This window comes from Miniopterus schreibersii, assembly GCF_964146895.1.
Source record: "Miniopterus schreibersii genome assembly, chromosome: 12".
Classification (NCBI taxonomy): domain Eukaryota; kingdom Metazoa; phylum Chordata; class Mammalia; order Chiroptera; family Miniopteridae; genus Miniopterus; species Miniopterus schreibersii.
Window position 1 is genome coordinate 6,737,556 of NC_138112.1, and position 72,089 is coordinate 6,809,644.

Genomic DNA, 72,089 nt, shown 5'->3' on the forward strand with positions numbered 1-72,089 from the left:
TTTAGTTTAGCTGTGTAAATGGAAATGTCAAGAGCAAGACGTGACTTCATCTCAGGATGCCACAGACAAGATTGTCAGTGACATGACAACTCAGTGAGGCCACAAAGCAGGAGAAATGAAAACTGCGGGACTTCCTGGGCGCTGGCAGTGACAAGGACACTTACAAACAACAACGGCTCCCCCAGCGCTGGTACAGGCTGGCTGTCCACCCCGGGAGGATGCCCAGGCCAGGGGGCAAGCTTACCCTCAGACGCTCCGCAGGCCTGGAAGGGGCCCGCTCAGAGCCTCCACGGCCCGGCGTGCTGTTTGCTCCTGATGACTGTTAATGTAGGAACAAACCAGGCTCCGAGAGCGACGCCTGACATCTCGGCGATGCTGGGGCCCGAGCACAGACGCTGCTGAAGCGAGCCCGGGGCTCGGCTCTGAAAACGCCTGGGGCGGAGGCGGGAGGGAGGGGGTTTGGCTAAATGAAGTCACTTTAGGAGCAGCAGGTGAACAGGGCGGTGCTGAAAACACGTGCGTATGTAAATTCCCTTTGCCCTGTGGCAGGAAACTGACTCGGTCACGGTCACCATCTCCTCTCCTCGAGCTTGGCAAAGCCCAGGAGCTTTGGAGCCCTTGGGGGCCCTGTTCTCTGGTGGAAATAAGAGGCAGATGTCCCTGGGGCATGTGGCACCAGGTGACGGACAGGCTGGACATCCAGCAAAAAGCTTTGTCACTCACCTTTCGGTCCGTGGAGCTGACTGCGTGTCACCTGTGCCTGTCTCTCCGCGTGGCTCCCGGATGTTCCTGATGCTGCGGCCCCAGCGACTCACCGGCCCAGAGACCAGCGCGTTCCGAGGGCTTCAGAGGCCGAGCTGTTCTGTCGGGCGGGGCGGGGAGCCCCCGTGGCCGCATGCTCCCTAATTACACGAAATGACAGAGCGGTTGACTGAAACCACTGTAAATGACAGTTATTTCCCTGAATAGCCAGAAAGAACAGGTCAGCCCAGCTACTACGCTAACAGCACACTTTTCTGGGCGCGCTGTTCCCACGCCCTCCGCAGGCTTGGGAGCTGGCTGACTCCTGCACGGAGCAGCGAAAGCGGCCTTTTCTTGTCCTTCTGTGAAACCCTCTGGCAATGCATTTCTGCGTGAGCCCCACGACTGTTCTCACAAGGAAGCCACGCATCCGCCGAAGGAGGAGGGAAGGCAGCTCTGAGTTAGACCATGAGGGACTTACGGGCAGAACACAGCTGTATCCACACAACAAAACCTAAGGAGCCAAGAAGGGGAAGGCGCGGATCTTCTCTCTGTTCATGCTCCACCTACAGCACCTGTCAACAAATGTTGGCTCCACTCTGCTCCAGGAGCTCCAGCTCCCATGTTTTCATCTACTGGACAAGCAAGTAAGGGTTGTACAGAAAAGCAGGTCACTGACCGAGTTTGTTATCATCTTAACTATGGGTGCTTCACTGGGCCAACTTTCTAGATGTGCTACCACTAAACCAGAACTTGGCTAGAATGAACAAAATCCAGTCCCATCTGTCGCAGAAATGCAGTTGAGGTGGAGGTTTGGGAACCTCAGTTCTTGCCCTCTTTAGGTCAGTGCCTCTCCTGGAGCAGCCGCGGTGGTCCGGCTGTGGGCTGGCTGCCTTGTGTCGCCACCCTGTCCCTGGGCACGTAGGGCCTCTGTGAGGGAGCAACCTCCTCTGTCCCTAGAGAAGGTGCCGCAGAATCCAATGCATGAGTGAGCCTGCTGCCCTTCAGGGTTGCACAAGAGGATCCTGGGAGTAATGTTTATTACTGGCCAACCAGTTTAACAGACTTGTGTTGGACATCTGTTGTGGACTAGGAATGGTAAGGGATTAAAATAATAAATATATGATTTATATAGTGTTTCTCAGTGGTATGGAAGAAGGGCACATCCCACACTCTCAACATGCTCCCATGTTGAGCAAGTGACACCCGTTCCCATTTCCAGGGTAAGAATCCCACGTGTGGAGCGTAGCAAAGTGCATACAATGCCTGCCACCAGCAGCAGCAGACCCAGATGTCAACCCACTTCATGGTTTGCAGGTGTCAGAGTTGCCAAGAAAGACACAACTCAGTAAAGGGATGGAGCAACCCTTTACTGGTATGGAGCAGGGGACGAGCAGACCAGGTCCCCCACGGCCAGCGGGTCTCATCCCACAGCCAGGGCATGGGACATGGTCTGCATGCAGCCCTCTGGTGCTTCAAGTAGAGGCCCTGTTTTCTCCCACCAGGAACAGACACAGCAGGTTGGCCTGGTGCCATATAATACACACACTGAAGCAGAACAAAGGAAGCCCAGAGTGGGGAAAGAGTCTCCCAAAAAGACAATAAGCCCAGCATAGGCTGTGAGGGCTCCTTGTCTCCAAGGGAGGAAATGACCCAGGCCCACAGCGAGCTCTGACGAAGCCATGCAGAGGCTGAGCAAGTGTGCGTGACTGCCCTTCCCAACACCCCCCTGCACCAAAGAGCAGCAGGCTGGCGGGCAGGGTGCAGGTGAAAAAATACCCATTGTTTCTGTAATATAAATAACAGAGAGATGTTCGATGTAAGCTTCTTAGCTGGCGAAGACGCAAACAAAAGCAGCGATTCCAAGGGTGGTGGCAGATCTGAAGCTCGAGGTGGAGGGATCTGATTAACAGACCAATGAAGGCGGACCAGAGCAGGTGAGAACTTGCCTCAGAAAGATTGCACAATTAAGTATCAAGAAGTTGCCTTTTACAGTGGTTTGCAATAGTGAATTTTCCAACAGTAATAATCATCAGGGAAAAAAAAGAAAAAAAATCTGGAAAAAAAGAAAAAAGTCTGTTCACTACAATATAAGTAACTCTAATTAGCTTATAAGAAGAACTGTGACTATTTTTGGGGGATGTGTGTGTGTGTATGTGTGTGTGTGAATCCTAATTTAGTTTTTTTTAAAAAAAATACGTTTTTATTGATTTCAGAGAGAAGAAGGGAGAGGGAGAGGGAGAGATAGAAACATCAATGATGAGAGTCATTGATCGGCTGCCTCCTGCACACCCTACTGGGGGCCGAGTCCGCAACCCGGGCATGTGCCCTGACCGGGAATCCAGCTGCTGCCCGGGTCTAATTTAGTTTTAAGACACATCAGCAATCCTAGGACTTTAACATTAGTATCAAATTTCTGGGGAATTTTGATACTATCACTGAAAGAAAAGGAAACAAAAATGACAGGAGAAACATAGGCTGTCAAAGGGGTTTGGGCCCACAATTCTAGTTTCTGTGGTATCTGGTGCCTTCCTTGATTCCAAAGACTTTTTATCCCCCTTTGATCCTGTAAACTACCTCAGAATCCTTCCAATAATTCCATTTGGAACTTAAACTAGTTTGCACTGAATTTCTTGCTTTAAAACAAAACATCTATCATAACAGTGCATCTTTATAGATGAGCCTTTTAATTCTGGCCGCAAATTCAAGAGTCCACGTTCTAGGTCCCCTGTGCTGCTTCTCAGCTGTAGACCTTCTGGTCGCCCAGCCTCTCTGACAGTTTGCTGTGTGAGGAGAAGTCCCCTCACTGTCTCTCAGAGCTACGATTCCATCGTTAGGAAGCCACACACATGTTCAGTTCAGAAATTCTGCCTGTTTATGATGGACCATTCAGGGGCCTATTTGCATAAGGACCTAATGTAGACTCTGGGAGACAGATGGTTAGACCTTAGGACACTCGGATTGAAATTTTAACCCAAAAGGTAGCCCTGGACCAAAAACTATTTTTATAATTCAGTCTCCTTGGCTCTCCTCCTTAGATTACTATAGTCTGAGAAAGCAAGGGTTATGACTTTTAATGTTTTATTATGGAAAGTATAAAACATATACATAGTAAATGGTATAATGAACACTCATGTAACCACCATCCAGCTTCAACAATCACCATTTTGCCACTTATTTTATCTGTGTTGCCAAACGCTCCCCATTCCCAGAGAAGTAATAAAATTGTTTACAGTTCTTTTTAAAGTAAAATTTACATACATTGAAATGCACAAATCTTAGCCACCCGATTTTGACAGCAGGATGCACCTGTGCAGCCCCACCCCTCTGTCACCACGTCAGCCTCCCAGAAGCTCCCGTGTCCCTTCTCAATCACTAACCTCCTAAAATCTGCAGCCGTTATGATGTTTTTCCCCCTTAGATTCGTCTATTTTTTCCATCCTAGAATATTATATAAATGGAATCACACAATATGTACTCTTTTGCAACTGGCTTCTTCCATTCCACATAAGGCCTACGAGGTTCAGCCCCACTGCTGTGCTAGCCAGGAGTTCCCTTCCTTTTACTGCCGATGGGCCCCCCTCGTAGAGCACGGCCCCGTTTGTTGATCCAGCCACTGTTCACGCGCGTTTGGGTCCTTTCCAGTTACTGACTGCTGTGAATTAAGTTGCTATGATCAAGTCGTTTTGAAGGCATGCATTTCATTTCTCTTGGGTGGATGGGAGTAGAATGTCTCTCTCACAACAATGTTTCTTTCTCTCTCTCTCTCTCCCTCTCTCTTCCCTCCCCTCCACTCTTTCTGTAAAAAGAAATCAATGGAAAAAATATCCTCGGTGAGGGTTAAAAACTAAAAAATATAAAAGAGGTACATATATATGTCAGAACTTTTCCAGCGTGGTTGCCCATTCCCACGGGCAATGTGTAAGAGTCCTGGTTACTCCATTTCACTCCCACGTTTGGAATTGTCAGTCTCGTCAATGGTAGTCACTCTGGTGGGTAGGCACTGCTATCTAACTGTGGTTTTCATTTGCAATTCTCTGATGACCAATGTTGTTGGGCATATTTTTGTGTGTCTATTGGTTCATATACCTTTCTTTGCCAAGTGTCTGCTTTAGTCTTTTGTCCATTTAAAAAACTGAGCTGTTTTAACCCTGGCCAGGTAAGCGTCATCCCAGTACGCCAAGGCTGCAGGTTCGATTCCCGGGCAGGGTGCATATGAGAATCAACCAATGGATGCAAAATATGTGGGACAACAAATTCCCTCTCTCTCTCTCCCTCTCTCCTCTCCCTTCCTCTCTCTCTCTAAAATTAATTAAAAAATTGAACTGTTTTATACTTTCTCCCCGGTTTTATTGACATATAATTGACTTATAGCACTATGTAAGTGTAAGGTGTTAGGGTAACGACTTACATATATTTTGAAATGATTACCACAGTGAGTTTAATTAACACCCATTGTCTCATATGGATACAAGAAAAAAGAAAAACTTCTGATGAGACATCTTGGGCCCTAACCACTCCCGATACACCACACGGCAGTGCTAGCTCCGGCCACCACGTTGTGCACCGCGGGCCTGCCGCCTGTTTAGCTCAGGGCTGGAACCCGCACCTCTTGACAACTCCCTCGGCTCCCTGCTCTTCAGCGCCTGCCTCCTGCAGCCACAAATCCGACCGCTCTCTCTTTTTCTGAGTTTGGGTTTGGTGTTTTGTTTTTTCGGTTCCACATGTAAGTAAAATCATATAGTATCTGTCCTTCTCTTGTTTGACACTTTTAAAAAACCCCATTGTAGGTGTTCTAGATGTGAGTCCTCTGCAAATACATTCCCCAGTCCATAGGCTGCCTTTTCATTTGCCTGACAATGTCTTTGGATGAGCATGATTGTTTCAACTTGATGAACTCTTAGTTACCAATATTTTTCTTTAATGGCTATTGCTTTCTATGTCTCATCTACCTGCCTGTTCTAGATCATGAAGATATGATCCTGTGCTTTCTACTAAAAATGTTATTGTTTTAGTTCATATTTATAATATATATCAATTAATTTTTGTGTATGGTATAACATATAATTCAAAGTTAAAAAAATTTCTCTACATGAATATTTAGTTGTTCCAGCGCCATTTGGTGAACAAGCTTGTCTTTTAACTGACTGTGTATGTACAGGTCTGTTTTGGGCTCTGTTCCATTGGTCTAGTCCATGGATGTGATTACCAAATAAGTCTTGAAGTCAAGTAGTATAAATCTTCTAGATTGGTTCTTCGCTAAGATTATTTTGATATTCTAGAAGCCTTGTGTTTCCACATAAATTTTAGAGTGAACTTGTTAATTTCTATTTTTTAAAAACAGCCTGCTGGTATTGTTATTATCATTGATGTCACATTGGCTCTACAAATCAATGTGGGAAGAGCTGGCATCTTAACACCATGGAGTTTCAGCTCCATGAGCATGATAAATCTCTCCATTTGTTTAGGTCTTTAATTTCTCTCAGTCATGTTTTATAGTTTTCAGCATAGATATATGTATATATATTTTTATTGTTGACACTATTAGAGATGTTCTCCATTTCTCCCTCCCCTGCCCCCCTGCTTTACAGTCCTCCACCCACCCCCACCACCCACCCCTCCACCCACCCCTCCACCCTCTGGCCATCACCACACTCAATATAGATATTTTTCCTAGTCTTTTTTTTTTTTTTACTTGAAATAACCATTTTATGTTATTTTTTATTTTTATTAAATTTATTGGAATGACACTCATTAACAAAACTGTACAGGTTCCAGGCGCACAATTCTACAACACATCACCTGTAGAGTGTACTGTATGTTCACCACCTCAAGTCGGACCTTTGCACCTCTTTTATTAAATTATTTCTCTCTTTTTAAAAAAATATATCTTTATTGATTTCAGAGAGAGGAAAGGAGAGGGAGAGAGAAAGAGATAGAAACATCAATGTCAGGAGAGCCATTGATCGAGCCCGCAACCTGGGCATGTGCCTTGACTGGGAATCGAACCCCGATCTCCTGGATCCTAGGTCAACGCTCAACCACTGAGCCACACCCAGCCGGGCTAAATTATTTCTCAGTATTTTATTTATTTTTGACGTTTGTGAATGAGTTAAAAAATTTCCCAGTTATTTGCTGCTAGCTTGTAGAAAAACACTTGATTTTTGTATGTTGACCTTGCATCCTGAGACCTTCCTAAACTTCTGTTTAGTTCTAGTAGTTTTTGTTTGTTTGTTTAGATCCCTTAGGACTTTCTACATAAACGATTTTGTCTGCAAATAGAGAATGTTCTACTTTTTTGCCAGCGCTATTTCTTCTTCTTTCTTGCCTGTTTGTAGGGTCTCTGGTACAATGCCGAGTAGAAGGGGTGAGAGCAGACGTCCTTACCTAGTTTCCAATCTCAGTGGGAAAATGTCCAGTTCAGATAATGGGATGTTAGCCGTAGGCTTTTTATGGGTGCCTTTCACCAGACTGATGAAGCATCCTTCTAGTCCCAGTGTTCTGGAAATTTTTATTATAAATTGATGTTGAATTTTGCTAATTGCTTTTTCTTCAGCTACTAAGATGCTCATATTGTTTCTTTTTTACTCTGTTAATATGATAAATTACATTGATTGATTTTAAATTTTTATATGGTTTTATTGATTTCAGAGAGAGGAAGGGAGAGAAAAAGAGAGAAACACCGATTGGTTGCCTTCCGTAAGTGGGGATTAAACCACAACCCAGGTATGTGCCCTGACCAGGAATCGGACCAGCAGCCTTTCAGTGCACAGGGCGATGCTCAACTCACTGAGACGCTCTGGCCGGGCAGGACTACACTTCATGAATAACTAAATGGAAGTGCCTGGGGCTATGGGTGAGTATATGGAGGTTGGTGGGCTTTTTGGTGACTCAAATTGTATCAGGAGACAATCACTCACTCACTGTACTTTAAGATGCATGTTATATAAAAGGTTTGTTTAAACATGCCTATAAAAATATAGTTAGTATAGTGTCTTAGATGATTTCAATGACTCAATCCAATTAACTTTACAGCATATCTGATAAACTGGACAAAAATACCACCAAATTGGCAAAAGAAAGGATTCAGCCATATATATTCAGATAGATAAGATAGGTAGATTTAGAGACAAAGAGAGAGGAGAGTGAGACACGTGCTGTTCTTCATTTCATTATCATTTTCCTGCACTTAGATTTGTAAATTTCAAAGTGAGGAAATTCAGCTTACTGGGATTGGAAGAGCAGGTCTTTGGGCACCTTAGTAATTCTCATGCAGAGCAGCAGCTACACCAGCAATGCACCTGGCAGGTCCTCTTAAGGACAGGGCGGGATGGGCTTTGCTGACAGGTCTCTGGCCCAGTTTGCATCTGAGGACCTCTTTAGAGAGGCCTCTGCCCCACATCACTATCTTAACTGGGTGGGAGGAGAGATGCTTATGTCTGGCTGAGAACCAGAAGGGTAAAGGGAACAAACTGATGGGAAAGGGACAAGATAAGTGTTCCACATTGCTTCAGATGCAAAGACAGGGGAAGAAAGTGACACTAATGCGTTAAAAACACGTTTTGACAAAACTGACACAAAATCTTTGAAGCGGGCTGCCTCCCGAGACAAAAAGTGTCCTTGTCCTTACTTAAGAAGGACAATTTTGAAATCATAGCTACAGACTGTGCTTTAAGAATATAATCAGGATAGTAAGTTTTCTAGTAGTAATGGGATTGTTTAAAAGTCATAGAATATGTATAAAGCAACCCCGAAAGTCATATTCATGGAGTATACGCAATGTCATAGGAAATGCTGTGATGAAATGTAACAAAAAGTCCATACACACACATCCAAATAATCTGGGCCAAAGAACAATAATTAACTAAAAATAACAACCCTCAGACAGTAGGTATATATGCATAGAGCAAATGCCGGAAGGAAATTACTGAACTGGTAATGAAGGTTATCTCTGTGTGATAAGAATATATGTAATTTTTTTTCTTCTTTGAGTTTTCTGTATTTTGAATTCTTTTTTAAAACCTGTGTTATTTTTCTAATAAGAAAAATAGATTTTTTAAGACTTGGCCTGGGAAGTGTGTCACGTGAGAGAAGAAAATAATTTCCCACGTGGCCTTAAAGATGTACCCGTGAACTAGCCATGGATTTCAGATCAAGAGCCATCTGTGTTCCAGTTCAGACTCGTACTTGGCCCCTTAGTGTTTTGGTGAAAGTTCCCATGAGCCAAGTTTGGTTTTTTAAGAAAAGTTCAGGCAGCCACACCCTAACAGCTTGGCTGCTGTCCTTCCAGGCACGTGGGGCTGCCGACGTCCTCGGCCCCGCGCTCCCAACACCGCGCTGTGGCTTCCCCGCCGCTCTGCGCTGCGGTGGCTTTGTAGACGGGCTGCTGTGCAGTAGACCTGGGCCCTGATAAATGCTGGGGACTGTTTTGCACACAGGCCAGATATACACTAGACAATCAGCTCGCTTCGAAGCCAGTATATACGCGTTTGGTCCTGCTATTTTGACCCAAGCGGAGACGAAACACTGGGGGCTTGGCCGCAGAAGACCTGGATCTGAGTCTCTGCCTGACACTGGGACGCTCTCTCACAGCTCGCCCAGGAATGGGTGAATTAAATAACCTTTTCCAGACCTTGGTATCAATTGTGAATTTCAAAAATTGTATGTGTGCCATCAACAAACCAATTCTAAATTTTGTACGGGAAGGCAAAAGACTCAGAATAGCCAACAGGAGATTGAAAGAGAGCAAAGTCAGAGCCCCGGATGATGCAATTTTAAGACTTACTATGAAATAGGACCAAGACAGTGTGATATTGACAAAAGAACAGATACATCAGCGGAACAGGATACAGAGCCCGGAAATATACCCACAGAAATACAGTCAACAGGTTTTTAAAAAATTGATTTGAGAGAGAGAGAGGAAGGGAGAGAGAGGGAGAAACACCAATTTGTCGTTCCAGTTACCTATGCATCATTGGTTGATTCTTGTACGCACCCTGGCCGGGGGGGCGAACCCAAAACCCTGGTGTTTCAGCGCCACGCCCTCACCAACTGAGCTACCTGGCCAGGGCTGGTCAACTGCTTTTTGACAAAGGAGCAAAGGCAATACAATAGACAAGGGATGGTCTTGGTGACAAATGATGCTGGAACAACCGGACATCCACACACAGAAAAAGGATCTTACCACTGACCGGACGCCCTTCACAAACGTGAACTTAAAATGAATCGTAGACCTAAATGTAAAATGCAAAACCCATAAAATTCTTATAAGATAACATAGGAGAAAATGTAGGTGAGCTTGGGTTTGGCAATGGCTTATTATTTATTTTATTTTAGTTTATTTTATTTTTACTTATTTATTATTATTTCTTTAATTCTCACCCTTAGGATGTGCTTGTTGATTCTAGGGAGAGGGAAAGTGGACTGGGGCTTTCCGCACATGATCAGCCCAGGGATCAAACCGGCAACCTTCTGGTACACGGGCCAACGCTCCAAAAACCTGAGCCACACCGGCCGGGGCAGCAATGACTTTTTAGATGTAACACCAAAAGCACAATCCATGAAAGAAAAAAACTGATAAATTAAACTTCATTAAAATTAAAAACATCCGCCCCGGAGGGTGTGGCTCAGTTGGTTGGGCACCGTCCCGTATGCCAAGTGGCTGCTGGTTCAGTTCCCAGTCAGGGCGCATGTCAGGTTGCGGGTTTGATCCCTGATATCAGGCAGGCAGGAGGCAGCCCATCAACGACTCTCTCATCATTGATGTTTCTCTCCCTCTCTCTCCCTCTCCTTTCCTCTCTCTGAAATCAATAAAGATATATTTTAAAAAGAAGGGAGCTATCATGCTCAGGGCTCTAGTTTTTATCTCTCAGAAATCTCCCAGCCCTCTTGTATCTATCTCAGAATTGCACCCTGCAGATGATCATTTTTTTAATTAATTAATTCATTTATTTATTTACTTATTTATTTATTTACTTATTTATTTATTACTTTTTAATCCTCACTCGAGGATATTTTTTCCATGGCTTTTCAGAGAGAGAGAAAGGAGAGAGACAGAGAGAAAGAAAAACATCAATGTGAGAGAAACACACCGATTGGTTGCCTCCTGCACATCCCAGCCAGGGGCAGGGATGGAGCCTGCAGCCCAGGTATGTGCTCTTGGCTGGAATCAACGCGAACCCTTCGGTTCTCAGGCCGACACTCTAACCAAAACTGGCCAGGGCATATTTTTTTAAAGAAAATCTTCACCCGAGGACATGCTTGGAGAGAGGAAGGAAGAGAGAGTGGGGGGAACATCAATGTGAGAGAGAAAATCAATCACCTGCCCTCTGTGCCTGCCCCAAGGATCAAACCCTCAACCCAGGTACACGCCCTGACCGGGAATCGAACCAGCAATCTTTCAGTGCACGGGATGAAGCTCAACCAACTGAGCCACTCTGGTCAGGCTGCAGGTGATATTTTCCAAGGCAGCTACTTTGTCAGCAGCCCCAAATCAGTGGCTCCAGGTACTTGACGCGTCCCCGAGTGAGCTGCTGGGTGAGAAGTTAACTAAAATCTCCCATGCGGGCCTCTCAGGCCAGGTGAAGGCCAGAAGTCTAAGTAACCCCCTGACAGGGAGTTGCTATGTCTCAAATATAAAATAATCTATTTCTCCACTTTTCTCCAAAATCATAGGTCCTGGCTACCAATGTTCATGATTTGTAGCTGCATGAGGTGGATAGGAAGTTGTTCTCAATTATCCTGAAGCGTTTTGGAGTTAAGATTACCCTGAAGCCTGCACAAATGACAGGAGAGCAGAACCTGTGAGGCTCGGTCCTCACCTGTGCTAGTTATCTAGTAAAGATGGCCACCTGCCCACCGAGGGGGCTTCTCCACAGCACCCTGTTTTTCAGGTGCAGGGGTACAGAACACCTAAATCTTTTGATGCTTCCATGGAGGTATGGCTCTGGAACCCATATGTGTGCTAAATATCTGCAATCTCCTAGAACTGTCCTGGAGGACACCCGAGGCTTTTTGTGTGGGTTGCATCCAAGGGACCATAGGCGAGGGAGATCCTGCCAGAGGGCATCTAGAATGGGAAAGTCTGGGGTGGAGTCTGAGCGATTATCTTAGAGGCAATTAGAAGAGCAGCCAGTTGGGAAAAGGTGACGAGAGGCCGGGACAATGGCTGTGAAAAGCACTGAGATGCTTACAGCTCCACTTCATGGGTTGCTAGAGGCGTGGAATGTGAGTGCACTCACCCCAGCCTCACCTACAGGTCCAAGTCCAGTCAAACATTCTGAAACATCTTTTGCCCGGCGAGACAGGTTTGAGACCTCGCGGGCTCTGCCAGTCCACGCGCTGCGGGGCATTCTTAAGGTAGCTACTGGTTCCCAGGACCACTCTGAGAAGAGCCCTTCCCGCCGCGTCGGGTGGCGGAGCTGTGCTGGCTCTGGTAGGAACACAGTCCTACCCCATTGCATCCATCTCAGGCCGTAGAGGCCAGTTCAGTTACAGAGCGTGGCAGAGCAGGAATGGTTTACTAGAGAAGCCAGGCCTTCGCCCATGGGGATAATTAATGAACAAGTAGATCAGCGGAAGGAGGGTTCTAGAAGTGTCCCAAGCAGTGTTAGCAGTTTGACGCTCACTCTTATTGATAAGCTTCTTGGGAGCCTGGCCCACCTTAGGTAAAGTGATAGAATGCTCTTGGTGGACATCTAGAGCTAGGACTACAGCCTGGGTCACTTCCTGCGACACCATCAACATCCTGCCCTGGGAAAGTTCTCTTGTTCACCGAATGGTGTTTCTAGTTAGCAACATTGATTTTTCCTATTTTTTTCCTGAGAATTTCTGAAATTTCTTCTGATGTTTTAAGGTTATATTTTAAGAAGGTTATCTTTTGCCAATTTATATTTATTATTGAAGGATACTTGAAAACTGACCTTGGGAAAGGAAAAAGACCAGCAATGAAGCCACTAGGCATAGACCCAAGAGAGCAGGAAATAATCAGAAAGCATAGCCGAGAAATTCTCCATAAGCAAAGACAAAAATACACATAATATCTCAAAGCTAACAGCCCAGGAGGGTAACTGGGAGAATAGCTTCATGCAAACCTTAAAGAGTATAAAGTACTAATGGGGGTGTTGAATGGAGGGCGGTTACAAGCAAAACTGAGAGTTGTGGGTACAGGCATATAATTGGCTACACTAATAAGGGTGGGGGTGGAGGGGACATTGTAGTTCAACTCTCTGATAAACAGAATAAATGAGGCTCTGCGGGCTCCAAGGGAATTGCCTAGTAAAGGCAGACGATTTCTACTACCCATTAATTATAAGTTAGAAGCAAGTGTAATTGTGGCTGAGCTTGTACCCAAATAAAAATGCCTGAGGATTGATTTAGAATAGTGGTTCTCAGCTTGAGCATGCATGAGAATCACCTGGAGGGCTTATTAAAACACAGATTAATGGGGGCCCCACCCCAGAGTTTCTGATTCAGTGGGTGTGGAAGGGGGCCTGAGAATTTACATCTCTAATAAGTTCCTAGGTGATGTGATGATGCTGGTCTGAGAACAACCAATTTAGAAAAAGAGCAAGAAGGTTCATAACAATTCTGTTCGTTTATTTATTTATTTTAATCCTCACTCGATATTCTTTCCATTGATTTTTCAGAGAGAGTGGAAGCGAGAGAGAGAGAGAGAGAGAAACATCGATGTGAGAGAGACACATCAATTGGTTGCCTCCTGCACGGCCCCGGGGGCCAAGCCTGCAACCGAGGTACGTGCCCTTGGGTGGAATCGAACCCTGGACCCTTCGGTCCGCGGGACGCTCTAACCACAGAGCAAACCGGCCAGGGCGAAACAACCCTGTTCTTGACTTATACCTTCACATTCCACAAAAGTGAGGGACTTTTCATTTTGTGCGTGTATATCAGAATTAAAAATCGTGTTACCAAAAATGAAATAGAATGCTTTTTCTAACAACTAGGAGATCATTTCTTTATATGACTTAAAACATGGAAGAAGCCATGGCTGGTGTGGCGCAGCTGGCTGGGCATTGCCCCATGCACCGAAAGGCCGCTGGTTCGATTCCTGCTCAGGACACATGCCCAGGTTTTGGGTTTGGTCCCCAGTCGGGTGCATATGGAAGGCAACCAATCGATGTTTCTCTCTCACATCGATGTTTCTTTCTCTCTCCCTTTCTCTCTCTCTAAAATCAATAAAAACATATTTTTAAAAAACATGGAAGAAATTCAAAGTAAAAAATAATGATGGATATAATTATATAAGAATGTAAAACCATGAAATAATGAAATCCCACAAAACCAAAACAAAAATAAATATAACAGAATAAGAAAAATGTTCATTATAAATATGGCTTCTTACTTAAAGTTTAATGGCTAAAATATATCAAATCATTCCAACCGGTTCCCAGCAGAGACATAGTCCAGGACACACACAGGCAGTTCATACACTAGAAAAGCCAACATCAACCAACATTTGAAACACTAAACCTCAAAAGTAATTTAAAAAATTCAAATGAAATCAATTATCAGGGGCCATTTAGCACATATCCAATAAGCAAGTATAAGGATAAATGATGAAATTCAGTACCGGTGAGACTGGGGGAAATGGTTGCTGATGAAAGTATAAATTGATTGTTTTTTTGAGTAAGAGTCATAAAAATGATCATACCGGAAAACATATCCCATATAAGTAACTCAAAAGAGAACAAACTATAATTATAAAAATACTTACAGCAGAATTATTTGTAATAGCTAAAAATGAAATACTCAAGAAGGGAAATAGTAAAACAAATAATGTTATGTTAATCTAATGTTCATTCAGGAGAAATGAAAACACACCAGAACTCCGCACGCAGAGGGAAGTGTAGGCGGCGCGAAAGGTTAGGGAAAGCCCTGAACTGGTAGTCAAGAGGCCTGAAATTTACTGACCTCCAGCTAAGGATTCGAACTTTCTAAACTTAGTCTTCTTTTTTTAAAAAAAATATATCTTTATTGATTTCAGAGAGAGGAAAGGAGAGGGAGAGAGAGATAGAAATGTCAATGATGAGAGTCATTGATCGAGCCCGCAACCCGGGCATGTGCCCCGACCGGGAATCGAACCCCGATCGCCTGGATCCTAGGTCGATGCTCAACTGCTGAGCCACGCCCGGCCGGGCTAAACTTAGTTAGTCTTCTAAAGATGCAGTTCATTTTACAACCTAGCAGCTTTCTTTGACCACTCTCAAAATTAAGAAATTTTGCATTCCAATCCACTATAAATACACACACATCCCCTTACTAATGGCAGCACACGGTAGTCTATTCTGTTTTATTCTCCATTTTATTACTTTCTCTCTAAAAATGCTGGTCACTAAAATGATTTCAAACCCACTAATATATCACAACCATCAGTTCATAAAACACCAGTCTAATTTATAGGCGTGCTCAAAGTTTACTGCCAACCCTTCTCTCACCTCTCTCTCCAACATCCACACCCTCCCCGAATCACACATACACAATACACCCAAAGGAAGCTCTAATGAAGGTCATGGCCAACGTGGGGCCATAGACGGTAGTAACTGCAGCAGGCATGCAACTTTTATACCCAACTGAGTACTGGGTATACACGTCAGGAGGAAGAATGATTTTTATTACAACTGCACTGGGTTAACATGCTTCTCAGATGGTGTAAATAGCTACAGTATCTCACAGCCCTCTCAGGCTAGTTCTTCCTTCCCTCTTTTCTCCCATAGCTCAAAACCTAGAAACCATACGACTTCTTATAAAAGTCAAATGATCTGGCGGTGTGACTCGGTTGGAGCGCTGTCCTGTGCACCAAAGGCCAAAGGTTCGATTCATCAGGGCACATACCCAGGTTGCGGGTTCAATCCCCTATCTGTGGGCCTTCTTCATCTCTACTTTTGTATAATGTGTCTATAAATAATATTAAGTGAAAGAACAAATAATTCTTTATACATCATTTCCAACTCTAAAAAAACTATAAATATGGCTAAAGCCTGGGAATATATATATACACACATACATATATATATGAACATATATATACATATATATATGGCTGCATTGTGATGCAATTGTGGCTGTGCTTAAGAAAAGGAGCTACTGAAATATTAAATGCTTTTGAAAGAAATGGTGAACAACAACAACAGGGACATCAAGGAGGCTGGGAACTAAGAAGACGTCTGAATTTGAATGTGATGACTATGGCCTCACTGGGGACATTAGAGAGAGCACCTCAGCACAGCCACGGGCATGACAGTCACTCTGTGGCCAAGAAACATGGGGGTGGATAGTAAAGGGAAGTGAAGAGAAGAGTGAGAGTGGCAGCTCAAGAGAAAGGAGAGTTAAAACAAGATATCTTTCAAAACAGTAGGGCCCTGGCTGGGTTTGTTAAGTGGTTAGAGCAACAGCCTGTGGACTGAAGGGTCCTGGGTTCAATTCTGACCAAGCATATGTCCCTCAGTTGCAGTCTCAATCCCCGGCCCTGGTTGGGGCTCATTCGGGAGGCAACCAATCAACGTCTCTCTCTCTCTCTCTCCTTCCCACTCTCTCTGGAAAGCAATGGAAAAAATATCCTCAGGAGAGAATAAAAAAATAAAAAAAGAAGTACGTGTCTATCATTTAAAAATAAATAAAAATAGTAGAGCCCTGCCCTGGCTGGGTGGCTCAGTTGGTTGGAGTGCAGCCCGGTGCACCAAAGGGTGGTGGCTCGATCGCCAGTCCTGAGGAAATAGGCCTTTTGGGAGCACTTGCCATGGGCTCCTGACTCAGGACCCCGATTTCCATTTAGGAGCCCATCTCCCCCTCACACAGCCGGTATCTGCAAGACCCTGTCTTCATCCCAAGGACAGGCCCCACCCCTTCCCATCCCGCAGCCGGGAATGAACATACAACCTAATCAGGACCCATCAAAGACACATTTTCTGGAGGATTCTGGAGCACAGGGCTTCGCTTCCCTAGAAGCCACTTGAGGGACTTGCTCTCTCTTGGGGGTGTGCACTGGGAAGCGTGCAGCCCTCGCAGCTCCCTGCAGCCATCTCGCGGCCGCGAGAGGAAACGCAGGCTGCGGAGGCCCAGGCGGGGAAAGCAGCTGGGCCTGCACGTCAGCTGGCAGTGGGTGCGACTAGTGAAGCCTGGACTGCAGCCTGGAGTTGCTAGTCTGTCCGGGCATGTGAACCAGTAAATTCCCTTTAATGTCCAAGCCAATCTGAGTTGCACTTTCAGTGACTGCAGATTTAAAATTAGCATGTACTGTGACACATAAGCGTATGCGTTTAGGAAGCCTATTTCATGGCTCCCCCTAATCCCACCGTAGTTTTCAAAAAAAGAGGTGATCCCCAGAGTAGGGAGTCAGGCTTACCTATACCATCCAGATGGGAGGGAAGGGAGAAACCGCGCAAGAAGACAAAAAGATCTTTAATAACATTCTTCCAATACACAGATATCCAAATGAAATAAGATAAGCTAAGAGCCTGGTAAATAAAGCAACACTCAAAACCAAATGCTAACATTCTTATACTACTACTTTTGAAACACCTCTCACTGAATGTCGTCTGTCTTTGCACATTCCATTTGAATTCAGTTACGGTGCTTGGGAAGGACAAGCCTTTAGCTACCCTTGTAAGTCTGAAAACACGACCAGTAGGCTCCAACCATACCACAGATTCTTCAAGAACAAGCTCAGCTCAGCCCAGCCGGCGTGGCTCAATGGTTGACCTATGAACCAGGAGGTCACGGTTCGATTCCCAGTCAAGGCATATGCCCAGGTCCCGAGCTCCATCCCCAGTAGGAGGCGTGCAGGAGGCAGCTGATCAATGATTCTCTCTCACCACTGATGTTTCTATCTATCTCCCCCTCTCCCTTCCTCTCTCTGAACTAAAAATCAATCAATCAAACAAACAAAAACAAGGCAGAGCAAAAGACACAGAGCTCTGCCACACAGGAGCTTGTGTCATCCAAGAAACTGGCATTTCCTGAATCTTTCAAAATGAAGCCGATGAGGAAAGCCTTACACGGGGAATCTCCAAATTCCAAAACCAAGGATGACTCTTCAACTTGTTTCTAAACAGAAGCAGCTGCCATAAGCCTGACAGGTTTGGCAAGGAGGTGGCAGGAGTAGATAAACATCCCATGATCCTTTGTGAACAAGGTCTCAGGCCTCTCACCTTATGATTTTTCTTACTGTAATGAAACCCAGATGCTTCCAATAAAATAAAATAAAAAAGGCTGGCATTCAAGCCATTTGCTAATTCTGCCTAGAGGTAGAAGGAAAGCAAAAAAGCTGTGCCCCACATCATTAATTTTAAATATCCTATTTTGTTTTATTTTCAGAATGAAATGGTACGGAACAGTGTAATGAGCAATAGAAATATAGAACCAAGAAGCAATTATATCTTCAGAGGAGCAAAATGAGAGCAAATAAAAGGCCCTGCACAAGTTAGCGCACAAACAAACAGATCAGGACATCATTTACAGAGTCCAAATACATGCCTTTGGTTATGTCTGTAAATTATCTTCCACAAACATCATGTTATATCACTGGAGACTCATTTCTGGGTTACAATAAAAATTGGATTTCTCAAGAGTGCCTAAAACATCTCAAATTCAATTTCACCAATATTGGGTATCTCTAACCTGCAGCCGTTGTGCTAGGCACTGGGCAGCAAGATAAATAGGGCATAATCTCTACCCTCAAAGTGCTTGCAGTCTAGTTAAGAAGACAGAGCTACACACAAATAATGTGTGTTGGGTAACCCAGAAGAAGGCACACTGAATTGCTTGAAAGATAGGGGAAGGTATTACCAAAAAGGAACTGAAGCCACGCAGTACGAGCAAAGCTGGGTCAGTGAGAGGTGCGGAGGCCAGGTCTTTAATCATCCGGTGAGGACCGTGCCTAGAGCATCACGTGGAAATGAGAATCCAGCTTCCTGCCTGGAGCCTGGGGCCAGGCCAAAGGTGTCTGCCAGTGAACTGGGACAAACATACCTCCAGCTACATTTTTAGAACCTTTCTGTTTAGGCAGGAAGCAGTGATTCTTGTACAAAACCAGGAATTGGGCCTGTGTATGGCATCCAAAAATAGCACTATATATAATCAATCAAATGCTGGATCACGTGGTATACTATATATAATGATCCAAATGCCCAAATTCCCCTCCCTCCTCCTTCTTCTTTTAATATGCTTTTATTGATTTCAGAGAGAGGAAGGGAGAGAGAGAGAGAGAGAAACATCAATGATGAGAGAGTCATTGGTTGGCTGCCTCCTGCATGCCCGCGACTGGGGATCAAGCCGCAACCCGGGCATGCGCCCTGTCCGGGAATCAAACTATGATCTCCTGGATCCTAAGCCGATGCTCAACCACTGAGCCACGCCCGGCCGGGTGAGCCAAGGTGTTTAAAACACATTTGTTTAGAATCTTCGGAGGGATAAATGAAGAAGTAGCATACTCAAAATGACAGCAGGTTATTACATTGGCAAAAGCATATACTAAAAAAATTATTGAAAATACAAAATTGAGTAAGAACCTTAGTAGATGTGGTAAATAGTAGAGCAGATAAGGTGAAAGATAATCAGTATATTGGAAAAGAGAATTAAATGAATGTGGAAGAGATTTGCCACATATTCACCGATTCTATTTCTTCTTCCTGGGCACATAAGAAAACCATATTTCCTGAATGTAATCAAACAAGATAAATACATAGAAAAATGAAAATAAATTCATAGAGGCTAGACTGAGAAGCTCCAACATGTGCAGAATTGGTGTTCTGAGTGGCGAGAATAGTTAAAATGGGGGAGAGAAAATATTACAAGTTATAATACACTGAGAATTTTCAAGATTAAAGAAAAACATAAATCCTTAGGCTGAGAAACAAGTCATTCCATGTACTGGTTTACTTGCAGTAGTAATTACTTTCACACTAATAATTAGTATTACTTTCACACTAATAATTAAAAAAAATATATTAATTTTAGAGAGAGGAAGGGAGAGGGAGAGAGAAACATCAATGATGAAAGAGTCATTGATCAGCTGCCTCCTGCACGCCCCCTATTGGGGATTGAGCCTGCAACCTGGGCATGTGCCCTGACTGGGAATCGAACCTCGATCTCCTGGATCATTGGTCAATGCTCAATTGCTGAGCCATGCCAGCCGGGCTCACATTAATGATTTAAAAAATTTTTGACCAAGCTTAGAAATACACTGTAATCCTTTTATAACTCTTCATCATTCATTCATTCTTTTATTCATCCATATAAGAAATATATATATATATATATATTTTATCCTCAACTGAGGATATTTTCCCCACAGCTTTTCAGAGAGTGGAAGGGAGAGTGATGTGAGAGAGACACATCGATTGGTTGCCTTCCACATGCGCCCCGACCCGGCCAGGGATCGAGCCTGCAACCGAGCTATGTGCCCTTGGCCGGAATCGAACCCGGTCCCCTTCAGTCCATGGGCCAACGCTCTAACCACTGAGCCCAACCGGCTAGGGCAAGAAATACTTTTAAGAACCCATTATCTGTCAGGTTCCTTGTTAGGAAGTAGGGGTGTATAATCTAGTGGGAAATCAGAGAAGTAGCAGGCGGTTACTACAGAGAGCACAGCCTAGAGCAGGCAGGGCCTGCGGGCGCTCTGATGTGAAACGGCGCCATGCGCTGGGAAAGACGCTAGCGATCAGTTACGGTCAGAGTGCAGGAACCACGTAGGCAAGCAGCTAGTGGTACTACAGCGGTCAGGACCAGATTCTGAATTCTGCAAAATAGCTTGAAGCTTTAGAAGCAATGTACTCACTGGATGACTTTCAGGCTAAAAACAAGATTTTCCTAAAAAGAAATCTCTGTTCTACTCGCCCGTTTGAAATACTGGCACAGCTCTGAGCAGCCACAGGTTCTGAGTGGGAACAAACCAGTTTGCATATGTCTCACCGACACACACAGAAGAGCCTCTCGGCCAGGGACACCATTGCTGGGAGCCGGCCCTCCTATTTGTGACATGCTGCCTTCCCTATCACCTCAGAACTTCTCTCTTCTGTTTTACTCCCAGCAGGATTTTATTGTGACAAATGGGAAAATAGGTGAAATGCAAAACTGGAGAAGCCTGGAAAAGGGGCCACAGAGGAAGAATGCTCAGGAGGCAGGAGAAGGGGGTGACAGTTGGGTGGCCGCACTGTGAGGCATACGTGACAGCCAGGGGCAGAAGTGTTTTGGGAGAGACAAAGAAAGAGAAAGGCGGGAAACCTGCTGCTGAGGGGATGGGACTGCAGAGGAGATTCAAAAAGAGGATTTTTAGGAAGTCGTACCCGGTGTTGTACAAGGCACCACAGCGCTGCCTCAGGACAGTGAAAGTTCCAAGGATAAAACGACAGTAAAGGGACCATGTGAGAGCACTTGAAGGCTGAGGCACCAGCAGCAGCCATCCAGAGCAGGGAGGGTCTCGAGGAGAGCTGGGTGGTGTGCGGCTAATGGAGACGAATTTCCCTCACTTGTGCATTTTGACCAGATTCATTCTTGTTGTACAAATGATCACAAGTCCATAGGCCAAGGCCCTGGAGAAATCAGGTTGGGCCTGAATAACATAAATGACTGTCAAGGGAGAATCTGTTCAAGGTGCAAACATACCCACGGCGCTGTGCTGTGCTAAGGCTGTCACTGTCCCCAGTGGATCGTGGGCCTCGGAGAGGGTCGCCTGCTATAGGCATCCTGGTGAGAGGAGGCCCGTCTTCCTCAAGATGAAATCATCAAAGCAGTGCCAAGCAGGTGGGCCGGGAGGGAGACACTGCATGCACGGGTTCTCTCTTCATCTTCCGTGGGGGGATGAGACAAATGCCAAGCACTCCCTCTGGCAGAAGGAGAACTGTGCACAGGCAGCGGTCGTCGGTTCTCCAGAGATGGCAGCCTTTCTGTTCCTGCAAACATCTGACAACTTGCTCTGAAGTATGGAAATTGCTCTCACCGGAGACATCCCAGACTCTCCTCCAGCCACAGACATTCTGAGCTGGCTCCCCTGGTCCCTTGTGACCACTGGAGGACCTCCAGTGACGACTGTGAGCAGCTCATGGTGTGAATGGCGACAGTGTTTTTTGAGAACAGAGTGCAGTTATGTTCAGAATCAGAATATCTAGGCCACAAATAGGGCTTTGAGTCTCAGTTCCCCCAGAGAGGGAAGGAGCTCCTCTCCAGCCAGAGGAGTTAGGGATGTCCCTGTACCTAAAGTGACATTTCTCTTTAAGCTCCTTCATTCCCTGAGCCATCTCCTCAAGGGTCAGCAGCCTGGGCTCACTGTCAGCCAGATGATGGCAGGTAACCTGAGTATCCCACTCTGACCCCAGAGTGAGTTGGGGATGATCACTGAGGTGTCTTCCCTCCAGGGTCTTCTCTCATGCCACACATGACCTTCTAGATCCTGGGTGGTTGAGGCTGGATCTTATCACTTCTGACATAACCAGGTGCCTGGCTGCTACCTGAAAGACCTTCATACCCCAAGGTCATATCCTCTCCGGGCCCCAAACTTTGCTGTTTGGTACCAACCTGTCACACAGTGTTGTCAAGCCCCCACCTAGACCCATGCAGTGCCTACACCACTGCCTTCAAAACCTTTCTTCCCAGAGAATAATAGCCTTGGCCATTTGCCTTCTCAAACCAATGAGTGAATTCGGTCTTCCAGGGGATCACCTGGAAGAGCTCCTGCCATCAACGGCTTCCTCCTAGAGCCACTCTCAGGGGTTGACCAGCCAACTATGCTGAAGACCTTGTATTTCCTTTCCAGATACTGTATCTCTCCACAAGAGCTTAAATCCGCAGGCAGGACAGTCCAGCAATTAGCCTGTGGTTCTGACGGGGCCTGTGTGCAAACCTTGCCTTCACCACTTACTGCTTCACCATAGGCCGGCACTGCTGTCAGCGCTAAGCCTTGGTTTCCCCATCTGTAAAGTGGGACTAAAAGTGCCTAATTCAGACAATTCTTGTGAGAACTGAGTGAGAACATACCTATGGAAAACCTCATAGTAAGATCTCCACGTTGGTTGTTGTTAGTTCTTACTGTATAACTACCCCTAAAGCTCACAGCGTGGTATTCGCCAGACTCTTAGGGAAGAAAGAGACACATAAATTACTGTGACATTGTGATTTATAAGAAACGTATCTTTGGTCATTCAGGTTGTTAGTGTGCATAGCTAGATATTAATACAGGGAGAGGGCAAAAGACATCAGACCTGCCTGAGCGCGAGCACCTCCGGAGCCTGGGCCACTCCGCCTGGAAGGCGCATCTTCTCACCCCCGGGGAGCGGCCTGCAGATCACATGGGAAGGGAGCGAACGCGGCTGTGAGGTCGCACAGGCGCAGTAGGAGCCAAAATGGCGGCCAGGCAGGCCTGTCAGTCTAGCCTGGGGCAGGGACCGGACTGGATAAGGGACACGAAGCCCAAGAGGATCTAAGGAGTGGATTGGTCAGGGGGTGGGGGTGGGGGTGGGCCCGCCCGAAGCCCGCCCGAAGCCCGCCCGCGCTTGGGCTGAGCAGTTAGTTTGAAGCGGCGCCCCGGGCTTCCCGCAGAGCCGTGCTTGTTGCTGGTATGGGGGGGAACCCCCGGGGACCCCCCTACACACACACTGGGATTGGGTCCAGAAACCCAGAAGAATTACTAACTTCAATTCAGACGAGCCAGTGCTGTAATGGAAGCACAGTTGATTCTCATAATCTATGGGTCTCGTGTTTGTGGGTTTGCCTGCTGCCCGCCATTTGTACGCCCAGGTCAGTGCTTGGGGCTGTTGCGGTCGCCCCTGGACGCCGACCCCCGGCCGAGGCCGAGCCGGGCGCCGCTCGCCCGCCCCGCCTGCTCTCAGGCCGTAGGTAAGTGACCCTTCATGGTCCACTTGCCGCCATGTTTCCACACCTGCGTGCTCTGGGTTGGCGGCGGTGCTGTTGAAATGGCCCCGCGGCGCCCTGCTGGGCGCTGCCTCGTGTTCCCGCAAAGGGGGCGGCTCGGCGCCTTCGGGGAAACCGTGTCACAGAAGCTCCTTCGGGCTTCAGTCCCAGAGCTGCTGGCTGTGGATTAGGTTTGAGTGAATCCATACTGCGCCCTGAATAAGGTGTCTTTAAACAGAAGCACATATGAAGCAAGGTGACCTGTTGGTCAGGTGATGAGCATGCGCCCGGAGGCTCCCAGGAACCGCCCGTATCCCCCGGGCGGTGGCTCGGCGGGTGCGGGACTCCATGGACCTACTTGGCTGCAAGTAACAAGAACCAGCTGTGTGGAGAGCGCCAGGGAGCCCCGCGGAGCAGGGCAGAGGCCCGGAGGAGGGGCCTCCAGGGGCCCTCGCGAAGGGAGGCGGGGCCTCGGTGGGCCTGGGGGCAAACGCAAGGCCTGGGGGCACTGTCGTGGGCCACGGAGATGGGCCTTGTCCACGGGTCGTCACCCTCCCTGCGGCAGACGCCGGGGAGCACAGCCCAGGCGTCGGGTGAGGGCGAGGGCTGAGGGCGCCGCGCTGCGGGCTGACTAACGCAGGAGCCGCGGGGCGTCAGGAAGGCCTTTGGGCAGGAGCGGGGAATGCGGTGGCCGGTGTGGCCAGGGAGCAGGGCTCCGGTGAAACTTACCGTCTCCGCCAGTTCCCGGCAGGCTGCACAGCCCGAAGCGGCGGCGGCATTTCCTCCCCTGGAGACGGTGCAGGGCAGGGCGAGCCCTGTGCTCCTCAGGGCTGGGTTTTAGTTCCTCACTTAACCCCTTCGGAGGACCCTCCCTGTGCTTAGAATTAAGTGCAAATGCCTTCGGCCTTCCTGACGCCCGCCTCTCTTTTCAGTCCCTCTCTCACCGCTTTCTCCCTCAAACCCTGGCCCCAGCCCCGTGGAACTCACTCTTCCATGAGCCGCGCCCTCTTCTCGGCTCTAAGCTGCGTTTTCGCTGGAATATGCCCCCGCCCACGCTCTGCCTGCAACATGCTTGGCTCGCTCTGCTCATCCTGTGGTCTCAGGTTCAGAGTCACTTCCTCGAGGAAACCATACCCGTGCATGCTCCCTACGTGACGCTTTTCACACTGAATTTTTTGGCCTGACTTATTTTCCATCCTCGCCAAACAGACCACAGTCTCTCTGAGTGGGCAGGGGCTGAGTACGTCTGGTTTCCTGTCGTATCCCTAGCACCGGGGGGCCTGTGAGCCCAAAGGCAGGGGAAGAACAGGTTCCCCTCAGCGGACTTTGACATCAGCTCACCTAGTCTGTGGATTGGTGGGATTTCGCATCACACTGAAGGTTGAATGTTCTGGTTCTCTGCTGTGTGGGTGCACTTAAATATCTATAATTACAGTTGCATTTTCTAACTGGCACCAATTATCCTTAATTCATGGATTATACTTATTGCCTGGGAGCAAGAAAAGAAAAAACACACTGCATTGGCAGTGGAGCTTCTTTGCTTCGCAGTGGGACTTGGAGTTCTTTCTACTCGCCCGTCAAGGTCCAGCTCCCGCTCTGATCCACTGTGGTAAGTCATTCACCCTGATCTCTGGGCGATAAAGGCAGGAAGCAAGACATGAGACTATTTCAGATTATGTCAGGGAGTGTCTGGTCTTGTCGGTTCAGAAACCTTTTAAAATATGTTTTTATTGAATTTTTATAGAGAGGAAGGGAGAGGGAAGCATCAATGTGTGACAGAAACATCCATCAGCTGCCTCCTGCACACCCCCCTACTGGGGATCGAGCCTGCAACCTGGGCATGTGCCCTGACCGGGAATAGAACCAGCGACCTCTTGGTGCATGGGACAAGGCTCAGCCAACTGAGCCACACCGGCCAGAAAATTTGGTCACTGATTCACACTCATCAGACTCATAAGAGACTGAGTGGTAACCAGAACAAAGACTGTTTTCACTTGGTGGGCGGAGTGTGCATTGCCAGAACTTGTGACGTTGGTTGTGATCCAGGGCATTTCTGTCCTCATATCCCAGGAGGTCAAGGGATATTAGATGTTTTTTTGAGGTATGTTTTAGTCTAGCTGACCCTGATAAAGATCATGCTTTGCTGGGTTCCTTGTGTACTTATTTACAAACTTAGGTCACTGCTGTTTTATTTTTTTTTTTAATTTTTTTAAAAATATTGATTTCAGAGAGAGGAAAGGAGAGGGAGAGAGAGATAGAAACATCAATGATGAGAGAGTCATTGATCGGCTGCAGCCCACAACCTGGGCATGTGCCCTGACCGGGAATCGAACCCTGATCGCCTGGATCCTAGGTCGATGCTCAACCGCTGAGCCATGCCCGGCCGGGCAGGTCACTGCTGTTTTAATTGGGACCCTGGTAATGAGAAATCTAAATGGATATATCACAGAAGAGTTTTAATTGAGAACAGGAGAAACTTAAGTAGGTAAAGCGTCTAATGAATGGAGCTCAGAAGTGAACGCAGTGCACAGAGAGAATCCAGTCTCAACAGTTTCCCTTCGTCATCGTCTTAGCTCAGGCTCCTTAGGAGCCAGTCAGGGGTCTGGGAACATAATTTATTGGGGAGTGCTCTTCAGGGAAACTGCTTATGGAGGGAGGGGGAAGCAGAGCAAGGGTGCAGTCTCAGGTAACATCTAGCCTTGACCTATCCCCCGGGGGAAGGAGCTTGGAGCGTAAACTGCACTGACAAGTGTACCCCGCCCCCCCACTCCCACTTCCAGCAAGAACACCGGCCTTTTGAAGCCTAGTATCAGCCAGGCATAGGCTGTGGGCTGCCCCTGGGGATGGGAGAGGGGCAATTGCTTGTAACTTTCAGACGAGGGGCTCCTACCAGCTAAGAGCAATTCTCCAGAGAAGGGGGCAGCTGTGAGCCCTTAGCAGCCAACATTCCTGGTGGTTAGGGTCTGGGTGTGTGACCTAGACGAGGGGCTCTGGGTGGGGCCCTGCAGCTTCTGCAAGCGGCACTAATCCCGTGTATTGTTCCTCTCACCTCAGCAGGTACTATGAGCTCTTCTCTCCGCCTGAAACTTGCTTCCCTCCTTTTTTCACTGGGAAATCTTACTTTTCCTTTAAGTCTTATCTTGGGCATCACCTCCTCCAGGAAGCCTTTCCAACCTTCGAGACTAGTCTCTTTTCTCCTATTTTCCCATCTATATCCCATTAACACGTTAAAGCTGACCCCTGCTTGTTTGAGCCCACCTTGACTGTCAGCTCCAGGAGGTCAGGGACCATGTTTGTCCTATGTTCCTCTCTGTCCAGTAGTTAGAACTGTCCTTGACAGTAAATGCTTTTTGTGTACAGGAATGAATAGTGCTCTTCTAGAGATTTCGAACTTGAAAAAAGTCTTGAGAAGCTGCAGGTACTAATCGAGCTAAGCCAGGCAAACCACAGTGCAAGGAGGTAGGTGGGAGTGATACCCGCACTGTGCCCATGATCATGAACTGTGGCAGAGTTTGTAGGGCCAGGGCAAGTTCAGCTTATGCTGAACAACAGCTGGTTCATTTTTTCTTTCTTTCTTTGTTTTTTTTTAAATATATCTTTATTGATTTCAGAGAGAGGAAAGGAGAGGGAGAGAGAGAGAGATAGATACATCAATGATGAGAGAATCATTGATCGGCTGCCTCCTGCACACCCCTGACTGAGGATGGAGCCTGCAGCCCGGGCATGTGCCCTGACCCGGAATTGAACCCCGATTGCCTGGATCCTAGGTCGATGCTCAACCGCTGAGCTATGCCCTGCCCGGCTGGTTCGTTTTTAACTTAAAAGTATAGTGAACCTTGTAACTGATAGCCCCTTTCTTTTGCTTTGAGTGCTAGGAAGCTAAGGGCCCAAACCCCTGATTAAGCAAAGGGGGGGTGGACTTTCTAGTTAAATACCGGCCTCCTGAAGGCTTGAGGGAAGTGAAACCCCAGGGGTGTGGTCTAGGCCTGAAGAAGCAAGTGAAGCACAGAGATGGGTCCAGGTACTTGGGGCGGGTAGCCAAGGAGCCAGTGAGGGCAGGGCTGGTGGCCAGCCAAGGGACGGGAGACAGCAGAACCACTTAATAAGGGGCAAGTGGAGAAAGCGAGGCACTGAGAAACTAAAGTTGCTGTGTCCTGCAGTGGGGACCCCTTCCATTGTCTTGAAGCTTCCGTGAAGTCTGATACTCATATATGTTGGGACCAGAGGAATTTCAGAGAGGGAAGGTGAGTCTGGTCAGGGGCCATATGATAGACGATTAGCACATGCTTGAAGTGAGATGATTCACAAACTGCGCCCCAGTGCTAGGGGAGCTCAGATCCAGGGGTCACCAGGAGAAATACAAGCCACCGCCTGCGCCCTTCCCTGAGACTGTGGAGGAATCGTGGGTTGCATGAAGGATTGGGTTTTGAGCCAATTTCAGTTGAATCTTTAAAAATGGGATTAGCTAGCTGGCAGGAATTAGACTTCTACTCTCACAAGCGTTGCTCTCTAATTCATAAATCATACAATGTTGGACTTTATAGGTAGATAATTCAATCTCCTATTTTACAGTAGACACTGAGGCACAGAAAGGTGAAGCTCTCTCCCCAGATCAATTTCAAAGTCTTCACCTATAAATTAGGAGATTTTGACTTTTAATTTTGTAAATCTTAACTCACAAGTAAGATTATAAATTCTATGAGGGCAAGGGTCACATCAAGTAATGGCTTTGCATAGCACTTAACGAATATTAGAGGGTGATGAGAAGAGGCAGAACTGAACCCTTGAGAAGAAAGGAGCAATAAAGTAACAGTTACCCTCCTTCTAGAAACACCTTCCTCTTCTTGTTGCATGTGGAGAGCTTATGGCCAGGCTCTTAGGGGGAACACCGGTCACTTGGGTGGTGGGCGTCCAAGTGAATGGTTCCTGCTGCTACCGATCTTTGTGTAGAGCAACCTAACTAGCTTTATAGTTTTGTTTTTTAAACTTTTCTGTTTAAGTGTGCAAAGGCTTTTCTCTGAACTGGAGAGAGACAGTAAACTACCAGGGAAGAAATCATATCTGGTCTTCAACTCAGAGGCAGAACAAAGCAATACTAATTCACAATTACGTGTTGAGGGTTTGAGATTCAACCCCAGTCTCTTACCCTGAATTCGTCAGACTCTATTAAAGTAAAATTTAAAGCTTTAAGCATCATGGTTTGGCCAACAACAGTAGAAAGACTATTTTTTAAATAATAAAAAACTGGGTTTTGAAAAATAAAAAACTTCTTTTTCCTTCTTTGAATAAACAGGAAATAGAAGATTACGGTGAGTTAAATGCATAATCTAATATTTAACATTTCTTATGCTAATCTGGCCAAGAGCCTCTGTATGGTTTATTAAAATTTGCATTTTGGGTGTAGACCTAAAGGGAGATTTTTAAATGTATGTATCTATAAAAATCACTGTACAAGTTTGTTGTTAAAGAAAATCAGGCTGGATCCCTTCCCCTTCTCCTAGCAGCCTCAGGAGTGGAGCGCACAAAAGGAACTACTGTGCCAAGGCTTCTGGTTTGAAAGGCTGAACTCCATTTAAATTCCTTGCTGCATAAGTGGGCAAATTCAGGAACAAAAGGCTCCAACAGTAGCCTCGCTCGCCCTCTTCTGGTTATCAAGGGCCAAGGAAAGCATTTTTATTCAGTGCCAAACTGCCAGCCAGGGAGGAGAGGGAATGGTGGACTCAGAGGGGTATAGTCTCCGCTTCCACCCGGAATAAGTAGCTGGCCTCAGTGATTCCACTCATGGTGATTTGTCTGTGATAATCTTTCCTAAACACCTTATCTGTAGCTTTTTTTTTTTTTTGAGCAAAGTTGATGTATAAATGGGAAGGTACAGCTATAAGAAAGGTTTGTTTCATTTTGATGAGCTGTCAGAAAGGGCAACGTGTCCTGACTGGCTGACATGAGAACCAAAACAACTGAGTACTTATTTTAAGGTTCTAGTACTTATTTTAAAGAGTGCATTACTTTCCGGTCTTCTTCACAGGGACAGGAGGCTGCGTCACCTTCCTCAGCCCCCCAGCCCAATGCCTGGCACACAGAGGGGCTCAGCAAACACCTGTGGAATGAATGAATCGCTATAAAGGTGCCCATGGTGCTGACTTAGATACAAACCATATGCAAGACGGGTTTCCCTAGTCCTGCTGGAGCCTCTACATGACATGATTCATCACTTGAAGAGCTTCAGCAGAGCTTTTGAAGGCCACACTCAGGTCACGACAGAAATCTTATGAATGTGGCAGCATGTGGCATCGTGGCTGTCCTAGAGTGGGTTAATAGTACCAAAGCCGTCTAATAGCTACATATCACTTGACAGGTTACCAGATGGCCTCACAGGCATCTCGTCTGGCCCCAGCAGTCCTGAGAAGCGATTGTTAGAGACAGGTGGAATGATGCGTTCATAGCAACGCAGCGACAAGGCCAAGGTTCACACGTGTTTCCTGTCCCACAATCTTGAGCCTTCCCCACCTCCTCCTGTCTCCATAAGACTTAATGGTCATGTCACATTCTCGGGTTGGCTGGGGCTAAAATGAAAGGAGGCACTTACAGCTTTTAAAGATCAGCCCTGGAAGTCCTGTCATGGGCTTGTCCTCTCATTACTTTTGACAGCCAGGTGATGGGAGTGGGGAGGCAGGACTCGCTGGGCTGCACTGCACCCAACACTGAGCAGCCTTTTAAATAGCTTTCTCTTTCCAGTCATTGCCCAGGACATTACAGGACTTGCGTCTTCCTGCGTCACAGAAGTTTCCTCAGGGTGGGACTGTTGAACACTTTCCCGGAAAGTGGACTGAAAAAACCCCTGAGCAGGGCCAGTGGTCAAAGATGTTTATAAGTAAGTACCAGAGTGACCCCTAGTCAGTGTTTGCTAGTGACTTGGTTGGTCTGTTTGATTTCAGGGAAAGCAAACAAAAGACCTGCAGCCAAATATTTGCTTAGGTCCCAGCTTCTCTTGGACAACAAACCTGTGAGGAGCGTTACTGCTCCCCTCCCATCTGCCAAACACACCCCTGGGCAGCTCGCAAGACCCAGAGCCAATACCAGCTTCCCTGACAACGCCCCTCATGACACCCTGTGCTTACGTATCTCGGGGCCCTTGCTGTGCCCAGTTTTAACTATGTGGGTGTCCATTGCCCCATGACGCGGGGTTAATTAAGAACACGGCTGTGCCTTTCAGCTCTGTTTGGAAGAAAAATGTTGGCTATTGGAGATGAGACCCAGAGTACAGGCCGGTGACTGTCAAACATGTTTTATCACAACCTACAGTAATAAATATATTGTATATCATGGTCTAGTAACAAATATATATGCATATATGTAATTTTACAAAACTTAACAAAATAATACCATTCCAAGTGCTACTATCTGGACTTTTGTCTTCTAGTTTACTCACTATTATTTTTCCAAATGTTTCTCATGGTGCACTAAATTGATTTTATGATACGCTATTGAATACCAACTTGCAGTCTGAAAAATATTAGGGTAGTTGGCTTCATCTGTCACCTCTACTCCATTTTCTGTCTGTATCTTTGAATGCTTCAAACTGGGGGAGGAGGAAGGAATTCTTTTTTTTTTCCAAGTTTCTTTATCTTTATTGTTGAAAATATTACAAATGTCCCCTTTTTACCCCCGTTGATCCCTTCCACCCTGCAACCACCCCACCCCCAGGCCTTCCCCAGACCAGTGTCTGTGTCTATGAGTTATGCTTATGAACATATAAGTTCCTTGATTAATCTCTCCCCCCCCACTCCCCCTCCCCACCTTCCCTCTGAGATCCCTCAGTCTGTTCCATGCTTCTGTGTCTCTGGGTCCATTTTGTTCATCAGTTTATTTTGTTTATTATATTCCAGATATGAGTGCAATCATGTGGTACTTGTCTTTCTCTGACTGGCTTATTTCACTTAGCATAATACTTTCTAGTTCCCTCCATGCTGTCCCAAAGGATAAAAGATCATTCTTTTTCACAGCTGCGTAGTATTCCATGTGTGTGAATGTCCCACAGCTTTTTTATCCACTCACCTACTGATGGGCACTTGGGCTGTTTACATATCTTAGCTATTGTAAATTGTTCTGCTATGAACATAGGGGCACATAAGTTCTTTGTGATTGGTGTTTTGGGGAGGAAGGAATTCCGATTGGGGGATGCAGCGGGGAAAAGAGTGGTGGGGCATGGGTAGAACATGGAGAAATCAATCTTCTGCTAGTCCCCTTTGGCTCCAGTCTGGACTGGGTTTGAGCTCCTTTGTAAGACTGAATGTTGGAAACTAACCAGAATGTCAATGAGAAACTTTATAAAACTTTGGGCAAAAACAGGCTGCTTCAGGGTCTAGATCAGGAATTGGTAAACTACAACCCTTGTACCAAATGCCAAATCCACTCAGCCACCTCTTTTTGTAAACAAAGTGTTATTGAAACAGCCACGCCCATTTATTTGCATAGTGTCTAGAGCTCCTTTCATTATAACAGCAGACTTGAGTAGTTTTGATCAAGACCCTAAGACCTGCAAAGCCTAAAATATCTATAATATGGCCCTTTGCAGAAAAAGTTTCCCAACCCTTGGAATAGATGCTAAGTGTCCCCTGTCTCTCTGGGAGGAAACCAACACGGCTCTGAGGCAGCCAAGCAGAATCCGGGGCACACGCAGCATCTTTTTCATCCCATCCCCAGCATTTTCCAGCTGGGGACAGACCTGCGGCCCAGCCCGAGCAGGAGAGGCTGACAGGGTGGCTCTGGGAGGGGCTGCTCCTTCAGGCTGCTCTACAGCCCTTGGAAGCGCCTGGAAACACTGGGTGTTACTGTGACTGCAAAGACAAGGGGAGGAAGAGGCACTGGAGTTTTATTTGCCTTCCCAGTGCCTGGTGTAGGAAAGGTATATGGAGGGTGCTAGATAAACGTTTGCTGAGTATTTCTGAAACAAGAAAGGACTTGGTGGCCTGTGGTGTAGATACAGTTTTTTCACAGCCCCTGTGGGGCATTGCCAGTAAAGAGCCTGGATGCCTGTAGCTCAGAACTGAAATCTCTCCTACTTGGAGACCAAGATATCTCTTCTCAGCTGCTTCTGCAGCTAATAGCAAAGGTGAAGATTATGATGATAATGATTATAACTAACAGTAAGTAAGTCTTGTGTGCTTAGCAAGTGCTAAGCATTATTCTAGGTCCTTTATAGGTAGTAATTTATTTTTAGTCTCTTGACAAGAAGTTTTAATTTAATTTCATTTTACAGATGAGGAAACTGAGGCACAGAGAAACTATATAACTTGCCCAAGGAAAACAGCTAGTGAGTGGCAGAGCCAGAATTTGAAAATAGGATGATCTTTGTAGCTGGGAAAAAATGGATTGCGAGGGTGACAGGGATGCTGGCTCCTTCACTGGATCCAGGGAGCTTTCTTTGTCTCTTTGTCATCTAGGAGTTTAGTCACTCATTTAACACATCTTAAGGAATGTGCCCTGTGTCTTTCTGTTATGTCTGTAACTGGTCTAGAGGTGGGGATGTTACTGAGTTCTGGTCAACAAGATGTGGGACACCTGCTGGGGCCTTGTGAAAAGATTTCCAACCATGAAAATCCCACTCACGGGCAAAACAGAGGAGAGAGACGATGTTACCGGGGTGTGATGCTCGATGACGCTGAACCCCATTCCCTCCCAGAGCGCCTGCCCCTCAACCCTTATTAGTGAGATAATAAACCCCTCTTGTTTAATCCATGTTTAGTCAGATATCTTGTCACTCAGACATTCTCGACTCCATTATCCGATTCTATTTCCTTAGATCATCAGAAAGTGTCTTATTTTGCAATTGGCTTCCCCCTCTGCCTATCCCCCCCACTTTCTCTTCTAGAACATACACTCCAGGGAACATGGCTCTTACCTCCCCTATTCACTGCTCTGTTCCCAGGGCCCAGACCAGGTCTGGCCAGAGTGTTGAGGAATCTAAATATAAACCGGAGGCTCACAGTTCAGTGGGGAAACAGAAAAATAAAGTTATAATACAATATAACAAATGCCATCCTAGAAGCAAAACTCCCAGGAGACGAGGTCTGCTTAGGAGCTGTGCGTTATAAAGCTGTTGTCAGTGATCTGGTCTCAGACTCACCCCAGAGCCCCCCAACTTTCATAGGGAAAAGTGGAGAACCTATCGTTTTCAAGCTTGTTTTAAAAAGAGATCATTTGGGGGTTTTCTTGTTTGTTCATCTTGTTTATGTTACTTTAATTAGTCTTATGTTTCTCTCTATAATATCTGTCTCCAGTGTAGCTGATTTTCACTGGCAGTCTGCTCCCAGCTCTCTGGACTGAAACAGAGCAGCAGGCTGTATTTAAATTTCCCTGCATCCTTTATGTCAGGTCACAGCAAGCGTGTTATTTGTTCCTAACTTTCAAGGGCACTGCATTTAAGACAATATGCTTTAAGGGAATATTCAACCCAAGGAGCTGTAGTTACAATACTGGAAATAGTGGTGGAGAGAGATGTTTTTTGTTTTTTTTAAAATATGTTTTTATTGATTTCAGAGAGAGGAAGGGAGGAGAGAGAGAGAGAGAGAGAGAGAGAAACATCAATGATGAGTCATCGATCAGCTGCCTCCTGCACTCCCCCTACTGGGGATCGATCCCATAACCCAGGAATCTAACCTCCATCTCCTGGATCATAGGTCGATGCTCATCTGCTGAGCCACGCCAGCTGGGCAAGAGACTTGTTTTTTAAAAGAGCTTTAAGCCAGGAAATTCTGATTTAAAGGAAAACTTGTGTTTTTGTTTGCAGTTATGCAAAAATAAATAAGCAAGGGCCATTTGGGAGGTAACCAAATGCAGATACTGGGGAGAAGCGGAGGCCTTAGATCTGGTGGGAGGTTATGGCACAGGTTTGAGAGAGCCTGTTTCTAAGGACTTGGTCACTTTTTGTGGCCAGGTGACTGTGCTGCTCCTCGGGGTTAAGTGTGCTCTCTGGGGGTAGTTGCTGCAGAAGGGATATTCAGGCCCAGTCATCACCACCTGCCAAAGGAACAGAGCTGGACTGGGCTTTCCAAGGACTAGCCTGTTGGTGTCCTTCAGGACGGAATCTCCAGAATTGTAATCAGATTGGAATATTGTGTCTTGATGTGAATGTCCTATGAGCTTGAACAATTGAAAATATCCTGAAAATGGACCACTGTGCTATGACACTTGTCCTAAACAACCACATAAACAAAAATGTACTGATGTTGGGCTCTGGTGCTCTGATGTGATTGTCCGTGAATGTGGGGGGAGTGGGGAGGAAGGGTTCTCCCTTGTGGGAAGCAGGAAGATCCACTGTCAGTCATCCTAGGAAAAGGGAAATCTTGGGATGAGAAAGAGTGGGAAGGAAACTCCTCTCTTTTACTGTAGGGGTCTGCAACCTTTTTCTGTAATGATCCAGATAATAGCTAGTTTAGGCTTTGCTAGATGTCAGCCGAGCTCAAAAGAGTCTGGAGCTTTGGCTAGAAATAAATGACAAAGATTTATTCAGTGGTTTGCAAACCAGAAACACAACTAGGCAATATTTAGTGTTCTGAAAGGGAAAGAATAGCTGAGCGTTCTTACAATAAAAAGTATATTCTTGAGGAAAATCAGTTCTGCGTTCCTAGCCCCCTGATTGGTTCAAGATGGTCAGTGTCGTGTGTGGTGGTGGTAATCAGATGTCCAGTGGTCTAGACATCGGAACGTTTCCTTTGATGTCATGCAGGTGGTTACTTGGAGATCTGATGTACATCCAGTCATCAGTACCCAACGTACCGATGTGTTTCCAGGGATTCACACAGAATGGAAATTCAAAAGTTTCAGTTCCCAGAGTACTTAAAACAAGAATAATTGTTTCCCTATGCCTCAGCCCACTTGAAGTTAATAATTTAGCAGCTTGATTATAGTGACTCCATGCTATTTCTTCACTCTGTTCCTCACAGGCCACATATACAGTTGCTGTCACAACTACTCAACTCTGGCATTAAAGCCTGAAAACAGCCACAGACAATATGTAAATGGATGGTCATGGCTGTGTCTTAGTAACATTTTACAAAACAGGCAGCAGGCTGGATCTGGCTTATGGGCCACCATTTGCCAACCCCTGTTCTAGAGCATTGTGGGGGATGGTGCCTGGGAACCAGAGGGTGTAGGCGTGTCATCAGGAGATAAGCTAACTCACAGTAGATACTTGGCCAAGAGCTATGCTAACAGGATACCTTTCAGGACTCTCTAAGGGTGTGGGCTCTGAAGACACCGTTTCTAACAGCAGCTATAAGACAGAGCCTGTTATCTCTCTTGCTAACTCCTAAACTTCTCTTCTGGTAGAATTCACAGCCTTGGCTTAGGTGTTGTGGGGAGTAAGAGGAGGGCCTCACTCATCGTTGGGACCCAGGAGCAAAGCGAGAGCTGTTCTCTGACCCCAGTGGACCCTGGCAGAGGATGGGGTCCCTAGAGAAGGCAGAGGCAGAGAGGAGGAGAAACCTGCTTGTGGGAGAGAAGGAGGCAGCGGGCCCCCGAGGAAATGAGTGCTGAGGAACTTCAGGCATTTCTCTGTGGGGAGGTGTGGGCTTGAGCCATCGTAACCGGGATGCTTAAGGAAAATTATATTTTCTTTTATAATCACAGGTAGTGAACTCTAGACACAGAGTAGGTGGTCAACCAGTTGCTCCTAAGTAGGCTGACGACTAAAACCTGTCCCAGACAAACCCTCAGGGCCCCAGCCACTAGCTTCTACTAAGCACAATGACCGTGACAGAACCAAGGGCTGAAGGCAGCCAGGTAAGTCAGAGGAATTGCCTTCGCTGTGACCACAAGGCGTGAGTCACGCAGCTCTGCTCAGCTTCTGCCCCACCAGGAAGAAAAGTCCTTCGCAGTTGGTCTTGATGGAAGAATAACGCTGGGAGATCACCTCGAACTGCTTGATGGTGTAGCCGGCCTCTCTCACCGCCGCCTGCACCGCCTCCTCGTCCAGGGAGAGGCTGGAGAACCTCTGCTCGCCCACCATGTAGTAGCTGCTCCTCAGGGCGTCCACGAGCACCAGGTGGCCCCCCGGCTTGAGCAGGCCGCCCAGGTTGCTGAGCGCCGCGCGGAAGGCCGCCACGTCGGGGCAGGCGGCATCCAGGCACAGCGTGCTGAGCAGGCAGTCGGCCGGGGGCAGGGCGGCCGCCCCCAGCGGCCGGCTCTGGCTCACGTCGCACTTCAGCAGCTGCTTGACCGCCCGCCGCAGCTTCTCCTCCTTCTCCTGCGCCTTGGCCCTGAAACAGAAACGACAGACACTGTCTGCCTCAGCGTGGGGGCCACAGATAGCTTTGCTCCGGGCTGAAAATCAGTGTCGCCCTACGTGTTGTGTCTTTGGGGCCTTCGCTGTTGTCAAAGCAGAGAAAGAAGACATGAGAAACCATGTTCGCATCTGAATGTGGTCACCTTGCCCGGTGCTGGCTGAATGTCTTTATATGGAAATGACAACAAAAACGCCTGGCCGCTGCCTCTATACTGGCCTGCCCCATGCAACTATTCTTCCTCCACTGCTTAAAGTAGTGCCACTCATTTATTATTATGATGATTTATTAATTATTATTAATTAATTTATCATTACCTTTGTCCCCTCTACCAACTTGCAAGGCAGTGGCCATTTGACCCATATATATCAGGCAATAATGGGTTTAAAATGCTGACGTGGTATCTTAGTAGTGGCTGGTTAGTGAGGGGAGTGGGGTCATCCAGAGACATTTTTAGAAGCTGGTGATCACTGTCACACAGTTGTGACCAGGGCCTTTCTAGAGAGAATAAAACTACTAGTTGCCATTCTCAGGCTCCAAAACATACTGCAGTAGAGTGTTTTCTGAAGGAGATCATTTTCTCAGTAGCCTTGCTCCTGTCCTCTTCTGCCAAATCAGTGGGGTTTTTGAGAGAAAATCAGTCAATGACAGGAGCAGAGGAGGCAAGGGCAGGAGATGGGATAGAGGGCCTGGATCCTTTAGGAACTTGTTGGGGGGGAGCGAAGGAACAAACTGACAAAGACACAGAATGCAGAAGAGAAACTGGAGACAGTAGCAGCAAACCAGAGAGGTAGGAGAAAGGGAAGAACTGCGTGTGTGAAGTGCCCAGAGGCCTTGGAGCCCAGATAATAGAAGCGATGATTGGGCCTCCAGCCTTTTGAGGAAGTTAATCAACAAAGCACCAGGGGTGCAGACCCAGGCTTACATGCGGGAACATGTAGTCCCTCGGCTCCAGGAGAGGACAGCCACTTGGGCAACAGGCTTGGAGGGGAGAGCAGAGGATGGCACAACATCAGAGCAGGTGAGAGAGAGACTTACACTGGTACCATTTCTAATCGTGATGAAAAGTCTATGGTTTAAATAAAACTTGGAGATTTGCCTCTAGGGGGAATGATTTGAGATAATAGCAATTAGTTGTGGATATCCTATTTAAGTATTTAGTTAAAATCTTAAGCCTTCAGTATATAGTCAGTTTTTACAACATCCTTTATGTTTATTATAATTTTCCATTTAAGAAACTTAGCAGTAAACATATGAAAAGATGCTCCACGTCCTTGGCCACCAGGGAATTGCAGATCAAACTCTGAGATACCACTTCACACCCACTGGGATGCCTATAGTAGGAAAGACACATAATAGCAAGTGTTGCCCAGGATGTGGAGAAACCAGAACCTGCACACACTGCTGGTGCGAACGTGAAGCAGCTTCTTTGGAAAACAGTCTGAAGTTCCACAGAAGGTTGAACATGGAGTCACCACATGACCCAGGGATTCCACTCACAGCGTGGACTTTCTCTTTTACCCAAGAGAAACAAAAACGTGATCTCACAGAAACTCGCACATAAGTATTTATAGCAGCACTAGTCACAATAGCCAAAAGACAGAAACGAAAATGTCCACCCGCTTGTGAACAGATAAATGTGGAATATCTATACCATGGACTATTATTCAGTAATAAAAAAGGAATAAACAACTGATACATGCTACAGTATGGAAGAGCCTTACTGGCTGAGTGAAAAAAGCCAGGCACAAAAGGCCACAGCATATATGATTCCACTTACAGGAGGTGCCAGAAGGGGCAAAGCTATAGGGACTGACAGCGGACCGTGGTGGCCAGGAGTTGAGAGGACGGGGAACTGGGAGTGACTGCTAATGGCACAGGGTTTGCGTGGGGAGCTGTGAGAATGTTCTGAGATTGTGTTGAGGATTGCACAACTCTGTGAATATACTAATAACTATTGAATCACACACTTTAAATGGGTGAATTGTAATGTGAATTTTATCTCAGTAAAGCTGTTGAGAGAGAGAGAGAAAGAGAAAGAGAAAGCTTAGCAAGGTATTGGTTTCAGGGAATTCATACCAACCAATAAACTGGTATATACAGGGATTAATTGCTTTTGATTTTGTAAAAACGGCTGGACTTTCTGGTCTTCCTGAAAATCCCAGATGCTGGGAACCCCTCTCAGTCGTGGGCAAAGTGGGAATGTTAGTCCTTCTAAAAGTAAGGAAATCAGATGCAAAGCTGCAGCCCAGCCTGCTAGAACGTGGATAATTTAATTGATAGAACATTTTAAGAATAAAAATAATAATTCAACAGTATGCAAGCCTGTGTGAAACATGGATTTGAATAGGTAAAGTAATCTAGAATAGAAAAATTTCACATGCCCTACCGGTGCATTTGGATAATGTAAGTGTACACAGAAAGCTAGAGAAATGATAACATAGCTTATTTCTAATGTGTTTAAAGGTGACCTTTCATATTGGGAGCATTTGGGGAATGGGTGTTTAAGTCATGGCACGAGCAGGCCTTTGTATTCAGCTATTTTAAAGACACAGTCACCACAGAGCCAGAATTTGCCAGTCAGGTGACAATGACAATTGTTCCCAAACTGTGAGGCACACTGTGAAGTCTAGAAAGCTTGCAGAGAATGTGCCAATTTGAGAGGGAAATTTGTGAGAAACACCCACTGTTGTGGATGTCTGCGCGTCCTTGGACCTAGAGCAAACATTGGTGAACTCAGTTGCCAAGGCAGCTGTGTAAAGATTACACCTCAGGGCTCCTTGGGGCCTGCACGCTCCCCGCAGGGAAATGGACTCGCCTGGAGACAGGCTATTACGGCTCAGCCTCACATTTAACTCAAGGGGTAGGCAATAAACACACACCAGAAAAGTGTTCTGCGGTTTCACAGAAAGCTAACAGCAGTGTGGCCACTTCTCTAGTTCTAAAGATGTTCTTTACATGAATCAATATGCAAGAAAGGCGGCTATTCCCTCGGTAAATATGCCATCTCTGAAAGCCTGGGGGAGCAGGGGGTGCATGAACTGATAGCAGCACTCCTGGAAAGAATGCTTTGAAGAATGTCTTTCTGTACCCACAGAATTATCCTGAGATTTAGAGGAGGCTCCTCTTGCCCTGTCTCTGCAAGGCAGGTGGTGGAGCAGAATCTCTGAAATCTCCGGATTTGCTTTTTCTATTACTCTCACCTTCCCCAAACCCGCCCCCAGAGCTTCCAGCTGGGCCTCCTGAGGGAGAGTAATGAAAACCTGTAAAGGAAATAAAAAGCCAAATAAGCTTGGATGTCGATGTAAGAATTGTAAGAGCAAGGAATAGTCCTTGGGAAACCTTTGGTAGCCACAGCTGGGTCAGATGAAAGATGTTCTGGGGGGAGACTCTGGAAAGCAGAGCATGTGCAGTCATTTACTTTACAAATACCTTTTGAACTCCTATTAAGTGCCAGGAAGAGCACTGGGCAATGGGCCCCAAGGTGGAGTCAATGAGAAACAGACCCCATCTTCATGGAGATTACAGTCTGGTGGGGGAGAAAGAATTAATCCAATGATCATCCATAAAACTGACAGATTAAAGCTCTGATAAATGCTAGGAAGGGGAGGGCCATGGCTCTAACGGAGGAATGTTGGGAGCTTGACTTGGTCAGAGGATCAGGCAAAGCTCCTCCACAAAGGGGCCGGGAAGCAGAGCTAGAGCGGATGCAGAAGTAAAGAGTCGACCAGGCCAGGAGAGTACGGAGGGAGGAGAATATCCCAGTAAGAGGAGAGAGCAAGTGCAAAGGCCCTGTGGGAGGAGCATGGAGAGCGCGACCCAGAGAGGCTGGGTCTCAGGAGGCAAAGCAGAGAGCAGAGGAAAGGGCAGCAAACGGGCCAGCAGGTGGCAGAGGAGGCGAGGCTCTGTGGACAGTGTTAGGAATTTCGCTTTTTGTCCTGAAAGCCATGGGAAGTCATTAAGGGATGCTGGGGAAGGGAGCAATGTGAACAGATTTACATTTTGAGTTAGTTATGTTGGATGAGAGTGGAGGTGGGAGGCCAGTTAGGAGGGAGAAGATAATAGCTTAGACCAGGACAATGAAAAACATTGGAAGAAAGATCCTGGTTCAAGAGAAGCTCAGGAAGAAAATAAAACTTGGTGCTGGTCATGGAACGTGACTGAGAGGGAGATGACAGGGCTGGCTTCCAGGCTGTGGTTTGTCCGATTATATGATGGTGCCACTCGAGAGAAGAGCACCAGAAATGGAGCAGTTTGGGGCAAGATCATAGCTCCATTTGGAGCACATTGGATCTGAGATGCTTTGAGACACGCACATTGGACTTGAAACACTTTGAAATGTACAATTTGAAGGAAATGACCAGTAGAAGGTTTCCAACCTGCCCTGTTAATTTTCCCCAAGAAATAATGCATGAGAGCACTTACTTAAAAGAAAGGCATTCTTACAAAAGGCAGGAACTTCTTTTTACATATATATATTTTATTGATTTTAGATATATCTTTATTGATTTCAGAGAGAGGAAAGGAGAGGGAGAGAAACATCAGTGATGAGAGAGTCATTGATCGGCTGCCTCCTGCACGCCCCCGACTGGGGACCGAGCCCGCAACCCGGGCACGTGCCCTGACCAGGAATCCAACCCCGATCGCCTGGATCCTAGGCCGACACTCAACCACTGAGCCATGCCCGGCCAGGTTATTTTATTGATTTTAGAGAGAGGGAGGGAGAGAGGGGAGAGACAGACGGAAACATTGATGTGAGAGAGAAACATCGATTGGTTGCCTCGTGCCCTGACCAGGAATCAAACCCACAACCTGAGTATGTGCCCCGACGCGGAATCGAACCCATCACCTTCTGTTGTAGGGGAGGACACTCCAACCAACTGAGCCACAGCGGCCGGGGCCAAAAGGTAGAAACTTTTCCTAGGTATCCCTGAAACAATCGTCATGACCATCAAGATCCTGACTTTGACAAAGAATATCAACCTTTTACAAGACACGAAAACACAGAGATGCTTTGGAGTCTAGGCATTTCACTAGTTCATGGAACAAATTTAGCGCAACTGTGTCTATTTGGGGCAGTAGACAAATGTCTTCTTAAACAGATTGAAAATCTCTGTATAGAGAACATTTTCGTCAGAGAAATGCCACCTTAGCAGGCGCTGAGCTTTCTGTCCCCAGTGCACTGAGGCAGCCCCTGGCTGCCCAGGGCCAAGCCCCCTGCAGGGCACAGCTGACCCCGTGCCCACCTGCGCGCTGGCACAGCTGTTGGGAAGCTCTGCTCTGCGCACCGGCGCTGCCCAAACTGTGACATGCATGCAGTTCCCGCAGGTCATGAGTGAACGCAGATCCCGATTTTGCAGGTGGGAGAGGGGACGAGAATCTACATCTCTAACAAGCTGCCAGGTGCTGTGGAGGCGACGGGCCGGGAACCCGGGGCAATGCGCTCCCGGCTCCAGGAGCAGGGGTTAATGAATGCTCTTCCTAGGATTTCTTAAGGTAAAACCTCGTTTTTCTTGGTTCACACTTGAGTAATTAGTTATATGTTAGTATTTGACATTCTCACTTGATAAATGAACAGTGTGAAAAAAGAATTTGGTACCAGCGTCTTACAACTTTGAGGACAGTTGTAAAAATGAGTGGCTCTAAGTGTATGAGTCACACTCCAAAGGCAGAGGAACAGGAGAGAGCTCAAACAGTCTTTGGCAGCAGTCAGGACAAGAAACAGCGTCAGATAAAGAGGAAATAATCTCCGGGGAAATAGGTCGTGGGCTGGTAGAGGGACTTGAAGATTTAGGAAAGACACAAGCTGAATGGGGTCACTCTCATTCTCAAAATAGTTGAAGCCACAGGATCCAGCGCAGGGATAAGGGTGCGGATGCACCGTCTTCCTGCCAAAATACAGTTCTTTAGTTTGACAGAGCACTTGGGAAGGGACGCGTCTTAAGAGCCAATTGTTAGAGGCTGATGATTCTGCATGAGATAAGGAATGTTTTTAGTTTCCTGCCAGATTTTAAGGGTCCATGTCTGAACTAGAAGGAAAGGCTTGTGATGGCTGGGAAATTAAGAAAGTTCTAAAAGCCTACTTGATACATGATTCGGGCTTCAGAAAGGTGTTTTGTCTGATAATGACTGAGCACTTTTTTACTAACCTTCTCTGAAATTCTATAAATCCTGGGAAATTCCTTATTTATTTATTTACTTATTAAATATTTTTTTTAAAACCGCACCTGAGGATATTTTTCCCATTGCTTTTCAGAGAGAGTGGAAGGCGGGGGGGGGGGGGAGAAAGAGAGAAAAATCCATGTGAGAGAGACACATCAATTGGCCGCCTCCTGCATCCCTGACCAGGGCAGGGGATGGAGCCTGCAGCCGAGGTGTGTGCCCTTGGCCAAAATGGAACCAAGGACTCTTCAGTCCTTTGGCCGATGCTCTAACCACTGGGCAAAACCTGGTAGGGCTCCTTATTTATTTTGATTTTACATATTATCCAAATCCTCATAGCTACAGCTATTTTTCTAGTTAATACTAATTTCATTCTGTGGAAACACATAGTTAATAGAAAAGTTTTAAATTACTTTTATTTTGAAGAATATATCTTGAGTTTGAAGGCTATCACCAGCACAAAATTCTAAGGGGTTTGTAAGTTAAAATGGCATATGAAAGTAGCCTTTTTTTGAGAGAGAGAGAGAGAGAGAAAGGAAGGGAGACAGAAACATCGATGTGAGAGTGAAACATTGATCAGCTGCCTCCTGCACACCCCCTACCAGGGATCAAACCCGAAACTTGAGATTTGCCAGGACTTTGGGAGTCAAAAATTGTTAAATTCCTCATAGTACAAGGAAGAAAAAATTATTGACTCTTACCTGATATTGAAAAACTGAGAGAATTTGTCTCCAGCAGACCTGCATTATAAGAAACACTAAAAGAAGTTCTTCAGGTGAAGGGAAATGATGCCAGATAGAAGCCGAGATCTGCAGAAAGGAATGAAGAATACTAGACAGGACAGAGACTGACTTACGCGGATATACTTAAAACTGCTGAATTGTACACTTAAAGATAGGATGATATATGTATATTTAATATATCTTTATTGATTTCACGGAGAGGAAGAGGGAGAGAGAGAGCGAAACATCAGTGATGAGAGAGGCATTGATCGGCTGCCTCCTGCATGCTCCCTGTTGGGGATGGAGCCCGCAGCCCGGGCATGTGCCTGACCGGGAATTGAACCACGATCTCCTGGGTTATAACTCGATGCTCAACCGCTGAGCCACGCCAGTAGAGCGATCTCTCTCTCTCTATATATATATTTTTAGAGAATTTTCATAAGAGTTTATTTGAGTCAAACTGACGACATATACTGAGAAGCAGGATCTCAAATGCTCCCCAAGATGATAGATGTTATGGATGTGTTTTTTAAAACCACAATGAAAAATAAAACAATAAAAAAACAAATGCACTACTGACTGTTTAAAGCAAAAACAATAATGTATTGTAGTGCTATAGTATATATACAATAAAACATATGACAACATGTGCAAAAGGGGTGAGAGGGTGCATTAAAGGAATTATACTGTTGCAATATCTTACTTTGTTCATGAGGTAATAGATGTGGTAAATATATATAATGTAATTTCTAGGACAGTCACGTGTGTGCACACAAAACACAGAAGAGGTCCATAGAAGAGATAAAAGTCAGTAGAAAAGATAAAAAGGAATACTAAAAATATGTATACTTATATTAACTAGAACACCAAAAATTATTCTATTCAGCAAGGAGAAGTGGGAACAAAGGCACAACAAACAGACGGGACAAACAGAAAATATACACCAGGGCGGCAGACTTAGACCCAACCCAGACATTATCGGTAATTACATTCCATGTAAATCAACTACACAATCCAGTTAAAGGGCAGAAATTGTCAGATTGGCTGGAAAGCAAGACCTACAACATGCTATTTGCAAGAAAATCACTTGAAGTATAAAAACAAACATGTCGAAAACAAAAGGGTGGGAGAAGATACACCATGTATATTAGTTATCTGTTCTGTATAATAAATTACCCCCAAACTTGGCCATTGAAAGTGGCAAACATTTATCTAACAGCTTCTGCGCGTGTGCTGCCTGGGCGTGGGTGAGCTGGGTGCGGGTGCCAGGTCTCCCGGGGCTGCCGGAGCTGCCAGGCCGTGAGCCCGCCTGAGCTCGCTCCTCGGGACCCGGGACTGGGGGGGCGAGAGCGCCCAGGAAGGACAGCTGCCCTCTTGCTCTGCCCTGTTTCAGAATTGCTGCCCTGTCGCTCTCCGCGTTGTGTTTGTTAGAATCAAGGGCTAAACCCAACAGACAAGTGGAGGGAAGTAAATGAGAGTTTGAAAACTTGAGGAGAGGATTATTGGGGGTCATCTTGGAGGCTACCGACCAGCCCACCCAAACACCAAGCAAAAGCCGTCTGGTGTGACCACATTAATATCTAAGTAGGCTTCAGGACAAGTGTATTACTGGAAGAAAGGGGAGATGGTTCATAAGGACGAAATGGCCCATTCATCAAGCAGATATAGCAATCCTAAAAATGTATGCAGTTATTAGCAAGCTTCAAAATACAGGAGGCAAGTGTTGGCTCGATGGGGAGCAAGAGATAAACCCACAATCATAGTTTGACATCTTAACACCTCTCAGTAATAGATTAATAAAAATCACGCAGAAAATTTGAACAATACTATCTCTATGCCCGACTTAATTGATATTTATAGAAACTAAACTCACAACTGGACAATATACATTCTTTTCAATGTAGAAAGCACATAGATTGCTTACCAGGAGAGACTGTATGCTGGCCATAAAATTTCTGACTACAACAAAATTTAATTAGAAACCAATAACAACACGATATCTAGGAAAACCCTAAATTTTTGGAAATAAGCAACACAATTCTAAGTAATTTATGACCAAGGAAGAAATTATAAAGGAATTAAGAAAATATGCTGAATGGACAATAATAAAAATATGACATATCAAAAATCATGGGATGCAGCTAAAACAAGGCTGAAAGAAATCTAACTTTAAATGCCTACATTAGAAGAAAGAAAGGTGGGAATTGATGTGTTTAGTTTCCATTTAGGAAGCTAGGGGAAAAGAACATTAAAACGAAAGTAAAAGAAAGAAAGAAAGTAAGAAAAATCAGAACAGAGATCAATACGATGTAAAATGGACAATCAAGAGAGTCAGCAAAACCAAAAGTTGGTCCTTTGAAAGATTAATAAAATTTATCAATCTACAGCGAGATTCACCAAGATTTTAAAAAGACTAATTACCAATTTCAAGAATGAAAGATGGAAGATTACTACAGGTTCTACAGACATTAAAAGGGTAATAAAAAATACGGTAAAAAACCTTGTGCCAAAAAAAAAGATCACAACCAGGATGAAAAGAACAAACTTCTTGAAAAATAGTACTTGTCAAAACATACAAAGGAAGAAATAGAAAATCCAAATAGCCATTAAGGGAACAGCATTCTTAATAAAAAATCTTCACACACATGAAGAAACCTCCAAGTTCAGATAACTACACTGGTGAATTCCATCAATCATTTAAGGAAAAAATACAAACTCTTAAAAAATAGAGGAGGAAGGAACACTCTCAACTTGGTATATGAATCTAGCATCATACTGATCTCAAAACCTGCCAAGCATATTTCAAATTAAAGCTCAATATTCCTCATAAGGATACTCATCCATGACCAAGGGGCTTAGGTCAATTTGGTTTAAACATTCAAAACCACCCCACACAGTTCACATTTTTAGAATAAAGAAGGAAAATCATATGACTATTTCTCAACAAATATGTTTTTTTATTGATTTCAGAGAGAGGAGGGGAGAGGGAAAGAGAGATAGAAGCATCAGTGATGGGAGTCATTGATTGGCTGCCTCCTGCACGCCCCCGGGGCATGTGCCCTGACCGGGAGTTGAACCGTGAATCGAACCATGACCTCCTGGTTCATAGGTCAGCGCTCAACCACTGAGCCACACTGGCAGGGCCAAAGAAACCCTACATTTGACAAAATTCAGTATTTGGTTAAAAAATCTCAAGAAACTAGGAATTATAAGGGAACTTAGTCTGATAAATAATATCTATGAAAACCCAGAGCTAACATCAGTCTTAATGATGAACCATTGAACATGTTTTTCTAACATATGGGAAAAGGCACAAATACCTGCTCTCATAACCTCTACTCAACATTGTTTTGGAAGTCTTAGCCAGTGTAATAGGCCAGAAAAAGAAACAAAAAGCATAAAGTTGGAATAGAAGAGGTAAAGCTTTTTATTTGCAGATGATATAAGAATGTACGTAGAAATCCCCTGTGGACCTACTTGGGCTTGGTGGTCAGCAGGGTTGGGTGGGCTCCCTCCTGTTTATGGCCGAGGTGCGGGTGGGGGGCGGTGGGCAGTGGGCTGTGGCCTGAGCACTGTCAGGCTGCTTTGCAGGCTCCAGGCCTGCAGCCCGGGCGGCACACAGCTCCCCTGCCCCGGGCTCTCATGTTCCGGAGCTTTGGCCTGAGACAGTGGTGTGCATTCCTTGTACACTCATTCCAGTTCCACTCTGGATCTACTGAAAGCTCCTGGAGCCCTGCATATACCCCGTGACGTCCCCCTTTGTTAGCGGTATGTGGCCTGGAAAAGCTGCACAGGAATCCAATGATAGAAAGGCAAAGCAGACCGTAAGGGTGCAGACATAAATGGGTTACCAACAGAAGGACCAGCGTAAATCTCTGATAAAAAGAAAGATGAAAGTGGCTGTCCCAGAGGACCTCATTGTTTTCAAAATGGCCCCGATAATCTGGAGCACCTTCTTTGTAATTGTCTCTGACCTTTTTCTTAGATCAGAATTCAAGATAGAGAGTTTAGATATTTACCTGATACTAAGCAGGAAATACATGGTATTTATATTCAAAGTGTATTTAGTTATATTTAGTGATCTCCTTCCTGAGCTCCTTTTTCCTACAGTGGCTTTCATGTCTATTATTGCAGGTTTTTTGTTTGTTCTAAATGTGTCTTTATTGATTTCAGAGAGAGGAAGGGAGAGGGAGAGAGAGATAGAAACATCAATGATGAGAGTCATTGATCAGCTGCCTCCTGCTCCCCCCCCGACTGGGAATCGAGCCCGCAACCTGGGCATGTGCCCTGACTGGGAATCGAACCCCGATTGCCTGGATCCCAGGTCAATGCTCAACCGCTGAGCCATGCCTGGCCGGGCTGTTATTGCAGTTTTACTAATATGAATAAGTAGATGTTTGGTGCCAGTCGACACTGTTACTCAAACCAGCACCCAAACATCCTTGGGCCTCTGCTTCTGTTCAGGCTCTTTGGTTATAGTAGCGCATATTTTTACTGTGTGCAGTGCAGTCGGCCCATGTGGGGAAATGAAAGGGAGTTTTCGGAGATGCTAATGACTTAAAACATAAAGTTATAATTACTGCCCAACACAACGGAGGGGCTTATCTTCGCGAGTAGTAATCACTGTTTATTGCTCTGAGAAAGACAGCAAAGCCAGGAACTAGAGGAAATTTCTTTGAAAAACGGAACATCTTTTACATAAATGTCTAATGTATATTATGAAATTCTTTTAAAAAGAAAGAAACCCTACAAAAACTCTCATAAAATTAATTAATGAAGTCAGCAAGATCACAGAGCATGAGGCCAATATATGAAATCAATTGTATTTCTATATAGTAGCAAATAAAATAAAAATAATAAAATGAGATAAAAATAAAATTTCAAAATACATTTAACCATAACATTGAAAATGTGACACAAAGGCAAGTTTTTAACAAAATAAATGCAAAATATGAGAACTACAGGACGTTGCTGAGAAAAACTGAATTCCTAAGTAAGTGAGGATATCAACCATGCTCACGGCTGACGAGTCAGTATACCCATTCTCCTGAACTGATCTGCAAATTCAAAGAAATCACAACCAAAGTTTTAGCAGCCTTTTAAAAAAGAAATTGACAAGTTTATTCTAAAATTAATGGCACTGATCTTTTTCAATAATCTTGAAAAAGAACAAAGTTGGAGGACTTACACTGTCTGATTTCATGACTTACTATCCCTGGTAAAAGAAATAAAAGGCTAGTGGAAATCCAGTGGAATTTTAGTCACTCTGTGTGACAGCAAAAAAGGTTAATTAGGAACAAAATAGAAAACTCCTAGCTTATTCATCCTGCTATATTATAGAGAATTGTACCACTAGCGTCACCTTGTTACTTCCAGTTGACAATCCACGTTTACTAAGAACAAGAGGGCGCAGCAACAATATGTAAAGAAATGAAATAAAGCTTAGAACACTCTTAGGTCAGCAAACCTTTCAAAGACTATGGGAAGGTTAAAGAAATAGAAACAGACTTTAGAGTTAGTTTCAGAAGGGAACCTGACTCAGGAATAAATACAGTTGGTGACTAGATGGGAACCAAATGGAAGTACAAGTGTAAGAAAATGACCATCGCTCCAGAGGAAGAGCATGGAGGCGGCCTATTCCTCAAGGACATGTTAAGGCCACATGATCTTATATTTCCCCTGAATTCAGGGCTATTGCCTCAGTCCTGTTGTTCGAGTTCAGGAATACGGAAGTCACCGTTGATATGTGATATCAACTCTTATCCATCCTATTTAAAAATGTAGTTTTAAATTTTATTTTTATTTCACTTTATTACTTTTACTTTATTTGCTACTATATAGAAATAGAATTGATTTTTATATATTGGCCTTATGCCCTGTGATCTTGCTGACTTCATTAATTAATTTTATGAGAGTTTTTTGTAGATTCCATAGGGTTTTCTTTCTTTCTTTTTAAAAGAATTTTATAATATACATTAGACATTTATGTAAAAGGTGTTCCATTTTTCCATCTTAAAATCATCTACCTCTGCCCGGCCAGGCGTGGCTCAGCGGTTGAGCATCGACCTAGGATCCAGGAGATCAGGGTTCGATTCCCGGTCAGGGCACATGCCCGGGTTGAGGGTTCGATCCCCAGTCGAGGGCGTGCAGGAGGCAGCCGATCAGTGACTCTCTCATCACTAATGTTTCTCTCTCTCCCTCTCCCTTCCACTCTCTGAAATCAATAAAGATGTATTTATAAAAAAACAAATCATCTACCTCTCACCATTGCCTAGCCCAAACAACCACCGTCTCTTACCTGGATTTAAATGATCTCCTTTCTGCATCTCCCTCTCCTCTAACCTCCTCCAACCCATTCTCCACGCAATAGCCAGAGAGCTCTTTATAAACGCAAAGTGGGCCACAACACTCTCTTGGTTATACCTCTAGTGCGTTTCTGTTACATTTGAAGTCCACGATCTTTAACTTGGTCCTGAGGACCCAAATGATCTGGCACTTGTCTGCCTACCCTGACGTGAGCTCCAGGAGACAGGGACCTTCTCTGTCTTGCTTACACTTCTACCCCAGCAGCACATCATAGGTGATCAATATAGGCTTGTGGAAGGGAGGGAGGGAGGGAGGGAGGGAGGGAGGGAGGAAGGAAGGAAGGAAGGAAGGAAGGAAGGAAGGAAGGAAGGAAGGAAGGAAGGAAGGAAGGAAGGAAGGGAGGGAGGGAGGGAGGGAGGGAGACAGACTAGCTCCTTTAACCATGTGCAAAAGTGTTAGCACTTATTTCTTGAGGGGCATTGTCTTGCCAAGAAATTAGAGCCCTTTCTTGACCAAATCATGAGATATGTTAATGAAAGAGATGTGTTTTCACATTGTGAAAGAAAAGACAGGGGATGTTGTGCAGCACACAAAGTGTGCATTATAGGAACAAAGTGGGGGGGGGGGGGGATATGAAAAAATGGATTGGGGAAGGAAGAGAGAGATTTTATGTAAAAATTAAATCCTTGGTAAGGGCAGTGGGGGGAGACAGAAAAAAATGTAATAAAAGCCCTCCCAAAAAAACCAACAAGAGCAAACAAAAAGGATAAGTAAACTGAGGATATAAGGAGTAACAGACAGGGCCAGCAGGATCCTAGAAAAAACACAAAAGTCGTATTTTTATGCAGTTTACAAAGGAGTTGGCGGGGCCTCGGCAGCATGCCTGCCGGCAAAGACATGACGCTCCGAGAGCCGGCGGCTGGCCGGGCCGCAGGTGGAGGCGCTCAGGACGAGAGGACAAGCCAGTGGAGCACAGCACTGTCACCCCTGCCTCGTAGACTAGGGCCAGTTTCTTATGTGGGGAAATAGTAATTTAAACCAGACTTGTGGCATGTTTACTTGTAGATCGGTTAGTGTCAGATTTCGGTTATTAGTTGTGAGTATATAAAACTCTAATTTTATGGATGGTGAAGTAACAAGTTCCTTTCAAATAGTCCCTGTACGCTGTTAATCTCAGTTTAAAAACATAGTCGGCTTTTTGGTGTACCTGGTGGTGTCAGCATTAGCCACCCTCACGGCAGAGTCCTCTGTGCTTGGGTGGCTAGCGCCAGGGGGGCACTCAGGGGGTAAGCTCCCACACCCACAGCTTCTGGGGAGGCGCTGGTTTCACCCTTTGAAGTCTTAAAACAAGGTCCTAAGGTACCTGGTCAGGACACTGAGCCCACACACAGGCCTGGAAAAGCCTACTCCTCTTGGCTCAGTATCCATCTTTTCAGCTCTCTCCCTGTATTCTGGCGCACACAAATGCACGCACGCACACACACATGCACGCACACGCGCACACATGCACACACGCGCATGCACGCACACTCGTCTACCTTGCTCTTGCTCTCATCCATTAGGATTTCCCTTTGGTCTCTCTGTCTCCTTTGCTTTTCAACTTGAACTCTAAGGCTAATTCTTGGCTCTGAAAAACAAACTGTCACTCAAGTCCCCTCAGAAAGCCCAGAAGCAGTTTTTCTACCTGTTCCCTTCGAGCTCACACACGTAGGCCACTACTGGAGACCAGTCAAAGGCCCCTGGCTCCTTCTTCAGCCACTTCTCCAGCTCCTGCAGGTTCTGGTCAGCGTAGTCAGTAGCAATGATTGTCTTGAAAGATTCACAAGCAGAGAGGAGCTGATAGATGGTGGGGCCAGAGCCAATGTCAATCAGGAGGTCTCCCTTCACGCCAGCTGATTTAGAGGAAGGAACAAGGATGGAGAATCAGACTTTATGTGGCGGCAGACAGAGCTGAATGCATTGTCTTTGCCAGCATTACGAGGGAGAGCCCCAGGGAGAGCCCCAGAGACAGACCACCTCTCTCACCAGTTAGACCATCGAGACTCACTACTCTTCTAAGTCTTTTTTGAAAACAGATTTTCATTTTCTGTTTCCCAATCCAGGGAGGAAGCATAAGTATTCCTATTAAGAAATACTTTTGAGGAAAGTTAAATTTTTTAAAAATTTAGTTTACATAATGTCTTTATCCAGAAAGTATCCAGTTCTTCATATGTTGGGAGATCTTTATCTCACGCATATTCACAACAAGTGAATATTCAATCCTTTGAGTTAGGAACAGAATAAGTATTAGAATCTCTATTTCTTAAGTGGCCCATCACTAGGGCCAAGCGGCTGGCTCTGGTCACATAGCAAATCCATGTAGAATCAAGGACAGAACTCCAGTCTCTGGTTTCCCTTTTATATGACCAAACAAGATAATGGATATAAAAGCACTTTGTAACTGTAAAGTATCCATACAGACACTAGTTTTTATCTTAGCTACATAAGAAAGTGATACCAAAAGGGCTGTCAAATAACAATGACTAGACAGAAAACCCAGTCATGCCCGAAGACTCCATCTATATGACTTATGTTTGGGGGCTGTGGGGAGGCGTGGATAGGAGACACAGACAACAGACAAACTTACCCACACAGAATATATTGAAAAGATTTTTCAGAAGAAGCCTAAGAATCTGGTTTTCTGCAGAGTGTGTGGACCCAAAGCTGTACAATTTTTCTAGGTAATCTCGAGGGTTAAAATGGCTCAGGTAAGTATCCTTGGAGGTGAAGCCAGACTCCATTGTGTCTCACTCCTGTGCCACCAGTCCACTGCACTACCTCCCTCTCCTCCAGAAGCAAGGGAGTCCCTGCAGAAATTGCCCTCCTGAGTCTCAGGCTTTCAACATTTTTTTTCTATCAGTTCACCCCACCCCTTAGAGACAGGTGTTTGGTTAAACACTAACTGAGAGAACTATACCAAAAATGTTTGGCTGTTCTAGGGAGTGATGAAATTGCTGGGGAAGGGATTCTAGCAAAGGGGGTGGGGTGGGGAGGGCCATGAGCTGCATGCAATGCTGGCCAAGGGGCAAAGTTCAGCTTGTAAGGGATTATAGACAGGAGACATCAACTTGGCTCATCATGGAAATGACTTAACTCATAGAAGAACTACTAAGTCTGGAGAGGTGAGTCATCTCTCCACAGTACATCATTCTTTCCTTACAGTGATTTTTCCAGGAAAAGGAGTCACAAAGGATGGTTTAAATTTAAACATGCTAAAGAAAGAGAAGAAGAGAAGGACAAGGATAGCAAATGTGTTCAGGGCTGAAGAATGTTGGCTAAAGAAGGAGTCTCAGATGAAGTCTGGAAAAAGAAAAGGTGAAGGAGCAATTTAAAAATCCTGAACTAGGGGATCCAATGTGGTGGTGGAGTAGGTGGAAGCTACACTCACCTCCTCCCAGGACCAAACTGGGATTACAACTAAATTATAGAACAATCATCCTGAATAACCAACTGAAGATTAGCTGAAGAGAAGACTCATAACCAAGGACTTACAGAAGAAGTCACATTGAGACTACCACTCATCCTGGGCTCTGGCAGATGGAGGGCGAAGCAGACTAGAGTCACATGAGGAGAGACTGGGGTTTGTGGCTCTGGGGAAGGAGCTGAAGGGATAGTTTCTAGGATCTTTGAGCTGGGTCATTCTCCCACACCACAGACACTATCTTTCTTGGATGGAGCACTCTCCTCCATGTGGCATCAGCCTGGGAGAAAGCAATAGCCCCACCTTCTGGACTCCCTCTCACCCCATGTTGTGGAGCTTACGCCCTGCTAAGGTGTACAGCCAGAGGCTCTTTCAGTGACTGAGCCTAACAAGCAGCCAGCAGGTGGAGGTAAGCAGAGGCAGGTCTTGGGGTGCTTTGGGGCATTTACTGATCTGCCCCAGGGTCGAGTACAGCTTGGTCTTTCCCATGCACACCTAGCCCAGTAGAAGTAGCCACAAACTGTGGCTTGCTTGTAGCTCCACACAGGTTGCCAAGGGCCAGTCACAAGCAGCATCTTATATTGGCCTGCACCAGAGTCTCTCACAAGAGGCCCAGAACCAACACACCCAGTGGCCAGCTTCAGACAACATCAGAGCAGGATCCAATAAGCTTCAAAATCAGCATATCCAAAGGGGATGTTGGCAGCCACCAGATGCTGTTGAGGCGAATTCTGCTTCATGTGGTCAGCACCTACATAGCAGCTCACATGCTGTGGTTGGGGTTGAGTCTCACAGTCAGCCAGCCTGAGGGCAATCCCATACATGAAAGGGCCAATAGCAACTGAGACTCAATTACAACATGTTGAGTCACATAGCCGACACAAGGGACATTCCTGGAGCACACAGCTCAGGTGATCAAGGAGATTCCACTACTGAACCCCAGGGACACCTACTACATAAGACCACCTTACAAAGATTGGGAGTCATAGCAGATCTATCTAATATAGAGAAACAAACACAAAGAGTCAGCCAAAATGGGGAGACAAAGAAACCCTAAATAAAAGAACAGGAGAAATCCCCAGGAAAAGAGCTGAATAAAACGGAGGTGAGCAATTTACCAGATAGAGTTCCAAGTAGTGGTTATAAGGATGCTCAACAGCATGAATAAGGACATAGAAACCATAAAAAAGGAGCAGTCAGAAATGAAGATTACAGTATCTGAAATGAAGAATACACTGGAAGGAATAAACAGTAGGTTGGGCAAAGTAGAGCATAGAGTATCCACATCCAGTGGTGTGGAATACAAGGTAGAAAAAAACACCAATCAGAGCAGCATAAAGAGAAAAGAATTTTTTAAAGTGAGGATAGTTTAAGGGACCTTTGGAACAACATCAAGCATAACAGCATCTGCATCATAGGGGTACCAGAAGGAGAAGAGAGAGCGCAAAGGATCAAGAACCTATTTGAAGAAATAATGACCAAAAACTTCCCTAATATGAAGTTTTCAGACATACAAGTTCAGGAAGTGCAGAGTTCCAAACAAGATGTACCAAAGAGGCCGACACCAAGACACATCATAATTAAAATGGCAAAGTTAAAGACAAAATGAGAATCTTAAAAGCTCCAAGAGAAAAGCAGTTAGTTACCTACAAGGGAGCTTCCATAAGACTGTCAGCTGATTTCTCAACAGAAACATTTCAGGCCAGAAGGGATTGGCATGAAATATTCAAAGACATGAAAAGCAAGGACCTACAGCCAAGACTACTTTACCCAGCAAGTCTATCATTTAAACATGAAGATTAAAGAGCTTGAGCTAAAGGAGTTTGTTACCACCAAACCAGTATTACAAGAAATTATAAAGGAACTACTTTAAGAAGAAGAACAAACATAAAAACAGAGGAACATAATTTAAAGAATAAAATAGCAATAAATACATATCTATCAATAATCACTTTAAATGTAAATGGCTTAAGTGCTCTAATCAAAATACATATAGTAGCTAAGTGAATAAAAAAACAAGACCCATATATATGTTGTCTACAAGAGACCCACCTCAGAATGAAAGTTAAAGAGATGGAAAAAGATATTTCATGCAAATGGAAATGAGAAAAAAAGCTGGGGTACCAATACTTATATCTGACAAAATAGACTTTAAAACAAAGGCTACTATAATAAGAGACAAAGAAGGACATTACATAATGATAAAGGGAGCAATCCAACAAAAGGATATAATCTTTGTAAACATTTTGCAGCCAACATAGGAGCACCTACATATATAAAGCAAATCTTAATGGACATAAAGGGAGACATCAAAAGTAATACAACAGTCATCATAGTAGAGGATTTTAACACTCCATTGACACCAATGGATAGATCTTCCAGACAGAAAATCAACAAGGAAACAGCACCTTTAAATGACACACTACATCAGATGGATTTAATTGATATCTTCAGAGCATTTCAACCCAAAGCAGCAGAATATACATTCTTTTCAAGTGCACATGGAACATTTCTTAGGATAGACTATATGTTAGGACACACAACAAGTCTCAATAAATTTAAAAAGATTGAAATCATATCAAGAATCTTCTCTGACCATAATAGTGTGAAACTAGAAATCAACCACAAGAAAAAACTGAAAAACACACAAAGACAAGGAGGCTAAATAACATGTTACTAAACAATGGATGGGTTAACAATGAGATCAATGAAGAAATCAAAATATACTTTGAGCCCTGGCTGGTGCGGCTGAGTCATGTCATGTACTGAAGGGTCACTGGTTCAATTCCCAGTCAGGGCACATACCCAGATTGTGGGTTCTATCCCCAGTAGGGGCATGCACAGGAGGCAACTGATCAATGTTTCTCCCTCACATCAATGTTTCTCTCTCTTTCTCTCTCCCTCTCCCTTCCTCCCTCTCTAAAATCAATGTAAAAAAAGATACCTTGAAACAAATGAAAGTGAGGACACAACAACCCCAAATCTAAAGGACACAGCAAAAGCTGTCCTAAGACAGAAATTCCGAGCATTACAGGCCTCTCTGAAGAAACAAGCAAAATCTTGAATAAAGAATCTAACTTTACATTTTAAAAAGCTAGAAAAAGAACAATAAACAAAGCCCAGGGTGAGTAGAAGGAAGGAAATAATAAAGATCAGAGCAGAAAAAATGAAATAGAGTCTAAAAAAACAAACAAACAAAAAAAGATCAATGAAACCAAGAGCTGGTTCTTTGAAAAGATAAACAAGATTGACAAACCCTTAACCAGAATCATCAAGAAAAAAAGGGAGAGGAGCCAAATAAATAAAATAAGAACTGAAAGATGACAAACAACAACTGTAAGAAAATATTATGAACAACTAGATGCCAACAAATTGAACAATCTGGACAAAACAGATAACTTCCTAGAAACCTACAAGCTTCCAAAACTGAATCACGAAGAATCAGAGGATCTGAAAAGACAGATTACAACTAGTGAAATTGAAGCAGTAATAAAAAAAACTCCCAACAAACCAAGCCCTGGACCTGATGGCTTCACAGGTGAATTTTACCAAATATTCAAAGAAGAACTAACACATATCCTTATTAAACTATTCCAAAAAGTTTAAGAGGAGGAAAGATTCTCAACTTCATTTTACAAGGCCAGCTTTATCCTAATTTCAAAACCAGATAATGACACTACAAAGAAAGAAAGTAATAGGTCAATTTCCCTGATGAGTATAGATGCAAAAATCTTCAACAAAATATTAGCAATACATTAAAAAGTCCATACACCATGATCAAGTGGAACTTATTCCAGGGATGTGAGGTTGGTACAGTATCCGCAGATCAATAAACGTGATATACCACATAAACAAAATGAGAATAAAAACCACATGATCATATTAATAGATGCAAAAAAAGCATTTTATAAAATCCAACACCCATTTATGATAACTCTCAGTAAAATGGGTGTAAAGGGAACATATCTCAATGTAATAAAGGCCATACATGACAAACCCACAGCCAACATCATACTCAATGGTCAAAACTACAAACATTTTCCTTAAAATTGGGAACAAGACAAGGATGTCCACTCTTATACCTAGGAATAAATTTAACCAAAGATGTAAAAGACCTTTACTCAGAAAATTATAAGACACTGAAGAAATTGAAGAAGATACAAGTAAGTGGAAGCATATACAGTGTTCATGGATAGGAAGAATTAACATCATAAAAATGTCCATGCTACCCAAAGCAATCTATAGATTCAATGCAATTCCTCTCAAGATACCAATGGCATATTTCACAGAACAAGAACAAATATTCCAAAAATGTATATGGAACCACAAAAGACCCAGAATAGGAACAGTAATCTTGAGAAAGAAGAACAAAGTTGGAGGAATCTCTACCTGATATAAAATTATGCTACAAAGTCATAGGAAATAGCATGGTACTGGCATAAAAACAGACATATAGATTAATGGCACAGAATAGAGACCCCAGAAATAAACCAACATCTTTATAGTTAACTGATATTTGGCAAAGGGGACAAAAACATACAATGGGGTAAAGGTAGTCTATTTAATAAATGGTGTTGGGAATATTGGACAGATATGTGCAAAAAAAAATGAAACTAGACCACCGTTTCACACCATACACAAGGATAAACTCAAAAGAGATTAAAGACTTAAATATTAGACTCAAAACCATAAAAATTCTAGATGGAAACATAGACATTAAAATCTTGGACACAGATTCCAAGATGGCGGCAGATTGAGTGAAAGCAACACTGACATTCTCCCAGAACCAAACTGGAATTACAACTAAAATATAGAAAAAATATTCGGAATAATCAACTGAAGACTAGCTGGAGAGCACCCTCAAAACCAAGGATGTAAATCAAAGACCACATAGAGACTGGTAGGAAGTGCAGAGGCACAAGGGATCTGGCTGGGCTCCCACAAGCAGCAGGTGAAGGTCTGGAGGGAGATCTCAGCTGTGGGGGTTCCCACTGAGGACTCTGGAGCCTAAACCCCAAGCTTGGCTTCCCAGCCAAGAGCACCAGAACTGAGAAGGGTGCCCACATAACATCTGGCTGAGAAAGGCAGTTGGGTTTCAGTCTGCCAGTGAGAGATGGCTGTAAATGCAGGAACCCTCTTAAAGGACCAAGGCACAAAGTTTCATGTGCAGCCACTCACCTTGGGCTCCAGCAGAGGAAGGGCAGAGTGGACTAGAGCTGTGTGAGGAAAATCCAGGAGTGCTGGTGCTGGGGATAGAGCTCAGAAGGCAGCCATCTCAGGGCAGATTCCTGTGCTGAGTCTTTCCCCCATATGGCAGGGTATCTTTCTCAGGCAGACATTTTCTGTTCAAGCAGCTTTTGCCTGGGGGGGGGGGGGGAAGCAATTGCCCCACCCACTGAAAACCTCTCATCCCACCCTGTGGAGTTTCTACAGCCTGAGGCTCATTAAGACACTGAATAACAATCAGCCTCTGGGTGATTTGAGTCTTTGCATGATTTGCTTCTGGACCCAGGGCTTGGAAAAGCAGACTTTGGTGTGCATCTTGGTCCTTTGCAAACGCATCCAGCCCTAGCAGAGGGAACCACAAACTGTGAAGTGCAGAAAGCTTCAAGCAGGGTACCCAAGGCCAGTCATAAACAGCATCTGACATTGGCCTGCAGTAGAGACCATCCAAAAGACTGAGAGCCCTAAAAGCTCTACCTAATACATAGAAACAAATCCAAACAGGCAGCCAAAATGGGGAGACAAAAAAACAAGCCCCAAGTGAAAGAACAAAGAATTCTCCAGAAGAAAAGTTAAATGAAATGGAGAAAAGCAATCTATCAGATATGAGTTCAGAATACTGATCATAAGGATGCTCAACAGCAAAAGAAAATATATGTAAACTATGAAGGAAGTTAAGAATGACCTAGTAGAAATAAAAACTACGTTGGAAGGAATAAACAGCAGATTAGGAGGAGCTGAGGATCAGATCAGCGAATTAGAAGTCATGGTAGAAAAAGTAACTTAATCAGAGAACCTAAAGAAAAAACAATAAAAAACAGGATGACAGTCTAAGGGACCTGTGGGACAACATGAAATGTAACAATATTCACATCATAGGAGTGCCAGAAGAGGTAGAAAGTAAGCAAAGGATAGAGAATTTGTTTGAAGAAATAATGGCAGAAAACTTCCCTAACCTGGTCAAGGAAAAAGTCACACAAGTTCAGGAGGCACAGAGAGTTCCAAGCAAGAGGAATCCCAAAGAGGCCCTCACCCATCATAATTAAAATGCCAAAAAAATCAAAACAAAGAGAAAATCTTAAAGGCAGCAAGAGAAAAGCAACCTGTTATCTATAAAGGAGCTCCCATAAGGCTGTCAGCTGTTTTCTCATCAGAAACTCTGCAGACCAGAAGGGAATGGCATGAAGTATTCGATGTAATGAAAAGCAAGGATCTGAAACCAAGACTACCCTACCCAGCAAGGCTGTCATTCAAAATAGATAGTGAAATAAAGAGCTTCCCAGACTAAAAAAGGCTAAAGGAGTTTATCACCACCAAACAAGCATTGCAAGAAATGTTAAAGGACTGCTGTAATAAGAAGTTGAAATAGAGAGAAAGAGAAACATATGCACAAAGAAATAAAATGGCAATAGATAAGTACTTATCAATAATAACCTTAAATATAAATGGATTAAATGCTCTAATCAAAACATAGGGTAGCTGAATGGATAAGAAAACAAAACATGACCCAAATATATGCTGTATACAAGAGACCCACCTCAGAACAAAAGACTCACACAAGCTGAAAACAAACAAACAAACAAACAAAAACCCCCAAACTTCTGGAGGATGTTAAAGGAGAGATTGACAGCAATACAGTCACAGTAGGGGACTTTAACACCCCACTGGCTTTACTGGATAGATCTTCCAGACAAAAAATCAACCAGGAAACAGTGACTCTAAATGACACACTAGACCAAATGGATTTAATTGACATTTACAGAACATTTCACCCCAAAGCTGCAGAATGGGCTTTCTCTTCAAGTGCCCATGGGACATTCTCAAAGATAGACCACATGTTAGGAAACAAAACAAGTCTCTACAAGTTCCAAAAGATTGAAATCATATCAAGCATCTTCTTGGACAATTATACCATGATAAACTATGCAGCTGTAAAAAAGAAGGATCCCTTACCCTTTGAGACAGCATGGTGGGGACCTGGAGGGTATTATGGTAAGCTGAATAAGCCAGCCACACAAGCATCGCATGATCTTACTCATATGTGGAATCTAATGAACAAAATAAACCAATGAACAAAATAGATCCAGAGACATAGAAGCTTGGAACAGACTGACGACTCTCAGAAGGAAGGGGGGGGGGATTAACCTAAGAATTTATATGCATATGTGCATAACCCAGGGACACAGACAATAGCGTGGTGAGGGCCTGAAGGGGGTGGTGCAGCATGGAGATCATTGGGGGGAAAAAGGGGACATTTGTAATATTTTCAACAACAACAACAAAATCTCAGACATTTCTCGTAGCAATATTTTTTCTGATGTCTCTCCTTGGATAAGGGAAACAAAAGAAAAAATAAACAAATGGACTACACCAAACTAAGACATTTTTGCACAGCAAAGGAAACTGTCAACAAAATCAAAAGATAACCCACTGAATAGGAGAACATATTTGCCAATATATCTGATAAGGGGGTTAATACCCAAAATTTATAAGAAACTTATAAAACTCAACACCAAAAAACACACCAATCAAATTTAAAAATGGGACACGCACCAAAGAGGACATACAGGTGGCCAATGGACATATGAATTGATACTCAACATCACTAATCATCAGATGCAGATTAAAACCACAATGAGTTATCACCTCACACCTGTCAGAATGGCTGCCATCAACAAATCAACAAACAGCAAGTGTTGGCGAGGGTGTGGAGAAAAGAGAGCCCTGGTGTACTGTTGGTGGGAATGCAGACTGGTGCAGTCACTGTGGAAAGCAGTAGAGAGTTAATTCAAATAATTAAAAATGGAACTGCCCTACGACCCAGCAGTTCCACTTCTGGGAATTTATCTGAAGAATCCCGAAATACTAATTTGATAGAATATATGCTCCCCTATGTTCATTGCAGCATTATTTACAATAGTCAAGATTTGGAAGGAGCCCAAATGTCCAAGATGAGTGGATAAAATAGCTGTGGTACAGCCCTGGCCAGTTTGGCTCCGTGGTTAGAGTGTCGTCTTGAGGACCAAAGGGTCATGGGTTTGGTTCCAAGTCAAGGGCACATACCTGAGTTGCAGGTTAGATACCTGGGTTTCAGGTTCGATTGCCAGCCCCGTGTGGGAGGCAACCAGTTGATGTGTGTCTCTCACATTGATGTTTCACTCTCTTTCTGTGTATCTCTCTCTCCCTCTCCCTCTCTCCCTTCCACTCTCTTTAAAAATCAATGGAAAAAAATATACTTGGGTGAGCATTAACAAAAACAATAATAATTTTTAAGAAAGCTGTAGTACCTTTACACAATGGAATACTATTAACCGTAAAAAAGATCTTACCCTTTGCAGTAGCATGGATGGACCTGGAAAGCGTTATGCTAAGTGAAATAAGCCAGTCAGAGAAAGAGAAATACCATATGATTTCACTCATACGTGGGAGCTAATGAACCAACAAGCAAAATAGAGACAGACTCATAGAGAGCAGACTGACAGTTGTCGGGTTGGGGTGCCGGATGGAGGGGGGTGGAGGGATTGAGCAAAAAAGAAAAAAACCTCAGATACAGACAACAGTGTGGTGATGGCCAGGGGAGAGGGGCATGGGCAGGTGTGGGAAGGTATGGGGTGGGGGATACATCGTGATGGACGGAGACTTGACTTGGGGTGGTAAACACACAATACAGTGTGCAGATGATGTGTTGTCGAATTGTGCACGTGAAACCTGTATAATTTTGTTAACCAGTGTCACCCTAATAAATTCAATAAAAAGGAAATAATATAAAATAAAGTTAAAAATTTCTGGTTGAGGAAAAAAAAAAATTTTTTTTAAATAAAATAAAAATCCTGAATGAGGCTTTCTCTAATGTCTGGGCCAGCTGGATCTGTGACCCTCTCCTCAGGCTCCACCCCTCCCTGTAAGTCTGCAGCTTCCCCAGCACTGCCGTCTCTCGGCATCTGGCAAGCAAGCACTTCCTCCCTGAGCCTCCTCGCGCCTTCCAGTCCATCTAAATCCTGACAGTTCTTTCAAAGTGAACGTTAAGCCTTCCTCTTCCTATAAGAACTCCTTACATTCCCTCTTCTGAACTTGTTGCCTTAGAATTAGTTTCACCGGGCCAACCACTTGATTTTGTGGTATCATGTATTGGTTCCCAGTTTTGTCTGTGTTAATTTCACTTCCCAAAAAAGATTTTACAAGTATGACAGACTAAACCACCAGCTCTTTCAGATCAAAGACCGTAGCTGAGTTCTCTTTCTATTTCCTATCGGGCATCACATGTTGGTCTGCCTAGTAGGTGTTCAAAACGCTGGTTGATTAGTTGACTGTTTTCATATGGCACCAAGTGCAATTGCAATGAGTGCCTACTATTCCATGGTAATGACTTAGTGAGGGCTCATTTGGTTACAAGGCACAGAAACCCAATCAAAGAATCTCAAGTTAACGAGGAATTATGAATAGGAGAATATAATGGGAACAAGTTGCAGGTGTTTAACTGGGTCTCATGAACCAAAACATCATTAGACAGCCTATCTCCCCCCTCAAACCTCTTTCTCTTTCCCCCCTCCCCAGCCTCTTTTTGTCACACTAAAGGTATATATTCTTTGCAAACTGGCTTTTCTTTTGCTCATTTGGTATATATGGCTCCATTCTGGCCATTCCAAATGGTCCCTCTGCACCTGGATTTACAGAACCTTCTAATTTATCTCCTGTCTGCTGGCTAACTAGGTCTGCACGGTCTGAAACAGGTTCCTCAGAGAGATAATCTGCCTGGTCCCTCTGGGTCAGTCATTTACCCTTCCCAGGAAGTAGTGGTAAGGGGAATAAAGGATATTTACATGGTATTAAGAGCACTCATTGCAGGAACATAGATGGGACAGGAAAATTATCTCAGATTATTGAAACTGATGGATCTTTGAAAGTAATGCCACAGACTTGAAGGATGTTGAATCAAAACGAGGTGTCTCTGTGAATGGTCCCAGGGGCACTGCTGCAGGACTGACGTTCCTCTTCCTCCTGGCTGCCCCGAACAGCAGAAAGCTCCAGAATTCAAGTCAAAAGACACAAATCGCCATCCTGATTGGCCACCAACAATTTGTATAAAAATGGCAGTTAAGAAAACTAACTTTTGAGAGCCTTAAGCTTCAGTTTTGTTTTGGCTCAGTGGTTAGAACATCAACCCATGGACTGAGGGGTCAAAAGTTCAATTCCCAGTCAAGGGCATGTGCCAGAGTTGCAGGTTCGATCCCCTGGTCCCAGTCAGGGCACGTGCTGGAGACCACCGATCAATGTGTCTCTTTTGCATCCATGTTTCTCTCTCTCCCTTCCACTGTCTCTAAAAATCAATGAAAAAAAATCCTCAGGTGAGTATTAACAATCAACCAATCAATCAAATAAAATAAAATGAGGATAATTGTATAAGGGGGGAAATTCTCCTCTATCCTGCTAGGGTCTCTGACTAGGTCTAAGAATTCAACTGACATAACACCTATTAACTGGAGAAAGGTATACAAATTGTATTAATTTTTTTACATGTTCATGTGATTCTTCACCAGAGAATGAAAATCCAAAGATGTGACTAGAGCAGGAAAGTTTTACACTTTTTAAACAAAGAAATAGTACACTGTGAAGCATGAACAAGATGATGGAGTTCGGGCTGGAGAGATAACTAGGAAGGTAAGGGTTGTTCTAACATTTGTTTGTACAGGTTTCTTTGTCTCTGGTGACAAGAACGTCTTCCTTCTTTCTCATATAGGGTGGGTACCTTTCACTTGGGAGTTTTTACCTCCTGCTTTACGGAAGATAAATAAAAAGGAAGGTGGGTCAGAGGATCCTTCTTGTACCTACTGTTATTAAGTGCCTTTAATTCAAATTAATAAGAATGCCAAAGTGACATATTTTGGAGTGACATATTTTGGCTTCCTTTAATAGTATCTGTTCTGTTCACTGTTTTTTTGTTCAATATATTGAGATTTTTAAATTACAGCTTCCCTTATACTGAATCCTTACCTTGGCAACTTTACAAATAGCAGTTATATAGCTTACACGTGGCCTTGGTATTATAACACCCCTTGCCCCCTCATCCAGCATTAATTTTTCCCCACCCTTTTCAGAAGTCGTCAAGATTTATAGTCAGAATCATATTTCACTATAAATAGAAATCTGCTTCCCATATTGACTCTCCACTCTTACATAAGTGTTCGTTATGATTTTGAATGTATGAATGCACATATCCAGGACTGAACAAAGAGCAAGTAGGAAAGGAGGGAGGAAGGAAAGGAAGGAAGGAGAAATGAAAGGAGGAAAGAAAGAAAGAAAGAAAGAAAGAAAGAAAGAAAGAAAGAAAGAAAGAAAGAAAGAAAGAAAGAAAGAAAGAAAGAAAGAAAGAAAGAAAGAAGAAAGAATGCTGTTTCCATACAGCCTGGAGCATGACTCACTGGTGGATGCACTTCCCATAGGTCTGCTGTTAAAGCATTTGGTTCATTATCTCAGGTCACGACCTCACAGGAAAACAGGTCACTCTTTCCCAAAATACTGTACTCTAGACTCCAAGACTGCTAGATCAACTCAGTGCTAGACTATACTATGCAAACCCAAAATATAAATATTGCTTACATTTTTATAAAAATGATACCACATCTAACTTATCAGTTTCTACATATGTCTGATTAGCTTTCAAGGCATACCCTCTTCCTGAAAACCACTAAAAATGCTGATAGATATAGATATGTCATATGTTATATTTCATTTACATAGCAATTGAGGAGTTTAACAGAATATTAGACATAACTGAAGAGAGAGTTTGTAAATTAAAAAATAAGTTAAAAGAAATTACCCAGCAGAGAAAGAGAAATGATAACCATAAAAGAGAAAGTTAAGAGTCATAGAGTATAAAGTGATCTAACATATGTCAAATTGGAGTCCCTGATGGAGAAGAGAGATAGAATGAATCAGAGTAATAGCTGAAGAGATTCCAACACTAATGAGCAATACTATGTCAGTTAGAGAGTCTAAGGTGTAACAGATGGCAAATGCAGAAAACTGCTGGAGCTGATGGAACAAGGGAGCGAGGGAAAAACTTAGAAAGTCAGGTTATGGGCTCATAGAACTGAGAGTCATAGCTCTGATTAGAAAGGACAGCTGCTGCAGGAATTCTCGCCATCGCAGGAACCTAGGAAATGCCCCTGCAGGCACTAGCCATGCATTGAGTCACTAGCTTGGTGAAGACAATCATTCCTAGAGACTGCTCATATCACAAGACCACAACCAGACCTTGGGGGTGGGGGAAAAACAGGAAGTAACAAATCTCTTCCTCCTCCTCAATCCTTGTGTGTCCCTCCAATATCCCCCACTGGCAGAACCAGTCACAGAGGCAACTGGCTAAGAAGAACTGTGTTTGCAGAGTCCAGCTCTCACATCACAAAATACAGACAGGTGGGCTGGAGCTGTGAAGCAACAAATTAATAACTGGCACAGTTATAAATACACAAAATCAATAATAAGTAATATTTATTAAGCACTTATTTTGTGCAGGTACTAGCCTGCTTTACAAATTTTAACACATTTAATCCTTATAACAGTCTATGTAAGATTACATTTACAAGCCCAGTGACTCCCAAACGATATGTAAAAGGCAGCCTACTCCTGGACATTTTATTGATAAAACTGCAGAACATCAAAGACTATGAGAAGATTTGTAAAACATCCAGAAAACACCAAAGTCTATGAGAAGATGTTGAAAACATCCAGAGAGAAAAAAATACCAGTTACCTTTAAAAAGTAAGAGCTGACTTTGCAGGGGGTAAAACAGGAGAACGGTGTTGTCAATGGGTTAAAACAAAATACCTGTCAACTTAGAATTATACAACCAGAAAAAGCCTTTAAAGAATTGGTACAGCCCTAGTCAGTTTACTCAGTGGTTAGAGCACCAGCCGCAGACTGAAGGTCAAGGGCACGTACCTGGGTTGCAGGCTCGATACCCTACCCAGGTTGAGGCACGTGTGGGAGGCAACCAATCGATGCACCTCTCTCACATTGATGTTTCTCTCTCTGTCTCTCCCGCTCCCTTCCACTCTCTAAAAAATCAATGGAAAATATATCCTCCAGTGAGGATTAACAAAAAGCAAACAAACAAAAGAATTGGTACAAAATTAACACACCTTCAGACAAAAAAAAAGTGAATGTTTGCAACTTTCTAATATAACATAATTTCAGGCAAAAAAAATATGACCCAAATAGAAAGTCGGACTGAGACGCAAGAAAGAAGAGCAAGTCTGCAGGGTCGTATGGGGCAATCCTAATGGGCATTTAAAAAATATGCCATAGGTGGTTAAAAATAAGCAAGATAGAATTATAATACTCAATAGCAATAGCCTGAAATTTTCAGGGGAGGATGCCTACATGGAGTTGAATGTTCTAGATCTCTGTCGTGCCCAGGAAGGGTAAAATATTATCTTTAGACTTTGATAAGTTAGCTATGCATATTGTAATTCTAAGCAGCTGATGGTGCGCCGCCCATATTCCCTCAGCACTTACCACGCCTACGCACGTCAGCGTTTTCCGATAGCAAGCGCCCGAGACCCTGCCTGCGGATTCTTCTGGTTGCAGGAGTATATTCAGCCGCCATGGAGGACAGGCCAGCAGAGCCAGGGAGTTACTGCCGCCGTCCTCAGGCCCTCACCCAATGACAGATCAGTACTGAGTAAATGCACCAGCTTTCTTGTTCCTGGGATGGGAATGCTGAAACCTGTTCTCCACACCGCCCAGAGGTCCCAGCAGGATTGAGCCCCAGCTGCCCACAGCAGTAACTGGTTCACTGATGGAATCTGCATTCCCTTTTTTTCTTTCTTGGTCTCACTTTCTCATTCACTCATTTAGTGCATCATGGGATGCAAAGTAAAATACCTACACTCCAATTTTAGACACCACAAAAATAATATAATCAAATTTCATTAACTTTTGAATTAGTAGAGGAGAGAAAATGGAGGGACCAAAAAAACATCAATTCAGAAGAAGGCAGGCACTAAGAGAGAGAAAACACAGGCCGGCCAGAGCAAATACAAAGTGTAAATTAAGATGGTCATTTAGGGACAGTTAAAAACAGACAAAAACATCAGTAAAAATATGTAACAGCAGGATTTTTTTAAATTAAAGTATTGTTAACATATGATATTATATTCATTTCAGGTGTACAACATAGTGATACAACATGTATATTCCTTATGCTGTGACCACCACAATAAGTCTAGTAACCATCTGTCACCATACAAAGTTGTTCTGATAATATTGACTATTTATCCTATGCTCTGAACAGCAGCTTTAATCAACTCGACTTAATGGACATACATAAAATATTACATCCAACACCTACACATTCATTTCAAGAGGACAGAGGCCATTAACAGTTACCATACTAGCCCATAAAATGGGCCTCAACATATTTCAAAAGAATGAAATTATATAGAGCATATCCTTTGACCAATGCATTTTAAAGTAAAAACTAAAAGATCGCTCCGCCAGTGTGGCTCGGTGGTTGAGCATTGACCCATGATCCAGGAGGTCATGGTTCGATTCCCAGTCAGGGCACATGCCTGGGTTAAGGCCTCGATCCCCAGGAGGGGGCGTGCAGGAGGCTGATTAATGATTCTCTCTCATCATTGATGTTTCTCTCTCCCTCTCTCCCTCTCCCTTCCTCTCTCTAAAATCAATAAGAACATATTTAAAAAGAAAAAGGGAACGTCATAACAGATGCTGCAGACATTTAAAAGATAATGATACATTATGAATAACTTTATGCCAATATATTGAAATTTTATATTTACAAGGTCCTAAGTAAATACACAACACTTTCAAAACCTGAAAAGACCTATAATCATCAAAAAATTTAAATTGAAAAGTGTCCCTACATAAAACCTTGAGTGCAGATGGTATAACCTAACATATGCCCTGAATACAGGCTTTCAGGCAGCCTAGCATAGACTAGCTTTTATTTAGAATTCATAACTTTGCTTAGATTAACCTGTAAACCCACTCAGACCACCCTAACTATTACAAGGTGCGCTTACACATCCTGTGATTTGCTAAGAGTTAAATAGAAGGCCTGAGACTTAGTTAAACTTTCCTCTATACCTACATGCCCCTGACACAGACCAATGCCAGACCTGTCTTTTCAGGGAGAAGCCGAGGATTTGCAGAACCAGGGGCTAATCCGGCTCAAGCCATCTGGGGAGGCAAGAGGGGCCTGCAGGAGTCTACACTGACCTCCGCATGAACTTTTCTCATTACAATACTCATCATCACATGGACAGATACATGCAAAAAAATGGAACTGGACCACTAACTTACACCATACACAAAAGTAAATTCAAAAAGAATAAAAGACTTAAATGTGAGACATGAAACCATAAAAATCCTAGAGGAAAACAGAGGCAGTAAAATCTCAGGCATCTCTCATAGCAATATGTTTGCTGATACATCTCCTAGGGCAAGAGAAACTAAGGAGAAAATAAACAAATGGAACTGCATCAAAATAAAAAGCTCTGCACAGCAAAGAAAACCATCAACAAAACGAAAAGGGAGCCCACTGTATGGGAGAACATATTTGCCACGGACATATCAAATAAAGGGTTGATATCCAAAATATATAAGGAACTTATACAACTTAATAAAAGGAAGACAAACAATCCAATTAAAAAATGGGCAATGGACCTAACTAGACACTTCTCCAAAGAGGACATGCAGATGGCTAAGAGACATGAAAAAATGCTCAGTGTTGCTAATCATCAGACAGATGCAAATTAAAACCACAATGAGGTGTCACCTCGCACCTGTCAGAATGGCTCCATCCACAAGTCAACGAACTACAAGTGCTGGCGAGGGTGTGAGAAAGGGGAGCCCTGGGACACTGCTGGTGGGAATGCAGACTGGGGCAGCCACTACAGAAAGCAGTATGGAGGTTCCTCAAAAGATTAAAAATTGACCTGCCATTTGACCCACTGATCCCACTTCTAGGAATATAGCCTAAAGAACCCCAAACACCAATCGCAAAGAACTTATGCACCCCTGTGTTCATAGCAGCGTTATTTACGATAGTTAAGATTTGGAAACAGCCCAAGTGCCCATCAGTAGGTGAGTGGATAAAAAAGCTGTGGCACGGTCACACCACGGAGTACTACGCAGCTATGAAGAGGAAGGACCTTTTAGCCTTTGGGACAGCATGGAGGGAACTAGAGAGGATTATGCTCAGTGAAATAAGCCAGTCAGAGAAAGACAAGTACCACATGATCTCACTTATATGTGGAATCTAATAAATAAAATAAACTGATGAACAAAGTGGATCCAGAGACATGGAAGCATGGAACAGACTGAGGGCTCTCAGAGAGAAGGCGGGGAGGGTGGGAGGGTGGGGAGAGATTAACCAGGGAACTTGTATGTTTATGGGCATGGCCTATGGATGGGGACATTGTTGTGGTGGGGGGGGGGGGCCTGAGGATGGGATGGATGTAGGGTGGAGGGGATCAGTGGGGTTAAAAGGGGGACATCTGTCATGGTCTCAACAATAAAGATGACGTTCTAAAAAATTACATGTGAAAAAATAAATAAAAATAAAATAAAATAAAATAAAATAAAATAAAATAAAATAAAATAAAATAAAATAAAATAAAATAAAATAAAATAAAATAAAATAAATAAAAAGATAATCAAAAAAAACAAAAACAAACTCATTACAATACTCAAATCTCCTCCCGGGCAGGGCAGAGATTTTCTGCCATTTTTGAACATGCGATGTAAGTATAAGCATATTTTCTAAGTGTACATGCAGTGACAAAGTTCACCTGGAGGTTTATGCTTAATTTCCTTGGCTGACAAATACTGAGAAATTGAACCAGTTCAGTCCAGTAACAATGGCTTCACAAATGAGTCCTACACTATATTCAAGGAATCGGTAATTCTAATCTTATGCAAACTCTTTCAGAGAACAGAAAAAGAGAAAACACCCCTCAACTAATCTTAAAAGTTTAGTGAAACCCTAATACCAAGGTTATTTACAAGAAAGAAAAATTACAAACTAAAATCACTCATGAACACAAGCACAAAATTCCTAAATAAATTATTGTCTAATCAATAAACTAGCAAACACTTATATGGTGCCTACTATGTTCTAGGCACTGGCTTTAGCATTTTGGACATTCTACTATAGCTTACAGTAGTTCTGTGAGTTAGTTACTGTTATCTCTATTTCAACATACGAGGGGACTGAGGCACAGAGAGGGTGAGTGCCTTGCCCACGTCACACTGCTAGATAGTGGGATAGCCAGGTTTCACAGACCTGACTCAAGCGTCTAACATAGCAGCCTATTCTTTTAGTAATTACCCTATGGCCAGCATAGGTTTACCCCAGGAATACAGGAACATTTAACTGTTAATAATCCATTAATTTAAATGATCACATTTACTTATTAAAGGAGAAATACCTTGTGATCCAATCAATAGATGAATGGGGGGAAAACCTCAAATTCAACATCCATTAATAATAAAAACAACTCTTGGCAAGCTGAGAATAGAATGGAACTTCCCTAGTGTGATAAGCATTATCTACAAAAACTTCAACAAACGCCATACCTTACAATGACTCATTTTATTTATTTATTTATTTTACTTTATTTTTTTTACATTGGCTCATTTCAAAGCTTCCCCTTAGACTTGAGGACACAGACAAGAATGCTAACGATTACCAATGTTATTCAACATTCTACTATAGGTCTTGGACAGCAAAGTAGATAAGAAAATAAATAAAAAGTATAAGGACTGGAAAGAAAAAGTTAAAACTATTATGATAAGCAGATAACATAATGACTGTATATATAGAAAATAAAAAATAATCTATAAATAAATTACTACAGTTACTATGAGTTTAGCAAAGTTTCTGGATATAAATTCAGTATAAAAAATTAAATTCATTTCTAACAGGCAACAGTTATAAAATGACATTTAAAACAGACTTCACTCAGAATGGCATTAGAAAATGTGAAGTACCTAGGGATAAATCCAACAAAATATGTACAAGACATTGATGGAGAAAATTATAAAATTTTATTGAAAGACGTTAAAGAAGACCTAAATAAATGGAGAAATATACCACTTCATGGATTAGAGGACTCCACATTGTAAAAATGTCATATCTCTCCAAATTGATTTATAGACTCAGTAAAACCCCAATTAAAATCCCAATAGGTTTTTGTTGGAACTTGACAGGCTGGCTCTAAAATTTATATGACAGTGCTAAGGGCCAAGAGTGGCTACTCCTGAAAAAGAAAAGTAAGGTAGGAGGACTTGCTCTACCAGAAATAA

At 44.0% G+C, this 72,089-nt stretch overlaps 1 protein-coding gene across 1 annotated transcript; it reads right to left on the reverse strand.

Annotated features, from left to right (window-relative positions):
- Positions 1 to 36,194: 36,194 nt before the first annotated feature.
- LOC308565896 (nicotinamide N-methyltransferase-like) lies at positions 36,195 to 52,955 on the reverse strand. The gene is made up of 3 exons (XM_081155641.1): positions 52,701 to 52,955; positions 51,759 to 51,966; positions 36,195 to 36,860 (listed from the first exon to the last, which is right to left on the reverse strand). Exons 1-3 carry the CDS (start codon positions 52,852 to 52,854, stop codon positions 36,428 to 36,430), a joined length of 795 nt encoding a protein of 264 aa, XP_081011767.1. The 5' UTR covers positions 52,855 to 52,955; the 3' UTR covers positions 36,195 to 36,427.
- Positions 52,956 to 72,089: the final 19,134 nt, after the last annotated feature.

Excerpts from the sequence above, each read along its gene's own strand:
- LOC308565896 (XM_081155641.1), bottom strand. The coding sequence starts at position 52,854 with ATGGAGTCTGGCTTCACCTCCAAGGATACTTACCTGAGCCATTTTAAC. Across the intron at positions 51,967-52,700 it reads TTTCAATATATTCTGTGTGG|CTGGCGTGAAGGGAGACCTC; the intron begins GTAAGTTTGTCT and ends CCTCTAAATCAG. Across the intron at positions 36,861-51,758 it reads TGTGAGCTCGAAGGGAACAG|GGCCAAGGCGCAGGAGAAGG; the intron begins GTAGAAAAACTG and ends TTTCTGTTTCAG.